The sequence below is a fragment of the Pristiophorus japonicus genome, chromosome 23 (assembly GCF_044704955.1).
Source record: "Pristiophorus japonicus isolate sPriJap1 chromosome 23, sPriJap1.hap1, whole genome shotgun sequence".
In the NCBI taxonomy this organism is placed as follows: domain Eukaryota; kingdom Metazoa; phylum Chordata; class Chondrichthyes; family Pristiophoridae; genus Pristiophorus; species Pristiophorus japonicus.
The window spans coordinates 16,822,794-16,894,882 of NC_091999.1; the positions used below are offsets into that span (position 1 = coordinate 16,822,794).

The following is a 72,089-nucleotide window of genomic DNA, read 5'->3' on the forward strand; positions in this document are numbered from 1 at the left end:
GTGACTTTTTAAGAATTAGGAACAGGAGTAGGCCATCTGGCCCCTCGAGCCTGCTCCGCCACTCAACAAGATTATAGCTGATCTGGCAGTGGACTCAGCTCCACTTACCCGCCCGCTCTCCATAACCCTTAATTCCCTTATTGATTAAAAATCTATCTGTGACTTGAATAAATTCAATGAGCTAGCCTCAACTGCTTCCTTGGGAAGAGAATTCCACAGATTCACAACCCTGTCGGAGAAGAAATTCCTTCTCAACTCGGTTTTAAATTGGCTCCCCCGTATTTTGAGGCTGTGCCCCCTAGTTCTAGTCTCCCTGACCAGTGGAAACAACCTTTCTGCCTCTATCTTGTCTATCCCTTTCATTATTTTAAATGTTTCTATCAGATCACCCCTCATCCTTCTGAACTCCAACGAGTAAAGACCCAGTCTACTCAATCTATCGTCATAAGGTAACCCCCTCATCTCCAGAATGAGCCTCATGAATCGTCTCTGTACCCGCTCCAAAACCAGTACATCCTTCCTTAACTAAGGTGACCAAAACTGCACGCAGTACTCCAGCTGCGGCCTCACCAATACCCTGTACAGTTGCAGCAGCACTTCACTGCTATTGTACTCCATCCCTCTCGCAATGAAGGCCAACATTCCATTCGCCTTCCTGATTACCTGCTGCATCTGCAAACTAACTTTTTGAGTTTCATGCACAAGGACCCCCAGGTCCCTCTGCACCACAGCATCTTGTAATTTCTGCCCATTCAAATAATATTCCCTTTTACTGTTTTTTTTTCCCCAAGGTGGATGACCTCACATTTTCCGACATTGTATTCCATTTGCCAAACCTTAGCCCATTCGCTTAACCTATCTCAATCTCTTTGCAGCCTCTCTGCGTCCGCTACACAACCCGCTTTCCCACTAATCTTTGTGTCATCTGCAAATTTTTTTACAATACACTCTGTCCCTTCTTCCAGATCATCTATGTATATTGTACACAGTTGTGGTCCCAGCACCGATCCCTGTGGCACACCACTAACCACCGATTTCCAACCCGAAAAGGACCCATTTATCCCGACTCTCTGCTTTCTATTAGCCAGCCAATTCTCTATCCATGCTAATACATTTCCTCTGACTCCGCGTACCTTTATCTTCTGCAGTAACCTTTTGTGTGGCACCTTATCAAATGCCTTTTGGAAATCTAAATACACCACATCCATCGGTACACCTCTATCCACCATGCTCGTTATATCCTCAAAGAATTCCAGTAAATTAGTTAAACATGATTTCTCCTTCATGAATCCATGTTGCGTCTGCTTGATTGCACAATTCCGATCTAAATGTCCCCCTATTTCTTCCTTAATGATAGCTTCAAGAATTTTCCCCACTGCAGATGTTAAACTAACCGGCCTATCGTGACCTGCCTTTTGTTTGCCCCCTTTTTTAAACAGAGGCGTTACATTAGCTGCTTTCCAATCCGATGGTACCTCCCCAGAGTCCAGAGAATTTTGGTAGATTATAACGAATGCATCTGCTATAACTTCCGCCATCTCTTTTAATACACTGGGATGCATTTCATCAGGAACAGGGGACTTGTCTACCTTGAGATCCATCAGCCTGTCCAGCACTACCCCCCTAGTGACAGTGATTGTTTCAAGGTCCTCCCTTCCCACATTTCCGTGACCATCAATTTTTGGCATGGTTTTTTTGTCTTCCACTGTGAAGATCGAAGCAAAATAATTGTTTAAGGTCTCAGCCATTTCCACATTTCCCATTATTAAATCCCCGTTCTCATCTTCTAACGGACCAACATTTACTTTAGTCACTCTTTTCCGTTTTATATATTGGTAAAAGCTTTTACTATCTGTTTTTATGTTTTGCGCAATTTTACTTTCGTAATCTATGTTTCATTTCTGTATTGCTTTCTTAGTCATTCTTTGCTGTCATTTAAAATTTTCCCAATCTTCTAGTTTCCCACTAACCTTGGCCACCTTATACGCATTGGATTTTAATTTGATACTCTCCTTTATTTCCTTGGTTATCCACGGCTGATTATCCCTACTCTTCACGCCCTTCTTTTTCACTGAAATATATTTTTGTTGAGCACTATGAAAGAGCTCCTCAAAAGTCCTCCACTGTTCCTCAATTGTGCCACCGTTTAGTCTGTGTTCCCAGTCTATTTTACCCAACTCTGCCCTCATCCCACTATAGTCCCCTTTGTTTAAGCATAGTATGCTCCTTTGAGTCACTACTTCTTCACCCTCAATCTGTATTACAAATTGAACCATACTGTGAACACTCATTCCAAGAGGATCATTTACTGGGAGATCATTTATTATTCCTGTCTTATTACACAGGACCAGATATAAGATAGCTTGCTCCCTTGTTGCTTCTCTAACATACTGTTCGAAGTAACAATCCCATATGCATTCTATGAATTCCTCCTCAAGGCTACCCCATTTGACCAATCGATATGTGGGTTAATATCCCCCATGATTACTGCCGTTCCTTTTTCACATGCCTCCATTATTCCCTTGCTTGTTGTCCGCCCCACCGTGAAGTTATTATTTGGGGACCTATAAATACGCCCACCAGTGACTTTTTTCCCTTACTATCTCTAATCTCCACCCACAATGATTCAACTTTTTGTTCATTAGAGCCAATATCGTCTCCACAACTGCCCTGATATCATCCTTTATTAACAGAGCTATCCCACCTCCTTTCTCTTCTTGTCTATCTTTCCGAATTGTCAGATACCCCTGCATGTTTAATTCCCAGTCTTGGCCACCCTGCAACCACGTTTCTATGATGGCCACCAAATCATACCCATTTGTAATGATTTGTGCCATCAACTCATTTACTTTGTTTCGAATGCTGCGTGCGTTTAGGTAAAGCGTTTTAATACTCGTTTTAAAACCATGATTTTAAGTTTTGACCCCTCCTGCAACCCCTTTATATTCATTCATATTGTCCCTTCCTATCACCTTGTGGTTTACACTTACTCCAGTGCTGCTCTGCTCTGTTGCCGCCTGCCTTTTGCATCCTTTCTTGGGGTTCTGTTCATCTGAGCTCTCAACCACTCTAACTAGCTCAGAGCCCTCTCCTGGGTTCCCATCCCCCTGCCAAGCTAGTTTAAAGCCCTTCCAACCGCACTATCAAAACCACCCGCGAGAACATTGGTCCCGTCTCTCTTGAGGTGTAACCTGTCCGACTTGTACAGATCACACCTACTCCAGAAGCGGTCCCAATTGTTCAGGAAACTAAAGCCCTCCCTCCTACACCAATGCCCCAGCCACGTATTTATCTGACTAGCCTTCCTATTTCTACCCTCACTAGTACGTGGCACTGGTGGTAATCCCGAGATTACCACCTTTGAGGTCCTTGCTTTCAATCTTACCCCTAGCTCCCTAAACTCAGCTTTCAGGACCTCACCCCTCTTTCTACCTATGTCGTTGGTACCAATGTGGACCACAACCACTGGCTATTCCCCTTCCCTCCCCAGAATGCCCTGCAGTCGCTCAGTTACATCATTGACCCTTGCACCAGGGAGGCAACACACCATCCTGATGTCACTTTTGCTGCCGCAGAAGCGCCGATCTGCTCCCCTAACTCTTGAATCTCCTATCACTATAGCCCTTCCCGTTTTCTTCCTCCCCCCCTGTGCAGCTGAGCCACCCACGGTGCTGTGGACTTGGCCCTGGCTGCACTCCCCAGAGTCATCACCGCCATCGCCAGTAGTCAGAATAGAGTACTGGTTTGAGAGCGGGATAGTCTCAGGGGACTTCTGCACAACCTGCCTGGCCATACTCTTGTGCGCGACGGTCACCAATTCCCTATCCTCCTGTACCCTTTTAATCTGTGGGGTTTGCCTTTATTATTCATTATTTCCACCCAAACTGTTTCAGCACAGAGCCAATTTAATTAACTGGTTCTCCTCAGATAAAAAAGATCACAAATATTTAATTGCAGTTCCTAACCAAAGATTTCTTAAAGAAAAAAAATACTCATCAATCCACCAGCCAATCACTTACCTGCTTGGCTGTGACGTCACACTTCGATTTCAACTTTTTTTTTTTACTTTATGTTTTTGGTGAAGCTGGCCTCCTGACTGCAGCCCTTTGTACTCCCGCGTCCACTCAGGTCTTGTGATGTTGGCCTCCTCCAGACTGTGGCCCTTTGTACTCCCGCGTCCACTCAGGTCTTGTGATGCTGGCCTCCTCCAGACTGTGGCCCTTTGTACTCCCGCGTCCACTCAGGTCTTGTGATGCTGGCCTCCTCCAGACTGTGGCCCTTTGTACTCCCACGTCCACTCAGGTCTTGTGATGTTGGCCTCCTCCAGACTGTGGCCCTTTGTACTCCCGCGTCCACTCAGGTCTTGTGATGCTGGCCTCCTGACTGCAGTCCTTTGTACTCCCACGTCCACTCAGGTCTCGTGATGCTGGCCTCCTCCTGACTGCTGCCCTTTGTACTCCCGCGCTCGCTCAGGTCTCACGATGCTGGCCTCCTCCTGACTGCAGCCCTTTGTACTCCCGCGCTCGCTCAGGTCTCATGATGCTGGCCTCCTCCTGACTGCCGCCCTTTGTACTCCCGCGTCTGCTCAGGTCTCGCGATGCTGGCCTCCTCCAGACTGTGGCCCTTTGTACTCCCATGTCCGCTCAGGTCTCGCGATGCTGGCCTCCTCCAGACTGTGGCCCTTTGTACTCCCGCGTCCGCTCAGGTCTCACGATGCTGGCCTCCTCCAGACTGTGGCCCTTTGTACTCCCGCTCTCGCTCAGGTCTTACGATGCTGGCCTCCTCCTGACTGCTGCCCTTTGTACTCCCGTGCTCGCTCAGGTCTCACGATGCTGGCCTCCTCCAGACTGTTCCGCAGAAGCAGGGGGTTTGTCTGCTTTTATCCATGAATTTAACAAGTCTATATTAAAATGTTAAATTTAAAAAATCTTCATTAAAATGTGAGCCAGTGGGTTGTGAGCCCCAGAGCCTTGTGTCCATGGTAAACGAGCCAAAGGTGGGCAGCAGAAATGTTACAAGGACACCCTCAAAGCTTCTCTAATAAAGTGCGACATCACCACTGACACCAGGGAGTCCCTGGCCAAAGACTATCCTGGATGGAGAAAGGGCATCCAGGAGGGCACTGAGCGCCTCGAGTTTCAATGCCGAGTGCATGAAGAGGTTAAGCGCAGGCAGTGGAAGGAGTGTGCGACAAACCTGTCCTACCCACCAGTGACACAGTCTGTGGTTCTCGTATTGGACTGTTTAGCCACCAAAGAACTCACTTCAGGAGTGGAAGCAAGTCTTCCTCGATTCAGAAGGACTGCCTATGATGATGATGATGATGATGATGTGTCCAAAAGGGCCCACAATAAAGGCCCATCGCCTCCCCTGGCCCCAGGCCCTGAACAAGGGACTGCACAAGGTCGTGCCCTGCGGCTCAGACAATCAGCGGCACAAATCCCGCCTCTCGGGCTCCCCGATTGGTTGGAGGACCCTCCGCCAGCTCGCTTCTCCAGCCCCGCCCCACTCGCTCCGCATTGGTCGGAAGCTCCTGTCAATCAGGCCCGGGTCACGTGTCCCTCAAGCGCGCTCCGCCAAACTGGTGGAAACTGTTCTCGGGGACCCGGATGGGCGGACTCTCGGGTTTGGATCTCCCTTTATTCTCTCCCTATCCCCCCCGTGCAATTCCCTACACAATCGGAGCGGAGAAAACTTACTTTGCATCACCGCTCATGGCTCTTAACAGACACAGACGCCTTTCCCCGGAAGGTGCTGTGCTGACTCCACACCACAGGATCCGAGTGAGCAGGCGCAGCTCCGAGTGTGGGGGGGAGGCGGCGGTTGGTGTCCCCTGGGCATGCGCGGTTATTACCGATATCGACCGAGACGGGGTGCTGTGCCGGACATGGTTATCGGTGCACATGCGCAGACTGTCGGCTGTCAATCACCCATCAGGCAGCGCAGCTGCTGGTGAGACCTGTGACATCATCGAATCCCAGACATTGACAGCACAGAAGGAGGTCATTTAGCCCATTGTGTCCCTGCCGGCCGGCACAGAGCTCTCCAGCCTAATCCCACTGTACAGCTCTTCGTCTGTAGCTCTGTAGGTTACGGCACAAAAAAGAAAGCCTTACATTTATATAGCGCCTTTCACGAACACCGGACGTCTCAAAGCTCTTCACAGAGAATGAAGTACTTTTGGAGTGTAGTCACTGTTGTAATGTGGGAAACACGGCAGCTAATTTGCACCCAGCAAGCTCCCACAGAGAGCAATGTGATAATGACCAGATAAATTGTTGTTGTTATTTTGGTTAAAGGATAAATATTGGCCACGACGTCGTGGATAGCTTCCCTGTTCTTCTTCGAAATAGTGCCATGAGATCTTTTACGTCCACCAGAGAGAGAGTTGACCAGGCTTCGGTTTAAAGCCTCATCCGAAAGATGGCTCCTCCGACAGTGCAGTGGCACTGGCGTGTCAGCCTAGATTTTTTGTGCTCAAGTCTCTGGAGTGGGACTTGAACCCACAACCTTCTGACACACTGAGCCACAGCTAACACCTCTGCTAAGGCAAATAGGTCCTTCCTATCCACTCTATCTAGTCCCCTCTAGTGCATATCAGAATACTTTTAAATGTTATGAGGGTTTCTGCCTCTACCACTCTTTCAGGCAGCGAGTTCCAGATTCCCACCATCCTCTCGGTGAAAAAACTTCTCAAATCCCATCTAAACCTTTCACCAATTACTTTAAATCTATGCACCCCCAGGTATTGACCCTCTGCTAAGGGAAATAGGTCCTTCCTATCCCCTCTATCTAGGCCCCTCATAATTTTATACACCTCAATGAGGTCTCTCCACACGTCCTCTTTTCCTAAAAAAACAACCCCAGCCTATCCAATCTGTCCTCATAGCTAAAATTCTCAAGTCCAGGCAACATCCTGGTAAATCTTTGTAACCTGAGTGGTGCAATCACATCTTTCTTGTAATGTGGTGACCAGAACTGCACACAGTACTCTAGCTGTGGCCTAATTAGAACCCAGCCAGAGCCAGCACCTTCAGGGGAAGAGAGGGAGGGGAACCAGTGGGTGTAGAACTGACCCAGCCAGTGTCAGCACCTTCAGGGGAGGAGAGGGAGGGGAACCAGTGAGTGTAGAACTGAACCCAACCAGAGTCAGCACCTTCAGGGGAGGAGAGGGAGGGGATCCAGTGAGTGTAGAACTGAACCCAGCCAGAGTCAGCACCTTCAGGGGAGGAGAGGGAGGGGATCCAGTGAGTGTAGAACTGAACCCAGCCAGAGTCAGAACCTTCAGGGGAGGAGAGGGAGGGGATCCAGTGAGTGTAGAACTGAACCCAGCCAGAGTCAGCACCTTCAGGGGAGGAGAGGGAGGGGAACCAGTCAGTGTAGAACTGAACCCAGCCAGTGTCAGCACTTTCAGCGGAGAAGAGGGAGGGGAACCAGTGAGTGTAGAACTGAATCCAGCCAGAGTCAGCACCTTCAGCAAGAAGGAAAAAATGTTGGTGATGATGTAATGGGTTTGGATTTCAGCATGGGGAGTAGGGATAGTGTGTGGGTTAGGGATTTACATTTGTGGGGAAACTAGAGAGGAATATGTGTACCACAGAAACCAAAATTGACTGTTCTGAATTTATATCCTGTCCTTACAGAGATGACTTTTGTAAACTCCTTTTTCAGGGTATTAGAAGGGAAGGATTTGCAGATGAGAAACTGGAACCAAACATCACCAAGATCTCACAGAGTCACTTGATCCACCGCAACATGAATATCATCGGCCTTTGAATGTGGAAGGAGAAATGTTTGTCTGTTCTGCCTGTGGGCAAATATTTCAAACATCAGTGTGACTTCAAAAGCACCGAGACACACACAGACGAGTGAAAGTGTTCCCGTGCACTGCCTTTGGAAAGAGCTTTAACCAGTTACATAGCCTGAAAAAACAGCGCACCATTCACAGCGCAGAGAATCTGTAAATGTGTTGTGTGTTGGCGAGGCATCAACTGATCAACCAATCTGGAGAGACACAAGGATACCAGCACCATGGAGTAACCGTGGGAATGTGGAGACTGTGGGAAGGGATTCAGTTACCCGTCTGAGCTGGAAATTCACAAGCGCAATCACACTGGGGAGAGGCCGTTCACCTGGTCAGAGCATGGGAAAGGATTCAATTGGCCATCCCACCTGCTGAGACACCAGCGAGTACATACCGAGGAGAGGCCGTTCACCTGCTCCATGTGTGGGAAGGGATTCAGTGATTCATCCAGCGAACTGACACACCAGCCACCTCACACTGGGGAGTGGCCATTCACGTGCTCCGTGTGTGGGAAGGGATTCACTTGTTCATCCAACCTGCTGGCACACCAACTTGTTCACACCAATAAGAAACCGTTTAAATGTTCTGACTGTGAGAAGAGTTTTAAAAGCAGAAATGATTTGAGGAAACTCCAACGCGCTCACACTGGGGAGAGGCCGTTCACCTGCTCCATCTGTGGGAAGCAATTCACTGCCCCATACAACCTGCTGACACACCAGCGAGTTCACACTGGGGAGAGGCCGTTCACCTGCTCCGTCTGTGGGAAGGGATTCACTGCCCCATACAACCTGCTCAGACACCTGCGAGTTCACAAGTGACTGCAGGGTTGGATTCTGCTGTGAATCACATCAGGCCTGAATCGTGTTAATTCTGACAGTCGGGCTGTGTTTCCCCTGTAACTGGGCTGGATTTAATGTTCTGGATATCTGACAAATAAATCAGCTTTGGTTCCAACACACACTGTGTAGATTGCGTGACTTCTCCAATATAAGAGGAGTCTAATTGTTGTCCTGTTACTAATTGTTCCTTTTTTGGAACTTTTCTCCTTCATTTAACAAAGACCTGTCCTTATGCAGCGCCTCACATGACCTCAAAATGTTTACAGCCAATGAAGTGCAACAACACCAAAGTACATTTGAAGTGCATTCACTATTGTAGTATAGGAAATGCAGCAGATGCTTTGCACACATCAAGCTGCCATGAACAGCAATGGCCAGATAATCTGTTTGAGTGATATTTGTTGAGAGCTGATGGGGCCTCAGTTGAACGACTCACCTGAAAGATGGCAACACTGACAGTGCAGCAATCCTGTGCGGTACCTGCCCTGGGCGTGTTTGATGGGACAGTGTAGAGGGAGCTTTACTCTGCATCTAACCCGTGCTGTACCTGCCCTGTGAGTGTTTGATGGGACAGTGTAGAGGGAGCTTTGCACTGTATCTAACCAGTACTGTACCTGCCCTGGGAGTTTTGATGGGACCGTGTAGAGGAAGCTTTACTCTGTATCTAACCCAAGCTGTACCTGCCCTGGGAGTGTTTGTTGGGACAGTGTAGAGGGAGCTTTACTCTGTATCTAACCCCGTGCTGTACCTGCCCTGGAAGTGCATTAGGCTGACACAAGGTGCTCCGAATGACCCATTCCCAAACACTGACATCCATCACCTCGATGAGAACATCATTTAACCCAAAGATAAGGAAAACCCATCAGTTCCTCCCCTGGACACAGGTCCGGAGGGACAGTGAGTGTCCCGGACATTGTTGTACAGTGTGTTCGATAGCTCACCCTGGGTCTGAGCCTTTTGTTGATGGTTTGAATTTGACGCCCTCGAATTACTGACTCACCGACTGGTGGAAATAGTTTTTCCTCATTTACCGATCAAATTTTGAATACCTCCCTCAGATCTCCAATGACCCTTTGTTCTAATGAAAAGAGTCCCAGTTTCTCCAATCTCCCCTGATAACTAAAGCCTCTCTTCCCTCGTATCATCTCAGTGAATCTCTCTGCACCCTCTCCATGGCCTCCACATCCTTCCTGGTGTAAGTTCCCCAAAACCTGACACAATATTCGAACTGTAGCCTAACCAATGATTTATGCAAGTTTACATGACCTCTGCCCTTTTGTACTGCACACCCCTATTTATAAACCGTAGGACCCCATGTGCTTCTTTAACGACTTTATCAACATAAAATGGCTAAAATACATTGACTTCGACTTAAATATGCATCATGGGAAAGATAAGTTTAGGCTGAGTTAGAAACGCAAACAATCGATTCGCTGCAGACAGGTCACCATGGCAACACTGATCAGACATTCCATTCGCTGAACCCACTGTTGCAATCTATAATCAGATCAGGGGAAAGAACAGGGTTTGTCTGTTAGTAACCACAATGTAAGCTTAAACCAGAGTGAGTAACACAATAGATTAGATTATAATGCGTGATGCTGATACCTATAATTGTGAAACTATAAAACATAACAACTAATAGCAGGCAGGGGAGTTTAGGGACAATGAGAATATTACTGAAGAAAAGTAACTGCTGGGAACCAGGAAAAGTGTCCTTGTAAATCACGGATTAAAGAAGTTCCAGCTGTCTTTTCCTCGCTTCATGCCCAAACCCAGCAGAGAAGACAAAGAAGACTCCGGTGTCAGAGGTGAATCAGTGCAGGGTATAAAAGTGAGGGGAGACTGATGTAAGGGGGCAGTGGGGACTGGAGACACCGGAGATCAAGCTCAGAGCACCCGAGGTTCCATCCAGTGGGCTGACCTGGTGTCAGGTACTGTGGACACGCGGGACTTGCATCTTTACTCTGATGTGGTAGAGCACAGAGAATCTGCTCAAATTATATTTCTTAAAATATTAATGTTTCTAATAATAATGATTGAATATATTTAAGGTGGAGATATACAGAGTTTTGAGCGATAAGGGAGTGAAGGGTTATGGGGAGCGGGCAGGGAAGTGGAGTTGAGGCCCGGATCAGATTAGCCATGATCTTATTGAATGGCGGAGCAGGCTCGAGGAACCAGATGACGTACTTCTGCTCCTATTTCTTATGTTCTCGTGTTATAACACTCGTCTCTCGATCCTCAATAAAATAAGGAATTAGCTAGAATCTTACAACCCTAAATCTCTCTGCTCCTCTACTCCATTGAAAGTTTTACCATTTAATATATATTGCCTCCCTTTTTCTTCCTCCCGAAATCTATCGCAGCACATTTCTCTGCATTAAATTTCATTTCACATCTACCTGCCCAATTACTAACCTGTGTATTGACAATGAAGGCACTTAAAGTCCTCTTCACAGTTGGCCATGGGCCCTTTTTGGCGTTCCCTGGAGATTTTGATCATGTGCCGCATATACCCAAGCCCAGATCATTTCTCTATATTAAGCAGAGCAATGGTCTCAACACTGACCCTGGGGGCACCATTGTTTACATCCCCCCAGTCTGAAAAACCTCCATTAACCGCCACTCTCTGTTTTCTGCCCTTGACCCAAATTCCTCTCTACGCTGCCCCACTCCCTTTAATACTATAAGCCTTAATTTGATCAACAAGCCTCCTGTCCGGCATCTTATCAAACACCTTTTGACAATCCATCTGCACAACATTTATTTCCTTTCTCACTGCACTGTGTGATTTCCTGAAACCCTGCTGCCTGTCCTGAATGAATCCATTTCACTACCAAATGCTGCAATGTTTGCTCCACTCCACAGGGTTCCATCTGTTTGAAGCCATAACACAAAATCCCGTTTCCTCCTGGAGTTTGAGAGACAACACTCTGCATTATCCGCCGTTCCACAACGACCTGCCAGTTTCAGATACAGACTCCAGGACCACCAGGAAGTGCTGGGAAATCTCCAGCGAGTCAGGAAATGTCTGTCAATGTAGGAGAAATGGGGAGTGGTCAGGGAGTGTCTGTAAATGGAGAAATGGGGACTGGTCAGGGAGCGTCTGTAAATGGAGGAGAAATGGGGATTGGTCATGGAGCGTCTGTAAATGGAGGAGAAATGGGGATTGGTCAGGGAACGTCTGTAAATGGAGGAGAAATGGGGACTGGTCTGGGACTTTCTGTAATTTAAGTAGAAATTACTATTTTTAGTGAACAAATGTATCAGTGAATTAATGGAACACTTCGCGTGTCCCAGCTCCTGTAAGTACTGGCTGTAAAGGAATGGTATTCTGAGGAGGCTCCACGCTGCTGGCTGCTCATTAGTCAGTTATCTCCCATCATATTAATGTGCTTCTGCTGTGTGTGTTTAATAAAGTGCCATGAGCACTTCACAAACAGTGGGGAGCCAGGAAGTGTAGAACTGAACCCAGCCAGAATCAGTATCTTCAGGGGAGGGGAACCAGTGAGTGTAGAACTGAACCCAGCTAGAGACAGCACTTCAGGGGAGCGGAACCAGTGAGTGTAGAACTGAACCCAGCCAGAGTCAGTACCTTCAGGGGAGGGGAACCAGTGAGTGTAGAACTGAACCCAGCTAGAGACAGCACTTCAGGGGAGGGGAACCAGTGAGTGTAGAACTGAACCCAACCAGTGTCAGCACTTAAGGGGAGGGGAAACAGTGAGTGTAGAACTGAACCCAGCCAGAGTCAGTACCTTCAGGGGAAGGGAACCAGTGAGTGTAGAACTGAACCCAACCAGTGTCAGCACTTCAGGGGAGGGGAACCAGTGAGTGTAAAACTAAATACAGCCAGAGTCAGTACCTTCAGGGGAAGGGAACTAGTGAGTGTAGAACTGAACCCAGCCAGAGTCAGAACCTTCAGGGGGGAGGGGGAGAGCCCGAGTTGGGGGAGGGGGAGAGCCCATGTTGGGAGAGAGGGGGAGGGGGAGAGTCCGCGGTTGGGGGAGGGGGGGAGACGGGGTTGGGAGAGAGGGGGGGAAGTGGAGAGCCGGGATTGGGGAAGGGGGAGAGATGTCGTTGGGAGAGAGGGGGAGGGGGAGAGCCCGGGTTGTGGGAGAGGAAGAGCCCGAGTTGGGGGAGCCCCAGTTGGGGAAGCCCGAGTTGGGGGAGAGAGGGAAGGAGAAAGACCGAGCTGGGGGAGGGGAGAGGGGTGGAGAGGGAGAGCCCGGAGAGGGGGAGAGCCCGAGTTGGGGGCGGGGGGATGGGGAGAGCCCGAGTTGGGGAGAGGGGAAGGAGGAGACCCCGAATTGAGGGGGAGGGGGAGAGCCCGAATTGAGGGGGAGGGGGAGAGACGTGGTCGGGGGAGAGAGGGAGGGGGAGAGCCTGAGTTGGGGGAGAGAGGGAGGGGGAGAGCCCGAGTTGGGGGAGAGAGGGAGGGGAGAGCCCGAGTTGAGGCAGAGGGGGTGTGTGAGATTCTGAGTTGGGGGAGAGGGGGAGGGGGGCCCGAGTTGGGGGAGAGGGAGTGGGAGGGGGAGAGCCCGAGTTGGGGGAGAGAGGGAGGGGACGAGCCAGAGTTGAGGGAGAGGGGGAGGCTGAGATTTTGAGTTGAGGAGAGGGAAACGGGGCGAGACCGAGTTGGGGGAGAGGGAGAGGGAGGGGGAGTGCCCGAGTTTGAGGGGAGGGGGAGAGCCCGAGTTATTTCGGGAGGAGGGGAGAGCCCGAGTTTTTTGGGGGGAGGGGAAGGGGAGGAGCCTGAGTTGTGGGGAGGAGAGGAGTCCGAGTTGGGGCGGAGGGGAGGAGCCAGAGTCGGGGGGGAGGGGAGGGTGGAGTAACCCGAATCGGGGGAAGGGGAGGGTGGAGGAGTCCGAGTCGGGAGTGGAGGGAGCCCGAATCCGGGGGTGGTGTGTGGGAGGGGAGGGAACCCGAGTTGGGTGGGAGGTGTGGAAGACCGAATTGGGGGAGGGGGATTGTTGTGTATCTGTAAAGCATGAACTCCCATGCTTCGCCACCAGGGAGCACATCCCCTGAAATCCCAATGGATCCCAACATGCCTTGGGAGCACTGTATATAAGCCGGCCCCTACGGTCTGTTCCTCACTCTGGAGTGTCTTAATAAAGACTGAGGTCACTATTACTTTCACCTCCCTGTGTGCAGTCCCATCTGTGTTTGGAACACAATAACTGGCGACGAGAATACGAATCCAACACAAAGATGCAGCAAACTGTGGGCATGCTGGAGCAGAGCTCGGAGAGTGGGGACTGGGAAGCCGATGGCGAACGGCTAGACCAGTACTTTGTAGCCAACGAGCTGGACGGAGAAGGAAGCACTGCAAAAAGGAGAAACGTCCTCCTCACGGTCTGCGGGGCACCGACCTATAGCCTCATGAAGGATCTTCTGGCTCCAGTGAAACCACAGACAAGTCATATGAGGAGCTGTGTACACTGGTTCTGGAGCATCTTAACCCGAGGTAGATTGTGCTGATGACAAGGTATCGGTTCTACACGTGCCAGCGATCTGAAGGTCAGAAAGTGGCGAGCTACATCGCCGAGCTAAGGCGACTTGCAGGACAATGTGAGTTTGATGGCTACCTGGAGCAGATGCTCAGAGAATTTTTTTTACTGGCCATTGGCCACGAGACCATCCTATGAAAACTTTTTACTGTAGAGACACCGACCCTTAGTAATGCCATTGAAATAGCACAGGCGTTTATGTCCACCAATGATAACAACAAACAAATCTCTCAGCACACAAGTGCTAGCAATGTTCATACATAACTGGAATTGGGTTTGCGAGCAGAAATGTACAGGGCAGAAACCATGAGTCTGCAACTGCCAGCAGGCCTCAGGTGACCAAGATGACTCAGAGTCCGCAAGGCAATTAACACCTTGTTGGCATTGTGGAGGCTTCCATTCTGCCTATTCATTCCGGTTCAAAGGGTATGTTTGCAACAGCTGTGGACCAATGGGGCACCTCCAACGAGCTTGCAGACGAGCTGCAAGTTCAGCTAAACCTGCTGACCACCACGTGGCAGAGGAATATCGGTCCATGGTGGAACAAAGCAATTTCAAGCCTCAGAGAGAGGAGGCAGATGCTGAAGTACACGGGCTGCACACATTTTCGACAAAATGTCCACCTATATTGTTAAATGTAAAATTCAATGGCTTACACATAGCCATGGAACTGGACACTGGTGCTAGCCAATCCATCATGAGTAAAAAGATGTTTGAGAGACTGTGGTGCAATATGGCACTCATACCAACCATGAGCCCCATGCACACGAAACTGAGAACGTACACCAAAGAGCTCATCACTGTCCTGGGCAGTGCCATAGTCAAGTTCACCAACGAGGGCATGGTGCACGAACTGCCACTCTGGATTGTCCTGGGCGATGGCCCCACACTGCTTGGAAGGAGCTGGCTGGGAAAAATCCGCTGGAACTGGGTGACATCCGAGCGCTATCACATGTCGATCAGGCCTCGTGTACCCAGGTTCTTAAAAATGTCTTTCCCTTTTTGAGCCAGGCATTGGAAACTTTTCCGGGGCGAAGGTGTTTATCCACTTGGTCCGAGAGGCACGGCCCATTCACCACAAGGCGCGAGCGGTACCTCACATGATGAGGGAGAGAGTGGAAATCGGGCTGGACAGGCTGCAACGCGAGGGCATCATCTCTCCAGTGGAATTCAGTGAGTGGGCCAGCCCGATTTTTCCAGTACTCAAAAGTGATAGCACGGTCAGGATTTGCAGCGATTAGAAAGTAACTATTAATTATTTCTCGCTACAGGACCAATACTCACTACCTAAGGCAGACGACCTATTTGTGACGCAGACAGGAGGCAAGACGTTCACCAAGCTCGACCTGACTTTGGCATACATGACGCAGGAGCTGGAGGAGTCTTCGAAGTGCCTCACCTGCATTAACACGCACAAGGGACTGTTCATCTACAACAGATGTCCTTTTGGAATTCGATCGGCTGCAGCGATCCACCAGTGAAACATGGAGAGCCTACTCAAGTCAGTACCACGCACGGTGGTTTTTCAGTACGACATATTGTTCACGGGTCGGGACACCATCGAGCACCTACAAAACCTGGAGGAGGTCCTCCAGCGACTGGATCGCGTAGGGCTGCAGCTGAAGAGGTCGAAATGCGTCTTCATGGCAACAGAAGTGGAGTTTTTGGGGAGAAAGATCGCGGCGGACGGCATTCGGCCCACAGACGCCAAGACAGAGGCTATCAGGAACGCGCCCAGGCCACAGAACGTCATGGAGCTGCGGTCGTTCCTGGGACTCCTCAACTATTTTGGTAACTTCCTACCCGGGTTAAGCACCCTCTTAGAGCCCCTACATGTGTTATTGCGTAAAAGTGAGAACTGGGTATGGGGGGGAAAAAACAAGTAATTGCTTTTGAGAAAGCCAGAAACATTTATGCTCCAACAAGCTGCTTGTATTGTATAACCTGTGTAAACGACTTGTGCTAGCATGTGTTTGGATCGATAATAATAGATCCAGGTTCGGGATCTGGATGAATGTTAAATAAGAGACAAGACAAATGAAGTAAAGATAAAACACCATTTACTGAGAGAAAGGAAACATCATACAGTTTACGAAGAAAAGAGAAGTATGATAAGATGCAACAAAGCTCACAGCCTTCGGCCCGTCGGGAAATCCGCAACGACAGCTGGTCAGGAGCCTTGGGGCTCCCGGCACCGCTCGCGAATCACGGTCCAAGGTGAAATTCAAAGAGGTCCTGAACAGTTCCGTTCCTTTATACTATTGAACAAACATGGGTGCATGTGGCTTATGGCCAACTCCTAATCTGTAAGGCCCCAGCTGTTCTTCCACAAAGCATGAAGCATCGAGGCGCCTATCGTCCCATAAATAAGATGGTGTGTGCATCAAGGTCTCTCTCTCTCTCTCTCTGCATCAACAACATTCCACGAGGCATGAAGCGGAATACACACTATAAGTGTCGGAATATCATAATTAACCCTATGTGATTAACCCTATACAATACAATCCACCCTTGAAATTTAGACATTCTAAGTATTATAATCGAGTTGAAGGCGTAATGCATCAGTTACATGTTGTGTATGCGCAAGCAACGCCCGCAATCTACACCAAAGAATACATACAAGCAGTAATATCAGTAATAACGGGACGAGTAAAACAACAATAGGATGTATTAACAGCTTCAAAGTGGCGGATGTTTTTGGGGACCATCCTTAAAAGATGTCCCACCAATGGTGTACTGTAAGGTCAGTGATCGTTGTCGCAACTCTGACCAATGTGCCTTCACTGTAACTCATAGCAACTTGCAGAGTATGAAGAGTACGCCCTCGTTTGCTCAATTCGTCAGTAACCTTTATGATTATCTTTTAGAAATTGAGCTTAACGAGTTAGGTCTACAATGGGAGGAAGGTTAGTAATTGTCTTGCGTACGATCAGTGTTAGCCTAACCGTCACCCTATATGGCCATCTGATGCTGGGTTTGAGGATGGAAGTTGCACAGTCACAGATAACGAGACACAGATGCTGGCCAGCACGAGTTGGTAGGTCGCCATTTTGGGCAGATTCCTGTGGGAGGAAGCATAATTATATTAATTCAGCCCCGTTTAGTCAATTTACCCTTGTCAACAGAGAGAGGAATGTATTGACCGGTCAGGAGCACCCAATAAGTGTTTCCTTCTCCTTTCGCTAAGATTTCCCCTGCTTGTAAGCGTTTCTGGAGGTACTGCACCCACACTTTTCCTCCTTCACAAACTGTGTCCTGAGTCTGATTTCCTTTTTCAATAGTAGGGACACTAACTTTGCCTAACATGTGGCTTATGGAGTTCCCCCCACAATGGTCGGTGATTCAGATTGCGCACTGCTTGTGGGAAGACCTTTAACCATCCTTGCAATGTGTTAGTGGTAGTTAATATTTTAATCTGTTGCTTAAGTAATCCATTCATGCGTTCTATTAACCCTGCAGCTTGCGGATAGTAAGGTATGTGAAACATCCAATAGATCTCGTTGTCTACCGCCCACTGTTGCACTGTTTGACCTGTGAAGTGCGACCCATTATCGGATTGTACTTCTGCTGGCTCACCGTAGTATGTGATTAAATTCTCCAGTCCTTTAATCATACTTTGTTGATTCGCTTTAGACACTGGTTAAGCGATCAGAAATGTAGAATAGGTATCAACAACAATGAGCAAATATTGGAACCGTTGTTGCAATGGTAAAGGTCCTACATAATCAACTTGCCATGTTTCTGCTGGTTGAGTCCCTCTCTTAATATGGCACCGGGTTGTCGTTGTAGGCGGAAATGCTTCACCTTTAACACATTTCACAGGTGTTTATGATCTGTTTAACACCGTCCATTGTCAAATGTAACCCCCCCATTTCGTGCCCACTGTATCGTACCCTGAATGCCCAAATGTCTAGATTTGTAGTGGGCCCACTTGCCTGTGCCATATTCTTCCTCTTCCGCCTGTTTGATAGCCCGTACCCGGGCTATATTATCAACGGTGTTATTATATTCAGAGGTCTTTGAAGTGTTTTTCATGTGAGTGTCCACATGATATACAGTTATTTTCATCTCCTGGTCTTTGGACCATATTTGTTCCCATAGGTACTTTCCCTACAAGTCTTTCCCCGTTATTTGCCAGTTATGTTCATGCCAGTTTCGCATTCAGCCCGCCATGCCATTGGCTACTGCCCCTGAGTCAGTATATATGTGTACGTGTTGCCGTTTCTCTTCTAACGCAAGGACTACAGCTGCTAGTTCGGCTTGCTGGCTGGAGCCTCCCACGCCCTCATCATGCACAATTGTCTGGGTTTTTGTATTGAAGGCAGTGGCTCGCCATCGCCGAAGGCCATTTCGCCAGACCGCTGAGCCACCTGTGAACCAGGCATGGCTACGTTCTTCGGGTGTTAACTGTTCAAAAGGCACGCCCCAGGGGATCGGTGACTCTTTGCTTAAACTGACAGACGACTGCGTAAGTTCACTCTCAGCTGTTTGTGGGTATCCAGCCACATGCTCATGTAGTCGGGTGATTACTTCTTTCCCTTTACTTGCTCTGTCTGCGATATACCATTTCCAGCGCACTATGGAGCTTTGCTGCGCTCGCCCGATCTTGTGTGTCCCATTTTCTGAGAGAACCCACGATAAAATGGGTAGGTCTGGTCTTAAATTGACTTTGTCGTCCCCTGTCTGTCCTTCTGTTTTTGTAATGGCCCAATAACATGCTAATAATTTTTTCTCAAATGGAGTGTAACGAGCAGCAGCATCTGTCAATTTTCTAGACCAGAACCCTAACGGTATACGAGTGCCATGTTGAACCTGCCACAAACTTCATACTGCAGTATCATTGGTAACGGATACCTGTAACTCAAAAGGCTGTCCAGGCACTCGTGGGGCTAGGGGTAAAGCTTGAGCTACGGCTTCTTTGGCTGCATCAAAAGCCACCTGTTGTTCCTTTCCCTACTCGAAGTGGGCCTTTTTTCGTGTTACGGCATACAACGGTTTTAAAAGCATCGTGAGGTGAGGTATATGTCTCCTCCAGTAACCCAATAGTCCCACGAACCATTGTGCCTCAGCTTTATTCGTGGAGGTGGCCATTTCTTGAATTTTATTCTTCACAGGCTCGGGTATGATGCGCTCACCCCGAGACCATTGGATCCCCAGAAACTGGACAATCTGGCTAGGGCCCTGCACCTTCTTCGGATTTATCTCCCAGCCCATATCTCACATGTGTTGGACTAAAGTAGCTAGGGCTTCTGACACCACAGCCTCGGTGGGATTTCTTATTAGTACATCATCGATGTAGTGTGCCAGTGAGACATTAGGAGCCAACGTGCACAACCAGGTCCCGGGCCACCAATCCGTGGCATAGGGTACGGCTATGTCGGTAACCTTGAGGTAGGCTTTTAAACGTGTATTGCCTCCCTTCACAAGTGAATGCAAACTGGTCCTGGGATTCTTCCGCTATTGGAATGGAGAAAAAGGCATTGGCCAGGTCGATTACCGCATACCACTCCGCACCTTCTTGAGACAGCCGCTCTGTTATAGTTACTACATCTGGGACAGCGGTTGCCAGGGGAGGGGCACATTTGTTCAGTTGTCGGTAATCCACAGTCATCCTCCAACTTTTGTTGGGTTTCTGCACACGCCAAACAGGGCTATTGTAGGGGGACACCACATGTCTAATGATTCCCGCCTCCAAGAGCCCTTGTATGGTTTCCTCTATTTCTTTGTGTCCCCCAGGTATTTGGTACTGTTTCATTGTCACTATACGCAATGGCTGTGGTATTACCACTTGTTCCCACTTTGCTTCCCCTGCAATCTCAGTGTTCGCCCGTATCCCGAATGAAAATTGCCTGAACGAGGTGTTGTGTGTGGTTCCCTTTAAAAGGTCCATCCCAATAATATGTTCCTTTACTGCCGATATTAATACCGTTACCCAGCGCAGAGACCAATTTCCCACCGCCATTCTGATAGTTGTTTGGACAGCGGGCGTTTCTGCCCCACGAAACCATTAATCATCATACAGGTCCCTGTGTGTTTCCTAGGATTTCCATGGATAATAGTAACTTCTGCCCCTGTGTCTAGTAAAGCAACATCTCTTTGTATGTTCCCCCCCGTCCCGTCAATGTATCATAATTGGAATGTGTGGCCTCAGATCCCCGGGAACTTGGGTTGACGTGGTTCTAACAGGGAGTACTCCCGGATCCCAGTCACAACCCAGTCGAGGGGATTACTAGCCTTCCACAGCTCTTCTACGCTGGGGTATAGACTAGTGGGAGGTGGTTTCTCCGCATCCACAGATTATCGCTATCCGACTTAGTCGCCCTTACCTCCCTCCTTTTAACCTTCCCTGTTCCCGGGACGCAGTGTTGCTTCCACATAGAATACATTGCTCCTGTTGGGATTCCATAAATTTTTTCCTTGGGGACCCCTGCTTTCAGTAAAGCCGCGTACATGTCCCTCCGCACAATTCTTTTTTTTTGTCTTTCCTGAACTTATATCGTTCCCAGAGGTCGAACCTTGTCGCTGGTCCCGATTCCCCTCTACATTAGCCGTTCTCGACTCTCGCACACTATCTTCGACATTCTCTAACTGTCCTAACAACAGGAAAGCGTCCCCCACCCGCTTCTCTTGGGCTGGTCCCAATAATGTACGTAGCGCATCCCTCTTCATCAGCCTGCTCCGTATTCCTGCCGTAAAGAGCTCCTGATCTGGCCCCCCATATTGTTGGTGATATATTCTTCCCTGTGTTGCCATCTTGCACAATTGTATCACACCCTCCAGCACAGTACTCCAAGGTTTTACCTTCCCTTCCCAATCAATGGCGGAGGGATATTTTTTCTGGACCCCTATAGTAACCATGTCCCATAGCGAACTTGTGCCCTGGACATTCCGTAGCATTGCTGTGATATGGTGGTCCGTAATCATAGTCCTCATTTTTGTTAATTCTTCAGGGTTAAATATTACGCCTGATGCTCCCTGATCCCAAATCCGGGTTAGCCATTCTGACAATGATTCCCGGGTTTTTGGCGAAATCGAGACCCTATTTCTTGTAACTCACTAGTGGTGAAGTCACGCACCCCTCTAGTGGTTACCGGCTGTTCCCCATCTTGCTGTTTCGCCTTATTTATCATAAGGGTTTAGCTTTCGTGCTCGGATCATATGGGGGAGGGTTTTTAGTTTCCTCCCGTTCCCCCCCTCTCCATCTGACCATTCATATTCTGAGTCAGAGGATTACCAGATGTCTCCTTCCCAATGAGCCGGATCCCAAGTGGGTCCAGCTACCAATGCACGTACCTTTGACCGATCTATCTGCAATTTCCGTCGTCTGGCTTTTTAATAATGTTGTACTGTCACCAGATGGCATATTAAAGTTTCTGATTGTTCATTGAGCTTGTCCACCCGTTATTGTGCAGTGCGGACCGCTTCAGTGAGAGTCGAGTTTTGACTTTCGAAAAACTTAACAGCTGTTTTTAACTCTAGGTTTTCTGCCTCACTTTCCTTAAGTTGTTTACACATCGTCCTTAATGCTGTCAACAAAATTCATCCCATTTGTGAGGGATTACTTTTCTCCTGTGGGACGCCCGCTTCCTCCAGGAGAGACAGTACCGCGTGGGCTACGGTTCTATCTTTGCTCTGTTCCAATAACTGCATATCCCAATGTTGTGGGGGTGCAAACTGGGCTAGCACATTGGCAAGAGAGCCAAAACCCTCATCCCTCATGCTCCACCCTGGTATTCTATACTTCTCTCCCGCAGGAGGAGACTGCTCCTTGTCTTTTCTCATAAACATTTTACCAGATCCTGTTCATGACACCAACATTTTTTGGATCGATAATAATAGACCCAGGTTCGGGATCTGGATGGATGTTAAATAAGAGACACGACAAATGAAGTAAAGATAAAACACCGTTTACTGAGGGAAAAGAAACATAATACAGTTTACAAAGAAAAGAGAAGTATGATAAGATGCAACAAAGCTCACAGCTTTCGGCCCACCGGGAACTCCACAACGATGGCTGGTCTGGAGCCTTGGGGGTCCCGGCACCGCTCGCGAATCACGGTTCAAGGTGAAGTTCAAAGAGCTACTGAACAGTTCCATTCCTTTATACTATTGAACAAACGTGGGTGCATGTGGCTTATGGTCAACTCCTAATCAGTAAGGCCCCAGCTGTTCTTCCACAAAGCATGAGACCTCGAGGCGCCGACCGTCCCATAAACAAGATGGTGTGTGCATCAAGTTCTCTCTCTCTCTCTCTCTCTGCATCAACAACATTCCACTCGGCATGAAGCAGAAACATACTGTAAATGTCGAAATATCATAATTAACCCTATGTGATTAACCCTATACAATACAGGGGCCGCACCACTTGCACACGCCGATTGGTTGGAAGACTAAGCGCTCACCCAGTCCTCCAGCTCCACAACTGCTTTCCCTATTGGTCGGGAGCTGCCATCAATCAGCCAGGCAGTGTGAGCTGAGCATGCTCAGTGGGCGAGACAGGGGGTCAGAGATGGGTGGAGGGAGGCAGCGAGTTAATAAAGGACGCGCTTATTTGTACTGCAAAAATGGCCGCCATGTTCCAACCATTTTCCATGATTGGTTCCTTTGGAGGATGAGCCAAATCCTGAGGTTTCACTCGAATGTGTAACTGAAAACACCCATCCCAACGTATCATTGACTTGCAAATTGTAACTTGATCCACTTTGATTTCCTGAAACAACAGAGGCAGAGCTCCCAGAAGACAGCGACTGCTAGCCAAAGTGCCTTGCCCCAATCCCAGTGCACCCCTCCCCAGCCGAAGTGCCTTACTCCAGTCGCAGTTCAGGCCTCCCCCAGCCGAAGTGCCTTACCCCAGTCCCAGTGCATGCCTCCCCCATCTGAAGTGCCTTACCGCAGTCCCAGTGCCCGCCTCCCCCAGCCGAAGTGCCTTACCCCAGTCCCAGTATATGCCTCCCCTAGGCGAAGTGCCTTACCTCAGTATATGCCTCCCCCAGCCAAAGTGCCTTACCCCAGTCGCGGTGGAAGTCTCCTCCAGCCGAAGTGCCTTACCACAGTCCCAGTGCATTCTGTCCCCAGCCGAAGTGCCTTACACCAGTCCCAGTGCATGCCTCCCCCAGCCGAAGTGCCCTACCCCAGTCCCAGTATATGCATCCCCCCGCCAAAGTGCCTTACTTCAGTCCAGTGCATGCCCCCACCCCAGCTAAATTGCCTTCCCCTTTCCCAATGCATGCCTCCCACAGCCCAAGTGCCTTACCCTAGTCCCAGGGCACGCCTCCCCCAGCTGAAGTGCCTTACCACAGATCGAGCGTATGCCCCCCCAGCTGAAGTGTCTTACCCCAGTCCAAGTGCATGCCTCCCCCAGCCGATGTGCCTTACCGCAGTCCCAGTGCCCGCCTCTCCCAGCCGAAGTGCCTTACCCCAGTCCCAGTGCATGCCTCCCCATCTGAAATGCCTTACCCCAGTCCCAGTGTATGCATCGCGCAGCCGAAGTGCCTTACCCCAATCCCAGTGCATGCCTCCCCCATTCGAAGTGCCTTACCCCAGTCCCAGTGTATGCCTCCCCCAGCCGAAGTGCCAGTTTTATTTCACTGCACCACATGCATGGAATGATTCGGGCCCGGATGGGGCGGGGCTTGTCGCCTGTCAGTCACAAAGTGCAGAACCAATAGTTCCCTGCGTTAATAAACCCAGGGCGGGACACACAGCAAGAGTGCGGGCCCAGGCCCGAGAGACAAAAATCCGCACCATCATCTTCACACACACCCGGGCTCGTCACCAAGAACCGAAGCACAGGCCGGTTCCAGGCCCAGTCAGTGAGCGCCCGGGGGAGCGGGCACAGCGGCCGCCATCTTGGTCAGGTTGGGGGAGAGGGCTCAGTGGTCGCCATCTTGGTTAGGGTGGGTCTCGGGGCGCATGCGCGGCCCTTTGGGCAGGGATAATGGATGGGCGGGGCTTCAGCATGTCTGTCAGTTTGATTGGACACATGTTTGTGACCAGGTCAGTAGCCCCTGACAGGGAGCCTTGTTGTGCTGATTGTTGTCTCACCCTAATGGGCCAGCCCGGGCTCACACTATTGGGCAGGCCCGTCTCACCCTATTGGGCCAGCACGGGTTCACCCTAATGGGCCAGCCTGGGCTCACCCTATTGTGCCAGCACTGGCTCACCCTATTGGGCCAGCCAGGGCTCACACTATTGGGCAGGCCCGTCTCACCCTATTGGGCCAGCATGGGTTCACCCTATTGGGCCAGCCTGGGCTCATCCTGTTGAGCCAGCCTGGGCTCGACATATTGAGCCAGCCCGGGCTCGCCCAATTGTACCAACCCGGTTCACTCTATTGGGCCAGCATGGGTTCACCCTATTGGGCCAGCATGTGCTCAACCTATTGGGCCAGCCCGGGCTCACCCTATTCGGCCAGCTCGGGCTCACCCTATTGGGCCAGCCAGGGCTCACACTATTGGGCAGGCCCGTCTCACCCTATTGGGCCAGCACGGGTTCACCCTATTGGGCCAGCCTGGGCTCACCCTGTTGAGCCAGCCTGGGCTCGACATATTGAGCCATGCCGGGCTCGCCCAATTGGACCAACCCGGTTCACTCTATTGGGCCAGCATGGGTTCACCCTATTGGGCCAGCATGTGCTCACCCTATTGGGCCAGCCCGGGCTCACCCTGTTCGGCCAGCTCGGGCTCACCCTATTGGGCAAGCCTGGCTCATTCTATTGGGCCAGCACAGGCTCACCCGATTGCGCCAGCACAGGCTCACCCTCTTGGGGGCCATTCTCCGGTGTTGTGCTACCTTGAGCGTTTGTATCAGATTTCTAACCCGTAATGTACCTGCCCTGGGAGAGTTTGATGGGACAGTGAAAGGTAGACTTACTCTGCCGTGTACTGAACTGTGACAATCTGTGACACAACGGAGTGCTGTTTTTTAATAGAACCTGCCATGTGACTGTGACAGACCATAATATTAGAGGAGATTGCATGGTGCACCTGGTCGTTGTGCCGTAATTCCGCCTCTGGAACCGGATACAACAAGGCAGTGGTAGAGGTGTCTTTAATCCGATGGGACACTGGGTGGTCCCGTGGGTCCTTCACCAACGGGACTTGGGTTCAATCACAACCCAGACAGGACGGGTGAAATATACCTGTCAGGCAAATAAAACACAGTGTGACAGGAAAAATGGAGCGGTGTACAGGAGCCATGGAGAAAATCCAAGTTACTTCAATTTGTCATTCCAGATTTATTAACAATTTCACGGAAAACAATTTACAGGGAAGTGTAAAAACGTGAACACAAAGTGAATATAACTGAGCAATACATTGAGAACCGAACACAGGCGGATTGGGCCTATAGTCTCTGGAATTTAAATTAATGAGAGGTGATCTGATTGAAACATAAGATTCTGAGGGCGCTTGACAAGTTAAATGCAGAAGGTTTGTTTACCCCGCCATTTAAGACGGAGATGAGGAGGAATTTCTTCACTTAGAGGGTTGTGAATGTTTGGAATTCCCTGCCACAGACGGCTGTGGATGCTGAGTCTCTAAATATATTCAAGACTCAAATAGTTAGATTTTTGGAACCTAGGAGAAGCAAGGGATATGCTATCATGCGGGAAAGTGGAGTTGAGGTCGATGTTCAGCCCTGATCTTATTGAATGGCGGAGCAGACTCGAGGGGCCGTAGGGCCTACTCCTGCTCCTATTTCTTATGTTCTTATGTCGGAGCTGCCGCTATCTGCACAGTTGTGACAGACATCAGAGCGAGTGAACAGGGGCTCAGCATAAAGGGAAGGGAACACTTGTGAATAAGAATGAGAAAAGTTATTTATTTACACATGAAATGTACAAGGCACGGTGAAACTCTGAGATGCAGTTACATTACAGCCACAATTATCGAACACATTTCAAACAGAAAGACGGAAATCCCAGTTATATATTTCTCAGCGACTGATTCGGATCTAGTAACTGAAGGTAGTTTACTCTGAGAATCACCAAGAGAACATATTTTATTTTTAGTGACACAGGGATGATAAACAGATGAGAAACATCCACGGCGGCCGAAATTCAGACCATCATTTGAGCTGTAAAAGAGGGATAAAAGAATGAAGCGGAGGTTTAGTGGTCTGGGGCATTTATCTCAGGGTTTATATTAATGAAACATCCAGAGATTTGTCAAACGGCTTCAGTCAGATGGAAGTGTGAGCGGATTGAATCTTCCCACCTTCACGAGCGTGACGGCAGCGCTGTAGGAAATGCTCAGGAAGAACAGGATGATGAATGTGGAAGCTGTTGTCCAGATGTTGCCGCTCTCGTCCTCATAGTCTTCATTCCAGATGTGGTCTGAGGAATCTACGGGGATGTAGGGGAGGAAATATATTCAGATCGTTTATTAATCCCGGGTATCATACTATTATTTTATATTCTCTTTTTTTCACCTTAAAGTATTAGTTTGATCTTTAATTGGACTTTCAATGTATATTTTGTGTTATGTTAATCACTCTCAGCAATCTCTCACTGTTCCTCACTCCACTGCCGCTCTTCCATTATAGAAACATAGAAACATAGAAACATAGAAAATAGGTGCAGGAGTAGGCCATTCGGCCCTTCTAGCCTACACCGCCATTCAATGAGTTCATGGCTGAACATGCAACTTCAGTACCCCCTTCCTGTTTTCTCACTATACCCCTTGATTCCCCTAGTAGTAAGGACTTCATCTAACTCCTTTTTGAATATATTTAGTGAATTGGCCTCAACAACTTTCTGTGGTAGAGAATTCCACAGGTTCACCACTCTCTGGGTGAAGAAATTCCTCCTCATCTCGGTCCTAAATGGCTTCCCCCTTATCCTTAGACTGTGTCCCCTGGTTCTGGACTTCCCCAACATTGGGAACATTCATCCTGCGTCTAACCTGTCTAAACCCGTCAGAATTTTAAACGTTTCTATGAGGTCCCCTCTCATTCTTCTGAACTCCAGTGAATACAAGCCCAGTTGATCCAGTCTTTTTTGATAGGTCAGTCCCGCCATCCCGGGAATCGGTCTGGTGAACCTTCGCTGCACTCCCTCAATAGCAAGAATGTCCTTCCTTAGGTTAGGAGACCAAAACTGTACACAATACTCCAGGTGTGGCCTCACCAAGGCCCTGTACAATTGTAGCAACACCTCCCTGCCCCTGTACTCAATGCCCCTCGCTATGAAGGCCAACATGCCATTTGCTTTCTTAACCGCCTGCTGTAGCTGCATGCCAACCTTCAATGACTGATGTACCATGACACCCAGGTCTCTTTGCACCTCCCCTTTTCCTAATCTGTCACCATTCAGATAATAGTCTGTCTCTCTGTTTTTATCACCAAAGTGGATAACCTCACATTTATCCATATTATACTTTATCTGCCATGCATTTGCCCACTCACCCACCCTATCCAAGTCGCTCTACAGCATCATAGCATCCTCTTCGCAGCTCACACTGCCACCCAACTTAGTGTCATCCGCAAATTTGGAGATACTACATTTAATCCCCTCATCTAAATCATTAATGTACAGTGTAAACAGCTGGGGCCCCAGCACAGAACCTTGCGGTACCCCACTAGTCACTGCCTGCCATTATGAAAAGTCCCATTTACTCCTACTCTTTGCTTCCTGTCTGACAACGAGTTCTCAATCCATGTCAGCAAACTACCCCAATCCCATGTGCTTTAACTTTGCACATTAATCTCTTGTGTGGGACCTTGTCGAAAGCCTTCTGAAAGTCCAAATATACCACATCACCTGGTTCTCCCTTGTCCACTCCATTGGAAACATCCTCAAAAAATTTCAGAAGATTTGTCAAGCATGATTTCCCTTTCACAAATCCATGCTGACTTGGACTTGTTATATTACCTATTACCAAATGCACTGCTATGACATCCTTAATAATTGATTCCATCATTTTACCCACTACCCATGTCAGGCTGACCGGTCTATAATTCCCTGTTTTCTCTATCCCTCCTTTTTTAAAAAGTGGGGTTACATTGGCTACGCTCCACTCCATAGGAACTGATCCACAGTCAATGGAATGTTGGAAAATGACTGTCAATGCATCCACTATTTCCAAGGCCACCTCCTTAAGTACTCTGGGATGCAGTCCATCAGGCCCTGGGGATTTATCGGCCTTCAATCCCATCAATTTCCCCAACACAGTTTCCCGACTAATAAGGATTTCCCTCAGTTCCTCCTCCTTACTCGACCCTCCGACCCCTTTTATATCCGGAAGGTTGTTTGTGCCCTCCTCAGTGATTACCGAACCAAAGTACTTGTTCAATTGGTCCGCCATTTCTTTGTTCCCCGTTATGACTTCCCCTGATTCTGACTGCAGGGGACCTACGTTTGTCTTTACTAACCTTTTTCTCTTTACATATCTATAGAAACTTTTGCAATCCGTCTTAATGTTCCCTGCAAGCTTCTTCTCGTACTCCTTTTTCCCTGCCCTAATCAAACCCTTTGTCCTCCTCTGCTGAGTTCTAAATTTCTCCCAGTCCCCGGGTTCGCTGCTATTTCTGGCCAATTTGTATGCCACTTCCTTGGCTTTAATGCTATCCCTGATTTCCCTTGATAGCCACGGTTGAGCCACCTTCCCTTTTTTATTTTTACGCCAGACAGGAATGTACAATTGTTGTAGTTCATCCATGCGGTCTCTAAATGTCTGCCATTGCCCATCCACAATCAACCCCTTCAGTATCATTCGCCAATCTATCCTAGCCAATTCACGCCTCATACCTTCAAAGTTACCCTTCTTTAAGTTCTGGACCATGGTCTCTGAATTAACTGTTTCATTCTCCATCCTAATGTAGAATTCCACCTTATTATGGTCACTCTTCCCCAAGGGGCCTCGCACAACGAGATTGCTAATTAATCCTCTCTCATTACACAACACCCAGTCTAAGATGGCCTCCCCCCTAGTTGGTTCCTCGACATATTGGTCTAAAAAAACATCCCTTATGCACTCCAGGAAATCCTCCTCCAACGTATTGCTTCCAGTTTGGTTAACCCAATCTATGAGCATATTAAAGTCACCCATTATAACTGCTGCACCTTTATTGCACGCACCCCTAATTTCATGTTTGATGCCCTCCCCAACATCACTACTACTGTTTGGAGGTCTGTACACAACTCCCACTAACGTTTTTTGTCCTTTGGTATTCTGGAGCTCTACCCATATAGATTCCACATCATCCAAGCTAATGTCCTTCCGAACTATTGCCTTAATTTGCTCCTTCACCAGCAATGCTACCTCACCTCCTTTTCCTTTTATTCTATCTTTCCTGAATGTTGAATACCCCTGGATGTTGAGTTCCCAGCCCTGATCATCCTGGAGCCACGTCTCCGTAATCCCAATCACGTCATATTTGTTAACATCTATTTGCACAGTTAATTAATCCACATTGTTGCGGATACTCCTTGCATTAAGACACAAAGCCTTCAGGCTGTTTTTTTTTAACACCCTTTGTCCTTTTAGAATTTTGCTGTACAGTGGCCCTTTTTGTTCTTTGCCTTGGGTTTCTCTGCCCTCCACTTTTCCTCATCTCCTTTCTGTCTTTTGCTTTTGCCTCCTTTTTGTTACCCTCTGTCTCCCTGCATTGGTTCCCATCCCCCTGCCATATTAGTTTAACTCCTCCCCAACATTATGATCCTCCTATAGTCCGTTTTGGAAAATATGATAGTTTTTCTTCCATGTCAGAGGCTAATTGATTTTGGATGACTTTGCTACGATCTACCATTCGGGAATAATACGATGAAACATCGAGGAAGGTGTACAGCAGGATATCGATTATTTTTCCGCTAGGTTAAGGTAGTTACTTAGTTGGAGGCTGCCAAGGAGGCTTTTAAGAGATTAGTTGTGAGTTATAACCTTTTTTTTATATATGTTACGGCAATGCTCTGAACATAAATAACGTTTCAGCTTGCAACAACTACATTGATCCAGTGTATGTGTAAGGCCAGAATAGTGAAATGTTAGATATTATGGTATCAGTAATTATTTATTCAGGCCAAGCATTGGATACTTTGCCCGTCCAAAAACTGCATCTTTGTTCTACATTCTTCTATAGCCTGACGTTTTTGTTTGTGCTCTTTAGTGTCTATATCACTGTATAACTATCTGTTGTTCTGGATTAGTCAGTGTTTGTGTTCCCTGTGAGGGTGTTGATCTGTGGGGTTGTGCGTGTGTGTATTTCTAAGATTGTGTATGTGTGTGTAAATCTTTCTTTATGTTTTGTTTAAGAATGCGTGTGTTTTTATGTAAGTGTGTGTGTTTAAATTTAATTGTGAGTGTGAGATTTGGTGTAGGTGAGTGTGTGTACTTTTATGTGTTAGCATGTTCATATCAAAGGGTTTGTGTGTGTGTGTGTGTGTGTGTGCAAGTGTGTTCATGTGTGTGCTTATGTGTAAGTGTATGTGTAACCCGGTGTATATGTATGTTCATGTGTGTGTTTCCCTGTAAGTGTATATGTATGGTTATGTCCAAGTGTTTGCTAATGTTGAGGTGTAAGTGTGTGTTTGTGAGCTTTCATGTCACATTGTGTGTACCTGTAAGTTTGTCTGTGTGTGTTTTTGTTAGATTGTGTTTGGATTTATATGCGTGTTCATACTTGTGTAAATGTGTTCAGGTGTGTGTTTCCCTGTAAGTGTACGGCTATGTCTCAGTGTTGTTCATGTTTAGGTGTAAGCGTGTGTGTGTTTATGTGTAGCAATGGGTTTGCAGGTAAGTTTGTGTGTGTTTGTGTGTGTGTGTTTTGTGAAAGTGTGTGTTTTGATTGATGTGTGTGTCTAAGTGCAATAGTATGTTTGCATGTAAGCGTGTGTGTGTTTTGTGTAAATGTGTGTTTGGATTGATGCGTTTGTTTACAAGTGTGTGTGTGTTTTGTGTAAGTGTGTGTGTGGATTGATGTGTATTTATGTGTGTGTAAGTGTGTGTAAGTGTGTTTTGTAAGTGTATGGGTATGGATTGATGCGTGTGTCTATGTGTGTATAAGTGTGTTTTGTGTAAGTGTGTGTGTGGATTGATGTATGTGTTTATGTGTGAGTAAGTGTGTGTAAGTGTGTTTTGTAAGTCTGTGTGTATGGATTGCTGCGTGTGTCTATGTGTGTGTAAGTTTGTTTTGTGTAAGTGTGTGTGTGGATTGATGTATGTGTTTATGTGTGTGTAAGTGGGTGTAGGTGTGCTTTGTGTCAGTGTCTGTGTGGATTGATGTGTGTGTCTATGTGTGTGTAAGTGTGTGTAAGTATCCGTTGTGTAAGTGTGCATTTAGATTGACGTGTATTATTGCTATTGTTAAAATTTTCAGAGAGTACCAATAACTGGATTTGACAATGATGGTTTTCATTATATTCGAGTTATGTATAATATTATGTGTCAGAGTGTTAACGTATGTCTTTATATGTAAGTCTATGTGTGTTACTGTGAAATTGTGCACTTACACAAAAATACACACACTTATACAAAATCATCATCACACTTACATATGAACACAGACAGACTCACTTTCACATGTATTCTCCCTGCTCTGTGTAAATGTGTCCTGTGTGAGGCGCAATGTGACGTCAGCCGAAGGAATGCAACAATTCAACCGATGGGCCTCAGAAACATCAGGGACACAACTATGAGAAACCCGCAGAGGATTCAATCACCAGTTTAGATATGGCCCATTAGAATTCAGCATGTTAGTTTACAATTAACAGGGACTATTTAATTAAAAAATATTACGTGGAATAAATAGTTATTTCAGAATATAATAATCATGTGGCAAGTTTAAAATCTTTTGACCATGGGTTAGAATGTGACATTGTACTGATGGCAACTTAGTGCATTTACAAGAGAGTGGTTCATTTCCCATCTCCCTGTGGGAGGGGCAGTGGGGGTTACGAGAATTATGCATTTCCCGTTCCCCTCTCGCTGGTGGGTATGAGAGGTACAGTGAGTTAAAATTACCCTTTACTCTCTCTCTGCTGAAGTTACTTTCAGGAATCCTGTAATGAGAGAACTTCACCCAGTCTCTAACCCATGGTGTATCTGAGCTGGGAGCGCTGGCTGTATAAGCCTTGGGACCGAGACACGCAAACACTCTACTTCAGACAAACAGCCCTCACATTGGCAAAACTAGGAAACATAGTTAATTGAGCGGCTGCCTGTTTAACTCACGATTGGAAAAAAAGCCCTTTATTGTTTTTTATTTAAGAACTGAAATGCAATCGAGAGATTCTCATTGACAAGAATTGACGGTGTCCATCAGAACAAGGGAAATGTTGACGAAACTGGGTTTACCGCTGGATTTATTGATGGTTCTGTTGGTGATCTTCAAGGGGATCGCTTCGTGTCCCACCACACAGGAGTAAGAAGCGCCGCTGGCCCACTCCTCGGCTGCAACGGATAGCAGGCTGTACATGAAGAAGGATCTGCTGCCGTTCTCTGCCATCACCTCGGTGTTCTTGTAGTTGCCGGAATCCACCGGCTTGTCAGTGACGGTCCATTTGACGAAGATCTCTCGGGGGGAGAAACCTCTCACTAAGCAGGTGAGGCTGACCAACCTCTGAGCGGAGACTTCTTCTGCCGAGGGCAGGAGGACAGACACGGCCGGTTCCCGCGGATCTTTCGCTGTAGAACAGTTACAATAAAGGCCAATGAACTTGACAGTTCCAGAGACAATGGGAAAACTTTAAATCAATACAGCAGGCGGGTTTTGGGCGTGGAGGTTTTTAAATTGTTAAAAATAGGAATCCCGACGTCAACGCGCCCACTCCCGGTTGTAATATTATATTTGAGTAAAATATTTAAATGGGACTGGAATCTTCTATTTTAACCACCATTTGGTGTTTAACTGTCGCTGGTCCGGTTTGACACACTGTGTAAATCCCTGCAGTTACAGCGAGGCGGGGACTGCTGCACCCAGGTGGTAATTGCCCTTACACCTACCTCCTGGATCCAGGGTCCCTGTCTAACCCAGCCCCCGCGATCCGAGACCTCCTGACTCGGCTTCCAATCCTCCCGTTCTCCCGGGTGGCCTGTGAGACCACCGCCCACAACTCGCCTTCCTCATTTAAATTCAGCCAATTTCAGGTGGTTAGATGTGAGAGAAATGGACACTGCGTTGAATTTTAACGCTTTTCCTTTTCCCCTCTGGGGCCTCTCTGGTTTTCCATCCCGCAGCAGAGGGAACACAATCTTTCTCTCTGAAATCTCCAAGGGTTGGTCTGGAAAATTACATAGAATTTACTGCACAGAATGAGGAGATTTGGCCAACTGGTCTATGCCGGTGTGTATGTTTCACACAAGCCTCCTCCTAGCTCACTTAATCTATTCCTAATAACATACCCTTCTATTCCTTTCTCACTAATGGACTTGTCCAGTTTCCCCTAAAATACATAATGTCAGGTCCCAGAGTGCTGAGTTCGTGGAATTACCAAACTGAATGATCAGAGCAGCCCATTAAACACTTTATATAATGAATTGTCCCTTGCACATGCACTGGAAATAGTCACAGTATCTCACTTATTGCAACAATCTCCCCGCTCACCCTTTTCCTTGTGGATGGAATCTCTGATAGGAGTCGGCATATCCTGATGGCTCACCACGCAGTAGAAATTATCCCCACTCAGCCAGTCTTGTGTCGAGATGTTTAAGTTGCTGATCACTATGTTGGGATCCTCTCCCGGCTGGAAGGCAATCTCTGATTTCAAAGCCTCCTTTTCCCGGGTCCAAGAGACGGTGAGCCCATAAGGAGCGTCAGACACGACGCAGGTTAAGGTCACCATCGCCTCCAGTAAGACCTGTTCCAATGACGGTGGGCGAAGAGTGATTTTTGAATCGCTGCATGGGACAACCACTGCGAAACAGGAATGAGAGTCAGGAAAAGCTGAAGCTTCAGAATCCGGACACCAATATTTAGCCTTAAATCTTTCAAGGGGAATATATCACTTTTGAGATATCAACCTCTCGCTGTTGCCTCAACACCGGCGTTATTGGAAGGACAATGAATTGGCAACGATTCCGAGAGATCTGTAACATTTCTTGTGTATTTGCAGCCAGAGCCACCTGTAATGGGCTGTGAAGCAAATACCCGGCATAAAATGGGAATACATTGTGTTAGGCATGGAATAGCGCTCTTCCTGAAATCCCTTGCTCCTTTAAGCCCGTCCATAGATCCTTGCACCCAAATGCATCACCGTTGGTTATAATAGCTGAAGCCCGAAAAGCCCGAAGTTCAAGAGGTCTACACCAGACATTATACTGGTTCAAAACCAGTGTCAAATTAATTTCAGGATTTATGGGACAACAGGAAACAAAGTTAAGTTTCTGGTCTCTTGCTGCGTTTTTTGTTGCAGTGAAAATGTGCAGGAACCAGTCACAGCCCCCGTCAGAGGAGAAGTGCAAGGTCGGGAGAATGGAGTTCCAAGGAATCTTTGTGGTGCGGCATCATTTGGAATGATGTGAGGTCGTTTGTTAATTTCTGTAATTACTGAACATTTATCATGTCTGGTGAGAGAGATTCAGAGATAAATATGACCTCAGGGCATTAATAGCAACATAGGAACAGGAGGAGGGCATTCAGTCCATCCATCCTGTCTCGCCAACCAGTTAGATCATGGCTGATGAACACTCAACACCATCTTCACGCATTGGTTATGTAACCCTTGATAACCTTGCCTGACAAAAATCTATAAATCTCAATTTTCAACTTTTCAATTGAAAGCAAGTGTCAGCAGCTTTTGGGGAGGGAAATCCCGACTTGCAATATTCTTCTTGTGAGAAAATCCTTTCTGACATCACCTCTGCACGGCCTAACTCTAATGTTAAGTTTCTGCTACTTGTTCTCGACTCTTTCATCAAACTAAATAAATGTTGTATATCTACTCGATCAATTCCATTTATCAACTTAAACACGTCAATTGGATCATCTCTTAACGTTTTATACTCGTCGACTGATCATTTTACATTATTAGCCCCGGTTTAATTCGGGTAAACCTGCAGTTTAGCGCCTCCATGTATATTCTTCCTGTGGTGCGGAGCCGAGAATTGAGCTCAGTGCTCTGAATAGGGTAGATGCCCATTCTAGCAGGATTCCTGGACAGTTGGCAGGAAAGGGTTCCAGACTCCGACAGCCGCTCCATTTATGATCAGCCAACTCAGGATAAACCTGAGACTAAGGACACTTCACTCACTGCCTGACATCAGAGCAAGGGGAAAGCTTCTTTGGCGAGGTTAATAAATCCTGAGCAATGAGGAATCCTGAACCAGAAGATCCTGGATTGAATTTCCACTCCAGATATTTGATCACAAAATGTAAGCTGAGTCTCCCAGTGCAGTACTGGGGGCATGGCGCACTATCGGAGTTGCCGTCTGTCGGATCAGGTGTTAAACCGAGGATCCGTCTGGCCTCTCAGGTGGAGGTAAAAGATACTCTGGCATTATTTCAATGAAAAGCAGAGGAGTTCTCCCTGGTGGCCTGGGAATATTTATCCCTCAAGAAATATCACTCAACAAAAAAAAATGGTCATTATCACACTGCTGTTTGTGGGAGCTTGCTGTGCACTAAATGACTGCCGTACTTTGTACATTACAACTGTGACCACATTTCACAACTTAATTCATTGGCTGGCAAGCGTTTTGGTTCAGTCTGTGGTCGCTGAAGGCGCTGTATAAAGGCAAGTTTGTATCGCAAGAATACACAAACTGCATGATTGGAAATTAGGAACAGTCCTCTGCTTTTTACTAATTCCAATAAAATCCTTACTGAGGTCAGCGCTCAGAATGGTGTGCAACCTCCCGGGATTGTGTCTCTTACCCTGAGATCTGCTGAAGTTATGGTTTTGCGTGACCCCTTCATGAGTGACCTGGCAGGTGTAGACCGAGCCGGTGAACCATTCCTCGGCGGGGACTGTCAGCCGACTGGCCGTCAAGAAGTTCCCGTTCACCTCAAAGACGGGAGAGGTGATGATGCCCGAATCCATGAGTTGTCCACTCTTCAGCCAATTCACGGTCAGTGATTTTGGCCTGAAATCGATGATTGAACACACGGCGCTTGCATATCTGCTGCTGGTGATTTGTTCAGTGGAACTCAGCGTGAGGAGAACAGTTGGAGGAACGATGTCCGGTTCAGGATCTTCAAAAAAAAACATATTATTGACATTGCTTGGAAAATAATTGATTAAGAAATGCAAAGTGTCCTTATATTTTAACAGGTTCTTTGCTGTCAGACGAACACTAACCTGGCATTTACAGAGAGCAGAACTGTGCACAGTATTCTCAGTTTAATATGCAGACCGGAACTGTGCATAATATTCTAAGTGCGATATGGGGACCAGAACCATGCACAATATTCTAAGTGTGATATGGAGACCAGAACTATGCACACTATTCTCAGTATGATATGGAGACCAGAACTTTACACTGTATTCTAAGTATGAGATGGAAACCAGAACTTTAAGCAATATTCTAAGTGTGATATGGAGAACAGAACTATGCATACTATTCTAAGTGTAATATGGAGACCAGAACTATGCACACTATTCTCAGTATGATATGGAGACCAGAACTTTACACTGTATTCTAAGTATGAGATGGAAACCAGAACTTTAAGCAATATTCTAAGCGTGATATGGAGAACAGAACTGTGTACAGTATTCTAACTGTGATATGGAGACCGGAACTGTGCATAATATTTTAAGTATGATGTGGAGAGCTAACTTTCGACAGTATTCTAAGTATGAGATGGAAACCTGAATTGTGAACAATATTCTAAATGTGATAAGGAGACTAGAACTGTGCACAGTATTCTAATTATTATATGGAAACCAGAACTGTACACAATAATCTAAGTGTAATATGGAGACCAGAACTGTACACAATATTATAAGTATGATAGGGAGAGCAGAATTGTACACAATACTCTAAGTGTGATTTGGAGACGAGAACTGTACACAGTATTCTAAGTATGATATGGAGAGCAGAACTGTACACAGTACTCTAAGTGTTGTCTAACCAAATTTCTCTACAAGTTGAACATAATTTCTCACCTTATCATTGTTTGCCCTGTAATCCACATCACTAACCTAGCATTGTGATGGCCCAGACCGACACACCACGTCGAACCTCGCAGTAAATTGTGCTGCTCCCCACATCTGACTCGGCGATGGTTAACTGGCTGCTCTGGGTGTAGATTCCCTTCTTGTTGAGCACTGACGGGTAGCTATTCAATCCAGTGGTGATTGGCTCTTTATCTTTCTTCCAGGAAAGGCTGGTGATGTCGGGGGAGTAGTCCATCGCCAAACAGCCGTACGTGATGGAGCCATCGGTACTGGGTTGTTCACAGGAGGAGAGCAGGGCGTAGAGGGTGGGGGGAGACGGTGTTACTGGGAAAGAATGGCCCATTGAACAAGTTAGACTCTGTAATCCGTGCTTATAAAAGAAATAAACAGCTCGAAATTTGACTGCAGAATAAACTAATTCCACCATTTCCCCATCAAAGACTACACGGGCATTTGAGTTTCTGTCAGTTCCATCATAAGGACCTGTCGATGCCCTGGTCAGGAACACACCTCTCTATCCCCGAGCTCTATCACATTACACAACAAGAACATTTACACAACTCGTCAATAAAGAATCCTTCATTGGATCATACAATAGAAGAACAGAGACGTGTTCCTGCTATTTCGGCCTCCATTTATTTCTCAATCAGCACCATTTCTGGTCCTTTATTTAATTGCAGTTTGGGGAAATTTGCTCTGTGCACATTGCCTGCGGCGTATCCCTACAAAACAACAGTGACTGCACTTCAAAGTAACAGCGGAATTCCTGCTTCGGACGTTAGCAAAAAACCCTCTAAATTTGCATACCACATAATTCAACAGGTAGCATTTCCATAGTTAAGTTTCTAAGATTCAAGCTGTCGGTGAATTGCGATTGAGTCGAATTTCTCCCTCATTTTCTCAGCATTTGATGGAGACCGATGTCCCTCAGTGCACTGTGATCTGGGCTCTATCCCATCCCATTGAATGCATGTCTCTTGAGTTTCCTCCTCCCTGCCACTCAATTAATAATCCGAATAAAATACCATTCCAAAATCCGGTTAATTGGAAGTTTCTCCTTAAATGGCCCATTTCAGTTCCCATTGTTGTTCTTGTTATATCACAATGACCTGGACTTGGTTATAGGGAATACAATTTCGAAGTTCGAAGGTGATGCAAAACCTGGCAACGTAGCCAATAGTGAGCATGAAAGCAGCAGACTCCATGAGGAGACAGATGGACCAGTGAAATGCGCCGGGACATGGCAATTGCAATTTAATGCGAATCATTGAGAAGCGATGCACATTGGGTGGAAGATGGAGAAGCAGTATAATCTAAATAGTATTGTTTTGAGGGGATGCACGAACAGAGAAATCTAGATGAACATATTCAAAAATCTTTGAAGGGGGCAGGGCAAACTGGTAAGACAGTTATGAAAGCGTATGGGATACTTGACTTTGTAAATGGGCCATTGACTACAAAAACAAGACGGTTATGCAAAACTTACAGATCACGTGTTAGGCCTCAGCTGGGGTATTGTGCACAATTCTGGAACAACAATGTAGGAAGGATGTCAAGCCATTGGGGAGTGTAGAGGGGAAGCTTTTACCAGGATGATGCCAGGGATGGGGTCTTCATTTATGTGGATAGATTGGAGAAGCTGGGATATTCTCCTTAGAGCAGAGGTTAAGAGGAGACCGAAGAGAGATATTCAACATTATGACAGGTTTTGATAGAGCAAGTAGGGAGAAACTGCTTCCGCTGGAAAGTAGGTGGGTAACCAAAGGTCACAAATTTAAAATAATTGGCAAAAGATCAAAAGGGGAAATTGGGGTAATTTTTTCACACAGAGGGTTGGTAATTTCAGGAATGCTCCAGACATTTCCTCCTGTACGTCAGGAGGACTCAGTGGCACGTTTAGAAGGAAAACCCTGGGGAGTTGGACTAAATTGGACAGCTCTTTCAGAGCCGGCATAGGCACGATGCCTGAATGGCCTTTTCAGTGCTGTGAGATGCTATCATTCTACACGAGTCAGTGGGAATAGTTCTACTAGATTTAATGGAAGGAAACGCTTCATATTTTGGACACCTCGACCAGATCTATTTTTATTGTTTGTTGTAATTAAAGAGGATATTTAAAATAAAGAGATCTTATAAATCTGACGCAAATTAGTCAATCGCATGCTGCTATAAAGGCTTAAAATTCATTGCGAATGATGACTTATTGCAGGTTGACTCTATCTCTTTAAATGTTTCACAGAATTGCAGCTCAGTGACTGTGCGCCTTGTGTTGTGATCCAGGCCAATAGCTGCATCTCTCATAGTTTGTCCCTGCCTTTAACCTTTTCAGGAAGAATTGAACAACATAATGTTTCTAAACATGAGGTCCTCATGACGATTAATTCAAGTGGGAGTCTTGATATCCTCCATTTAAATTGTGAAAATAACTTACAGCCTCCCAACAGATCAGAACAGGCGCTGCTTTCTGGAGCGTTATTCACTTCCTGAAACAGTTTGTTCTGGAAGTGAGCTGAGGATCAGGCCAATCGTGTTCAATAGTAATCTGATGCTCAAAATGTTCAAACATTAATAACTCATTAAAAATTTGGCATTTTTTCAGAAAGAATATAAACATCAATGAATGTGCGTTGTTTAATCTGGTCAATCGGACGATTTATTGTGTATATCTGTCACGAGTAGTTTATCTGCTATTTGTTAGTCGCAGCTAGCGGTATCTTGAACATTGCCTGACCAAGCACTCTCAGGTCAGATACAGCAGAGATATGAGAGCAAAGCTCCCGCTATGCTGTCATGTGGGTCAGGACAGGTATAGCAAGGGTTGCACACAGAGTAATACGTTATCTGTACTATCCCGTCAAACATTCCCAGCTCAAGTACTGCAGAGAGGTGCTACGAAATGTCTCTCCATAAAATGCGTTATCAAATTGACCGATTAGATTCAGCACAATTATCACATGTACAAAGACAAGCTTCCCATACACTGCCCCTTTAAAGCGCACCAGCTCACCTATAGCTCTGATTAAATAGAAGATCAATCTATATTGAAGGACCCAATTAAGCTCCACGTCTTTGTAAATAAAAGTTTAAATACTGATTAAAGCAATCTCTGCAATGTCCCATCAAGCACTGCCAGATAAAGTAAAGTACGGGTTAGTTGCAGAGTAAAGCTCCTTCATCACTGTCATATCAAACACTCCCAGGGTAGGTACGGCACGAGTTAGATAAAAAGTAGATTTCCCTCCACATTTCCAATTAAACACACTCAGGGCAGGTACAGTCAGGCTTGGATAAAGAATAAAGCTTCCTCTACACTGTCCCATCAAACACTCCCAATACAGGTACAGAGTAAAGCTCCCTCTACAGTGTCCCATTAAACATTCCCAGGGCAGGTACAGCATGGGTTAGATACAGAATAAATCTCCCTCTACAATGTCCCATCAAACAGCCCCAGTGCAGGTCCAAAATTGCCAAAATAAATTGGAGCACCCATCAGATCAGACGAGGCGCTGTTTGTTCTGAAAGTGAGCTTCGGATCAGACCAATCTCATTCAATAATTATCTGATGCTCAACTGTATAACCATTACTAATTCGATATCTTATTAGTTAGATGCAGATTGAAGTTTCTTCAATATTTTTAGAAAATCACTCAAATCAGATACAGGATAGATTCGATAGAGTAAATCTCTCTCTTCACTCATCAGTCTGGCGCTGTAAGGTCATGTAAAGCAAAGGATGAATGCATATTAAACTACACTACCCCGTAAGACGGGCCAAATATAGCAAGGTTTAGATTCCGAGTAAAATTATTTCTGCACTGTGCCATCAATCCAAACAGGGCAGGTACAGCATGGGTCAAGATACAGCGTAAAGCTCCCTCTACATTGTCCCATCAAACACCTCCAGAGCAGGTACAGCATGGGTCAGATACAGAGTAACACTCCCTCTACACTGTCCCATCAAACACTTCCAGAGCAGATACAGCATGGGTCAAGATACAGAGTAAAGCTCCCTCTACATTGTCCCATCAAACATGCCCAGAGCAGGTACAGAATGGGTCAGATACAGAGTAAAGCTCCCTCTACATTGTCCCATCAAACACATAGAAACATAGAAACATAGAAACATAGAAAATAGGTGCAGGAGTAGGCCATTCGGCCCTTCTAGCCTGCACCGCCATTCAATGAGTTCATGGCTGAACATTCAACTTCAGTACCCCATTCCTGCTTTCTCGCCATACCCCTTGATCCCCGTAGCAGTAAGGACCTCATCTAACTCCTTTTTGAATATATTTAGTGAATTGGCCTCAACAACTTTCTGTGGTAGAGAATTCCACAGGTTCACCACTCTCTGGGTGAAGAAGTTCCTCCGCATCTCGGTCCTAAATGGCTTACCCCTTATCCTTAGACTGTGACCCCTGGTTCTGGACTTCCCCAACATTGGGAACATTCTTCCTGCATCTAACCTGTCTAACCCCGTCAGAATTTTATATGTTTCTATGAGGTCCCCTCTCATTCTTCTGAACTCCAGTGAATACAAGCCCAGTTGATCCAGTCTTTCGCCCACGCCCAGAGCACGTACAGCATGGGGTTAGATACAGAGTAAAGCCCCCTCTACACTGTCCATTCAAACACTCCCAGGGCACGTACAGCATGGGCTAGATACAGAGTACAGCTCCTTCTGCACTGTCCCATCAAACACTCCCAGGGCATGTACAACTGGGTTAGAAACTGATTAAAGCTCCTTCTACTGTCCCCCCATGGTGTTTCGGAACTGTTCCTTCTGACTGTCACACTCTGGGTAACTGATCTCATTTCTGCGGCGACTCATCAACTTTAAAGTCAAACTTTTACGTTTCTCACATATACCAGTTTCTTAAATAACTGAGTTAAATGACACTCCCCGCAATACAGAATCACAATCCAGAAGGTTTACAACCGGTCAGGAGGACTCCTGATTCTCACACAGTGAGCAGGCGCACAGAAACAGAACAGACACAAACGGTGCTCCAGGCAGAGAGACCAGTTAAATCTGTTAATTTCAATGAAGCTGCTTGATTTCTAATTTATTTCTTGTCAATTTCCAACCACCTCAACTCCGCAGATTCTTTGAAATTAAACTGATATTAATTTGAGAGACTCTTCAGAATCCAGCCATTTTTCCATCTCTGTCAACTTTCTTGGAAACCGTGTAAAAATTAACTCCCCTGAAAGCAAGTATCTGGAAATAATTCACATTCCACGGGAATTTGCTGCCGTCACGGGACTCGGTGACAGAATAAGAATGTCACAATCCAGGAGACATCTACATTGAAATCTGACCACCCACTGATTTGATATATTTTCATCAGTAAATATAACCTGTAAAATCATCGAGGCAAAACAGGAAGTTAATTCACCAAAATCTGCAGCGGCACCTTATCGAACTCAGCACAGCCGGGTTATAAATGCATTGATTTATAAATTAATTTTGGAATTAATTAAACATTCTCTCCAACCATTGAGGTTTTGCAATAACTATAATACGGACCAGTATGCAACGCAATTGTAAGGGATCGTTTGTGTTTAATAAATGATCACTGATGTTACATTCTAATTAATGTTCATGTTAGATGATTATTGAAAATAATCTGAGTGCCTGTCTGGCCCTTCCTCCTCAGAAGCACACTTACCTGGAACATTTGAAATTAACTTAATGTGCCTGAATTTCAGCCTTACTAATACAGCGAAATTTGTTATTGATAGACAGGTTTTGGTCTTGCAAAGTGTTCAAGATTAGTTTAGTGAAAGTTTTAACAAACAACACCCAATATTTATTAAACATTGTAGAAACGCCAAACGGTTTCACAAATTCTAGGTATTCTGAGTGACACAGGCACAAACTCTCCTCAGCAGATCAACACTAAATCACATCACTGAGGGGCCGAATCCCTCGACAGAACCTTTCATGGAGCAGACCCTTCACTCTATAAACACTTCCAGCAGAATCAAATGTATCCTTGCAAAAAATCTCATTACAGAATCACCGAACCCGCCTAACACTGAAATAACTAATGATTGAATTCAACAGAAATTTAAAATACGTTCAGCAGAATTGTGTTTAGACTGTTAAATACATTAATGTTGATATTATAGCATATTTAATAATAATTGGTGATATTACTGCATTATAATAATGTTAGTAATATTAATTTAAATCTGTTCCGGCTGGAAATGTGTTAATTGTTCAGTTCTTAATTACAGTAACGCGTCACATATTGAATCTAAACTTTCGGGAACATTCGCTCAGTAGATGACAATGTAATTTTCAATAAAAAGCATTCAATTCCTTAAGATTATTTATTGATCGCTAAGCTTTCTGTTTTGTGCCTGCAATGTTCCTTTAAATAGATTTAAACACAATGTTTGCATTCGATCAGAAAAACTGCAACAATCATAGGTCACCGAGATTAAACATTGCAGAAACGTCAAAGAGTGTAACAACCATAAAGTATTTAAAGTAACCAGGCACACAGTCGTCAGCGAATAAACACCAAATCACATCAACAACATTTTCTGTGGAGAAACTGTTGATTTCTATAATCTTTTTGAAGCAGAATCACATTGAGCATTGCAAAAAATCTCAAAACAAAATCCACCGGACCCAAGTTTCAGTGAACGAAATAATTATTAAAATGAACAGAAATATAAAATAAAGACACAAATACAACAGTTTTTGAATGAGTGAATGTTCCTTACCTGCAGTCACCGTCACCATGGTCCCTTGTCCCCAGTAGCCCGTAGCGTCACAGTGAGATATGTCATGTCAAATACTCCGGTGGACTGTAAACTATAAAATACAGAGATTAAATTGCACTCAGCTCTAAAAACATGATTCCGACACCCCTAAGAGTGAATCAGTGAGATATTTCAGTTTGTACCGTTCATTATATTTATAACAATGATTGGAATACTTCTGAAGCCTCTGTGCAGATTCAGCATGGCAATCACCATTAATAAAGCAGACAAATGTAATACATTTAAATATATATATATATCTTACTTCCACTCATTATTTTTATTTAAGCTTCAGTTCCTTCGACGCTCCTGGTGTGGTAGCGATCACAGTTTTGAGCAAACTCCCTTGGGGTTTTTGTATGGAGAGCTCGGTCTGGATAGCACCGTGATCCATTGCTGTAGTCCCTTGCACAGAAATAGATGGCGTTGTCTTCGCTCCTCAGATTCTTCATGTCCAACGTGAAGATGTTGTTTGAAGTGTCTTTGGACGCAGTAAATTGGCTCTCAATCCCTGAGGCATAATACTTGCTCGATGGACTGTAATAGGTAACCAGCCACTCCAGCCCCTGTCTGGGAACCTGGCGGATCCAGTACATGTAGCTACCACCAAGATCGAAGCCGCTGGATTGACAGGTCAGTCTCAGGGAGCCTCCGGGAATCCTGGTCTCTGCCTCGGGCTGAATCAACACCACATCCGAGTGGACACCTGTAAAAATAATCAAAAACCCCAGAGGATCAATCCTGGTGAAATGATTCCTGACGCTGTAACATTCCAGAGAGAAACTAATACTGAGACAGTAACAGTGAGAGATTGCACAATAAAAACTACTCACGGGAAAAGAAAGCCAGCAACAGACTGAGAGAAATCGCCAACCTCATCCTCCTGGCAATGTGTGGTGAATGGTTCCGGCAAGAACTCACTGAGCAAACACACTCCCAGACTGTTATATTGCAGTCCCAGTGACCGGCAGTTAAATACCCGGGAGATGGGGGCGAGGTCACTGGCGCCGCCCATTGATGCCCAGATAGGGGCGGTTTCTGTATCCACATCACTCCTTCCGCATCACCAACAGAATGGACTCACATCTGGACTGTAAATTAAATCCCTTTATTTACTCACTGTTTCACAGGGGTTGTGAATCTCTGAGATTGAATTATATTATCAGGGTCCAAAGACACTGCCAGTTTGTGTTTCTCGATCTCCCGCTAACTATCCATGCATCTGTACCAATAAAGTATCCCCTATAATCTGAATTGTTATCACTCTATTTAACCGAGTGCGAGAGATGGGTAATGTGATTCGATTTACGGTGTACGTGGCTAAAGCTACACTTTTGGTCTGGAGATGAGATCTTGCTCCTCACATTACGCAATTGTCTCTCATTGCATTTCACTAACTGCCCCTGAGTCTGTGACCCTAAGACAGCTGTTTGTAAAATTAGCTTTAAAATAAGTCCGCTTGACTGATGATAAAGGAGTGAGTTGACGGAGACACATAATAATATGGGGCCCGTCCGCTTCAGACCTGCGTTTTATGAGAGAAGCTTGTGAATCAGAACCGATAATGTGATCAGCAAACCTCGACATCCAAATCCTTGCAGCTAACTTTAATAGCGACCGACTGTGTAACAGACACGGGTAACAGGAATTCGGTGTATCAGGACATAACGGTATGTTACAGAATATCACAGGAATAAATGCTTCATCTCCAGCAGAAACAAATCACAATCTGGGCATTGCACCACCCAATGGTAACCGGGCTATGAGAGGGGGTGTTCAGGGATCCAAATCAGCGCAAATTACACCGCACACTGCGCGGCTACCAATCAGGAATAATAGAGACATTAGTTTAGACCAGGCGCAAAATTCTGTGAGAATATTAAAGAAGTGCAGCTGGCACTTCTCTGTGAGAATATTCAAGGCAATTCAACCTGTTTTATTTACTTTGCGAATCCCACTCATCTCATTACAGTGTGGGGTGAGGCCATTAAACCTCTCTCCAGCACTTCATACTGTACTGAATAAAGTGACTGAATGGTCTAGAATGGTCTTTATTTGGAAATAGTTTTCCTTAGATACCGTGTGGATCAATTCATTATTTCCGATCTTATCTTATTATATGGCGAGAATGGAATTTATGGAAAATCATTCTTGAGATGTTATACCATGTAAAATGCTTCTTATTTTAAAAGTTCGACTGAATAATTTAATGTTCAAATAGTTAAATACCATCTTTCTCCCATTCTTGTTCACGCTAATCTGACCCACACAATATTTGGCAGTAACCTAACTGACTACCGTCAGCGAGCCTCGAACACCAGTGTCATTTACAGGAAGCATGTGGGTTTCTGTGCAGTCCATCAAAGGACAGTTTTCTCACTACTGACCGCATGCCGGGAAGCCAACTTCAAAACCTTCACATTGTCAAAATACTTATTTATATACACATCTACCCAGTAACAGTACTGGAGTTAAGTTTAATTTTTTCGTTGTGTAAATGTTCCCATATCCCAGGAAAGGAAATATATCCAATGTCTCAGAAACCATGTCAATAGCAGCAGTCAGCTGGAGTATCAGTACCGCACATAACCCTGCAATAGATAGATAGATAGATAGATAGATAGACAGATAGATAGATAGATAGATAGATAGATTCATAGCTAGCTAGCTAGATAGATTGATATATAGCTAGATAGATAGATAGCTAGATAGATAGATAGATAGAGAGAGAGGGAGAGAAAGAGATAGATACATAAATAAATAGATAGAAATATATATATCTATATATATAGATAGATGGAAAGATAGATAGATAGAAAGATAGATAGATAGATAGATAGATAGAGAGATAGATAGATAGATAGATAGATAGATAGATAGATAGATAGATAGATAGATAGATAGATAGATAAATAGAGAGATAAATAGAGAGATAGAGAGATAGATAGATAGATAGATAGATAGATAGATAGATAGATAGATAGATAGATAGATAGATAGATAGATAGATAGATAGATAGATAGATTGATTCATAGCTAGCTAGCTAGATAGATTGATATATAGCTATATAGATAGATAGCTAGATAGATAGATAGAGAGAGAGGGAGAGAAAGAGATAGATACATAAATAAATAGATAGAAAGATATATATCTATATATATAGATAGATGGAAAGATAGATAGATGGAAAGATAGATAGATAGATAGATAGATAGATAGATAGATAGATAGATAGATAGATAGATAGATAGATAGATAGATAGATAGATAGATAGATAGATAGATAGATAGATAGATAGATAGATAGATAAATAGAGAGATAAATAGAGAGATAAATAGATAGATAGATAGATAGATAGATAGATAGATAGATAGATAGATAGATAGATAGATAGATAGATAGATAGATAGATAGATAGATAGATAGATAGATAGATAGATAGATTCATAGCTAGCTAGCTTGATAGATTGATATATAGCTAGATAGATAGATAGCTAGATAGATAGATAGATAGAGAGAGAGGGAGAGAAAGAGATAGATAAATAAATAAATAGATAGAAAGATATATATCTATATATTTATATATATATAGATAGATGGAAAAATAGATAGATAGAAAGATAGATAGATAGATAGAGAGATAGATAGAGAGATAGATAGATAGATAGATAGATAGATAGATAGATAGATAGATAGATAGATAGATAGATAGATAGATAGATAGATAGATAGATAGATAGATAGATAGATCGATAGATCGATAGATAGATCGATCGATCGATGGACCGATCGATTCCACAAGGATCAGTGCTGGGTCCACTATTGTTCACAACTTATATTAACAATTTAGATTTTGGAGTCAAAAACACAACTTCTACATTTCCGAATGCACGTGGGGCCGGCGTGTCGGGGTGTAAATACTGTGGAACACTTCAACGAATTACAAGAATACATGAATTGACTAATTAATTTCAACACAGAAAATAATGGGGTATTACATTTTGGTAAGAAAAATAAAGAGGTCACTTATCACGTTTAAAATAAGAATCTAAGTAGGATGGAGGAACAAAGGTCTCTGAGAGTGCAAATACACACATCACTAAAACTTGCGACGCAGGTTAATAATTCCATAAAAAGAAGAATACCTGAACTCGGGTTTATTTCGAGAGGGATAGAAAACTAAAAGTGCAAAACTTATGCTAAACTTGGTTAGACCACACTTGAAGTACTTTGTATAATTGACCCAATTCCCCGCCCTTTCCCCGAAGCCCTGCATTTGTTTCCATTCAGATATGTGGATAGTGCAGGGAAGTGCAGTTGAGGCAGAAGATCAGCCATGATCTCGTTGAATGACAGAACAGGCTCGAGGCACCGTATGGCCTAATCCTGCTCCCAATTCTTATGTTCTTATGTTCTGATTTTCTCGTAAATATGGACATTACATACTCAATCTCTCCTCACAGGTCAGCACCACCCCCCCACCCCCGCACCCCCTCCACCCCCGCCGCCGACCCAGGAATTAGGTCAGTCTGATGAACCTTAGATGCACTCCCTCCAAGGCAAGTGTATCCTTCTTTCGGTAAGGAGAACACAACTGTACACAATAAACCAGGTGTAGTCTCAGCAGGGCCCTATATATGTGCATGAAGGCTTCTTTGCTCTAATACTCCAATCCTTTTGCAATAAAATGTTGCTTACCATTTGCGTTCCTAATTGCTCACTTTGGCTCTATTTTAGCTTTCTGTGATTCGTGTACAAGGCCATCCAGGTCTTTCTGAACAACAACATTACCCAGTTTCTCAGCATTCAAAAAATATTCTTGTTTCTATTTGTCCTACAAAAATGCGTAACTTCACACTTCTCCACATTATACTCAAGCTGTCATGTTCTTGCCCACTCACTTAACCTGTCAATATCCCTTTGCAGCCTCCTTACTTCTTCCTCACTGTTTACTGTCCCACCTAACTTTGTATTGTACAGTACGGTAATTTAACTGATTTTCTATACACGTGTAGAAGCTCTAACAATCTGTTTTTAGGTTTTTGATAGCTTATTTAATTTTATATTTTCTCCCATATTCTCAGTTGCATGTGCATCTTTTGCAGAATTCTAAAATCTTCTCAATTGTCGGGCTTACTACTCTTTTTGTCAACATTCTAAGTTGTTCATTTAATGCACTACTATCTTTAACTTCCCTTGTTAGCCATGGTTGTACCATTTTTCCTGTGAGGTTTTTATTCATTATGGAAGTTTATCTAATCTGACGGCTCTGTGTGATGGCTTGAAGGTGAATTTGCAACAATAATTTTGATATTCCGCCCTTGATACTTTCTGATCATCTGCACCTCTAGTGGTTTGCTCTAAAAAAAAATCCTCTGGGTAAACGTTCAAGCAAGTTATTGTGGTTGGAATTATGAATCATGTTTCAAGTAAGCTCTGGGGCTTGCAGTAGATATCGTTTATCAGCAGGTGGCGACAGTGATCATATTGATACATGAGTCATGTGGAGACGGATGTTGCTGAGCATTTCAGTCACCGTCTGCATTGTCAAAACAAGTAAAACAATATAATTAATGCTTCTCAGTCAGTCAAATTTGAAGGGAGCATGTATCCTTAGAAATAATCTGAAGGGCAAATAATGATTGCATTTATTTCAATCCATATTTTAGGAAGATTGTCAGGCTCTTGCTAAGGATGCAGAGGAGATTGCTACAAGGCATGAGGGAGTTCAGTTATGTGGAGACGAGAGAGGATGGGATTATTCTTATTATAGGAGGGAATGCTTCGGGGGGAATTAAAATTGTGAAGGGGTTTCATAGAGTTGATATTAAAGTAGGGTTTCCATCGGCAGGTCTATCGGTAAGCAGAGGACAAATATTAAGGTGATTGATAAAATAAATAAAAGAAGGGAGATAAGGAGATTTTTTATGCAGCGAGTTGTAATAACCTGGAATGTAGTGCTTGAAAGGGTTATGGCAGCAGATTCAATCATAACTTTCAAATAGGGAAATCAATATGTATTTGAAAAGGAAAGATGATCTGGTGTAATAAAATGAGAGAGAGTGTCGAGGATAATATAAACAGAGACAGTGCCTGGCGTAATATAAAAAGAGACAGGGTTTCCTGTAATATAAACTGAGACAGAATCTACTGTAATGTAAACAGAGACAGGGTCGAGTGTAAAATAAACAGGGATAGTGTCTGGAAGAATATATAGAGAGACAGGGTCTAGTGTAATATAAACAGAGACAGGGTCCAGTGTAATATAAACAGAGACAGGGTCTAGTGTAATATAAACAGGGATAGTGTCTGAAAGAATATAAACAGAGACAGGGTCTACTGTAATATAAACAGAGCATGGTCTAGTTTAATATAAACAGAGGCAGGGTCTAGTGTAATATAAACAGAGATAGGTTATAATTTAATATAAACAGAGACACTGTCCAGTGTAATATAAGCAGATACAGGGTCTCGTGCAATATAAACAGAGACAGGGTCTAGTGTAATATAAACTGGGACAGGGTCTAGTGTAGTATAAACAGAGACAGGGTCTAGTGTAATATAAACTGGGACAGGGTCTAGTGTACTATAAACAGGGACAGGGTCTACTGTAATATAAACAGAGACTGGGTCTAGTACAATATAAACAGAGACAGGGTCTTGTGTAATATAAACAGAGACACGGACTCGGGTAATATAAACAGAGACTGGCTCTAGTGTAATATAAACAGAGACAGGGTCTAGTGTAATATAAACTGGGACAGGGTCTAGTGTAATATAAACAGAGGCTGGGTCTAGTACAATATAAACAGAGACAGAGTCTTGTGTAATATAAACAGAGACAGGGACTCGGGTAATTTATACAGAGACAGGCTCTGGTGTAATATAAACAGAGACTGAGTCCAGTTTAATATAAACAGAGACAGGGTCCAGTGTAATATTAGATAGAAGTACAGATAGATGGATAGAAGTACGAATCGACGGACGGAAAGACGGATGGACCGATCAACCGAACGACAGACAGACAGACAGACAGATAGACAGTCAGACAGACATGAAAATTTGCATGGCTGGAATGTTGCTATCAAATTACTCTAGACATTCTATATGTTTAAATTACTCTAGACCCTGGTTAATTATAACTGCACTCGACCATCTCTCTATTCAGATTGCCCAAGGCCCTGTCTCAGCTATTACTGCACTCGTCTTGGGCTCTATTTTATTACTGTAGATCTTGTCTCAGTTACACTGCACTAGACATGGTCTCTGTTTTTATTATGCTAGGCTCTGTATCAGTTATCACATTTCTAGACCCTCCGTTATAATACATTAGAACCTGTCTCAGTTACTACTGAACTAGACGCTGTCTCTGTTTATATTACCGTACCCCTTGTTTCTGTCAATATTTCACTAGTCCCTGTCTCTCCTTATATTACACTAGACTCTGTCTCAGTTTATATTGCACTAGAAAATGTCAATGTTTCTAATACAATAGATCATGTATTAGTTATTATTAGAGCACGATATCCTTTATTATATTATGTTAGACACTGTCACTCTTTATATTATACTATCTCCTGTCTCTTTATAATAGATTGGTAGATTGGTCCTTTCTCTGTTTATATTACACTAGACCTTGTCTCTATTTATATTACACTAGACCCTGTCTCTATTTATATTGCACTCGAACCTGCCTCTGTTTCTATTATACTAGACCCTGTATTTTTTATATTACACTAGACACTGTCTCTATTTATATTACACTAGAGACTGTCTCTGTTTATATTACACTAGACCCTGTATTTTTTATACTACACTAGACCCTGTCTCTGTTTATATTACACGAGACCCTGTATTTTCTATATTACACTAGACACGGTCTCTGTTTATATTACACTAGACCCTGTCTCTGTTTAAGTTACGCTAGACACTGTCTCTCTTTATATTACACTAGACGCTGTGTCTGTTTATTTTACACTAGACCTTGTCACTATATCCTCACTCTGTCTATGTTACAATTGGACCTGTCTCGGTTATTACTGCACTGGACCCTGGGGTATAGATGTGTCCATAGAGATCAAATCGACCAATCCGTGTGGCTGAGGGTCAGAGATCGCACTGATTTAGCTATGGCGACCAAGTCACATTGATGACGCTGCATTGTTGTGAATAATGACGTCGCCCATTGTTTACGTGTTGCTGACGTGATGATGTCAAACAGGTAAAAACGAAATGCAATATACAGGAAGTTGCACTGATAATAACATTTTTCTGGGATAGTGATGTCACACTGTGCCATCAAACATTCCCAGGGCAGGTACAGCGCGAATCTATACAGAGAAAAGCTCCCTTGATTCTGTCCCATCAAACACTCCCAGCTCAGGTATAGCACGATTCGAGAAACAGTAAACGTCCCTCAACACCGTCACATCAAACACTCCCAGGGCAGGTACAGCACGGTTTAGATAGAGAGTAAAGCTTGCTCTACACCGTCCCATCAAACTCTCCCAGGGCAAGTACAGCACTGGTCTATACAGAGTAAAGCTCCCTCCACACCGTCCCATCAAACTCTCCCAGGGCAAGTACAGCACTGGTCTATACAGAGTAAAGCTCCCTCCACACTGTCCCAGCAAACACTCCCAGGGCAGATATAGCATGTGTTAGCTACAGAGTAAAGCCCGCTCTACACTGTCCCATTAAACTCTCTCAAGGCAGGTACATCACTGGTCTATGCAGAGCAAAGCTACCTCGAAACCGTCCCATCAATCACTTCCAGGGCAGGTACTGCACGGGGTTAGATGCAGAGTAAAGTTCCCTTTACAGAGTCCCATCAAACACTCAGGATCTTTGAGTTCACACGACATATTTTATTATAAAACTGCCTCTCCGCACACCCACCAATTTGGTTTGAAGCCTGGAAATAGACCTTAGGGAACATTTTTGGTAGACATTGACTTCTTATTGTGAGGTGAAGATAATGAGGCATTCTTTAGAGGCAAGGCAGAAGGTGTGGATAGCAGAGAGAGGCAGAGAGGGAGGGAATACAGGGAATTGTCACGAATAAATTTGAGCTGTCACTAAATACGTTGACTAGCATCTTTCCCATTCTGACTGTGGATATCATTATTGATTTGTTCACCAATACGTGAAAGAAATATCTGAAACATCAATTGTTGCTGGTATCCGTTGAGACATTAACATTTCTCTCTCTGTTTATTTCTATTCTGTATTGATGAGGAAACATTGTTTGTGTTTCTGTCGTTCAATATTCTAATCTGGGATTTCTATTTCTGTGTTTATTTACATAAACATCTCACTGGTTTCCATGAAGTGTGTTCATGGCAGCAAAAGCAGATCCACAAAGTCACTTACTGATTCGTTTTAACTAACAGCACGGGTTTATTTTATGAATATTGATAGGTGGTACAAAGAAATGGAAATATATCCAGCAGTGACATCGGTTTTTGGTTTGTTCAACTAGAAGAGATGTGATTTTTATCAAAGGGAAAATATTAAAATTAAAAATTCATTTCTGAAAATTCTGCTACCAAAGTCAGTGGAACTTCTCTGAACAGATCAGTGATTCACTGGATGTCCATTTAGCGTAAGATTCCAGCCATTTAAACTAAAGAAGTTAGAACAGCGACAAAAAGGAATGAAGCATTGCAACGTGTATTTTAAATGTTGACATTTAGAAATAACTTTCACGACTTTCACATCCTCGGAATGTCCAAAAGCACTTTACAATGAAGTACGTTTGAAGTGTAGTCACTGTTGTAATGTAGGAAACGTGGAGTCAAATTGCGCACAGCAAGCTCCCGCAAACGTAATGTGATAATAACCACAGAATCTGTTCTTTAGTGATGCTGGTTAATGGATAAATATGTGTAATGGACACCGGGTTGAACTGCCCTGCTATTTAAAATAGTGCCATTCAATCTCTTACATCCAACTGTGAGGGGAGACTCAGCAGATGTAACGTCTTATCCGAAACACTGCACCACTGTCAATATAGCGCCCCCCCTTCCCCTTCGGTACTGGTACCGGGCGTGCCAGCCGAGATTATGTGCTCAGTCTCTGGAGAGGGGTTTGAACGCACAGCCTTCTCAGTCAGAGGCTAGATAGATCCCATTGTACCTGGGCTTTCGCACATCACAGCTTTATTTTTTAGATGTTGTCATTTAGTTCAGAGTGTCCAAAGTTCAGTGCCTGAGACGAGTCTTACACAGTCGGTTTAATTCCTGTGAATAATGCTCTTATCTTGCCTGGGATGATATTCTGGCACTGTTGTAAAGTGGGATTTCCATATCAAATCTTAGGAACTCCGCATCTGGGATGTTCATGAGATGCATCAGTAGAGCAGCTGGAAACTGGGACGGTGCTCCTTAGATCCGAGAATGTTAAGGGCGATTTAATAGAGGCGATCAAAATTATGAGGAGTTTTAATCGAGTAAATAGTTATGAACCATTTCCACTTGTAGGATGTTCAGTAACCACAAGCCAGAGATTTAAAATGTTTTACTTCACTAGACCCTGTCTCTGCTGAGATTACACTAGACCCTGTCCCTGCTTACATCACACTAGACCCTGTCTCTGTGTATATTACACGAGACCCTGTCCCTGTTTACATTACACTAGACCCTGTCTCTGTTTATATTACACGAGACCCTGTCTCTCTTTATATTACACTAGGCCCTGTTTCTGTTTATATTACACGAGACCCTGTCTCTCTTTATATTACACTCGACGCTGTCTCTGTTTATATTACACTAGACCCAGTCACTGTTTAGAATACACTCGACACTGTCTCTGATTATATTACACTAGACCCTATGTCTCTTTATATTATACTAGACATTGCCTCTGTTTATTGTAAAGCAGGCCCTGTTTCTGTTTATATTGCACTAGAACATGTCTCTGTTTATATTACACTAGACCCTGTCTCCGTTTATATTACACTAGATCCTGTCTCTGTTTACATTACACTCGACTCTGTCGCTGTTTATATTAACATAGACCCTGTCTCTGTTTACATTACACTAGACCCTGTCTCAGTTTATATTACACTAGATCCTGTCTCTGTTTATATTACACTCGACCCTGTCTCTGTTTACATTACACTCGACCCTGTCTCAGTTTATATTACACTAGATCCTGTCTCAGTTTATATTGCACGACCCTATCTCTGTTTATATTAAACTAGACCCTGTCATTGTTTATGTTACACTCGTCCATATCTCACTTTATATTACACTGGAACCTATCTCTTTATATGTTACACAGGAGCCTATCACTGTTTATCTTGCACTAGACCCAGTCTCTATTTAAATCACTCTAGACGCTGGCTCAGTTATTAATCTGTTGCAACTTATATCTGCTTATATTTGGCCTTAGATTTCACATGGAATATTATGGACAATTTTGGGCACCACATTTCCATAACGATGTACAGACACTAGAAAGGGTACGGAAGAGGTTTAACGTGTTGTTACCAGGGATGAGAGGCTTCAATTAGAGCGTTCAAAAGTTAGAACTTTTCTCCTTGTAACAGAGAAGTTTAATTAGCGACCTAATAGATGTCTTCAACATGCTAACTTGTTTTTATAATGTAGAGGAGATATAAGGGGACATGTCTTCACCGAGAGGGTGGTGGGTGTCTGAAACGCACTGCATGAAATATTGATTGAGGCAGGAATCCTCACCATATTTAAACGATACTTGGATGTTCAATTAACGTGTCGTAACCTACAGGCTACAGAACATGAGCTCGAAAGTGGAATTAGGCAGGATAGCTCTTGGTCGGCTGGCGCTGTACAAAGGACTGAAATGGCTTCCTTCCGTACTGTAAATTTCTAAGATTCTATGATATAGTGTATCGGCTCTCACTAAGCAGAGGTCCTATATTTAAAAGCATTAGCAGGAGAAGAGCAGAATTTGTTTTCACTCAGAGCCAGCAGAGGCGTGATGGAACGAATGGCTTTCTTTATGCCATAATTGTCTGTGACACTATGAAATCACAGCAGATTGTTTCTCAGTTATTACTCCACTACACTATGTCTCTGTTTATATTACACTAGACCCTGTCACTATTAATATTACATTAGCCCTCTCTCTGTTTATATCACACTCGATACTGTCACTGTTTATATTGCACCAGACGCTGGTTCTGTTTATATTGCACTATACCCTATCTCTGTTTATATTACACTAGACCCTGTCTCTGCTTATTCTACACTAGACCCTCTCTCTGTATATAATATACTAGACCCTAACTCTATTTATATATCATGTCTCTGTATACATTACATTAGACCCTATCTCTGTTTATATTACACTAGACCGTGTCTCTATTTATATCAGACTAGACCATGTCTCTGTTTATATTACACTAGATCGTGTCTCTATTTATATCAGGCTAGACCATGTCTCTGTTTATATTATCCTAAACCATGTCTCGTTATATATTACACTAGACCCTGTCTCTATTTATATTACACTAGACTCTGTATCTGTTATATTAGACGAGACCATCTGTCTTTATATATTACACGAGACCCTGTCTCTGTTTATTATACACCAGATCCTGTCTGTGTTTATATTGCACTAGATCCTGTCTCGGTTTATATTACACTGGACCCTGTTTCTGTTTATATTACACGAGACATTGTCACCGTTTAATTTACCCAATACGCTATCTCTGTTTTAATTACACGAGATCCTGTCCCGATTTTATAAAGGAGAAAGGCAAAAATTGGAAACTATAGACAAGTTAGCCTAACATCTGTCGTTGGGAAAATGCTGGACTCCATTATTAAGGAAGCAGTAGCGGGATATTTGGATATGCATAATTAAATCAAGCAAAGGTTTTATTAAAAAGAACTCATGTTTGACAAATTTGCTTGTGTTTGTTGAGGATGTAACGATCAGGGTGGATAATGGAGAACCAGTGGATGTGGTATATGTGGATTTCCAATCGATTAGGTGCCACACAAAAGGTCCCTGCACAAGATAAAAGTTCACGGGGTTGGGGCTAATGTATTAGCATGGATAGAGCTTTGGCTAACTGACAGAAAACAGAGAGTCGGGATAAATGTGTCATTTTCCGGTTGGCAAACAGTGACTAGTGTGGTGCCGCAAGGATCGGTGCTGTGTCCTCAAATTTTACAATCTATGTTAATGACATGGATGAAGGGACAGCGTGTAATGTAGCCAAGTTTGCTGATGATAAAAAGATTGACAGAAAGCAAATTGTGAGGAGGACACAAAATAGCTGCAAAGGGACATAGACAGGCTAAATGAGTGTGCAAAAATTTGGCAGATGGAGTATAATGTGGGAAAATGTGAGGTTATCCACTTTGGCAGAAAAAGTAGAAAAGCAAATTTGAATTTAAATGGAAAAAATTGCAAAGTGCTGCAAGACAGAGAGACCTGTATGTCCTTGTGCATGAAACACAAAAAGTTAGTTTGCAGGTGCTACAATTAATCAGGAAGGCAAATGGAATTCTTGCCTTTATTGCAAGGGGGAAAAAGTATAAAAGCAAAGAAGGCTCGTACGTGGTATTGGTGAGGCCACACCTGGTGCACTGCGTACATTTTTGGTCTCCATATTTAAGAAAGGATATACGTGCATTGGAGGCTGTTGAGAGAAGGCTCACTAAGTTGATTCCGGACATGAGGGGGATGAATTATGAAGATAAGTTGACTATATTGGACCTATACGTATTGGGGTTAAGAACAATGAGAGGGGATCTTATCGAAACGTATAAGGTAATGTGGGGCTCGCAAGGTGGATGCCGAGAGTATATTTGCACTCATCAGGGAAAATAAAACTTGGGGACATAGTCCTAGAATAAGGAGCTGCCCATTTTAAACTGAGATGAGGAGGAATTTCTTCCCTCAGAGGATTGTAAATCTGTGGAATTCGCTGTCCTAGCGAGCTGTGGAGGCCGGGTCATTGAATACATTTAAGGCGGAGATACACATATTTTTGAGTGATAAGGGAATGAATGGTTATGGGAGCGGGCAGGGAAATAGAGCTCAGTCTATGATCAGATCAGCTATGATGTCGTTAAATGATGGAGCAGGCTCGAAGGGCCAGCTAGCCTGAACCTGCTCCTATTTCTTATGTGCTTATGTTCCTACGATTCTATGAAAATGTTTATACTGGCAGGAGGGCCATTATCTAGAGGGCACAGCTATTACTGCACAAGACCATGTATCAGTTAATATTACACTAGGCACTGTCTCTGTTTATATTGCATGAGGCCATATCTCTCCTTATATTATACTAGATCCTCTCTCGGTTTAAGTTATTTTGACCTGCCTCTGTTTCTATTAAACTCGATCCTGTCTCTGTTTATCTTGCAGTAGATCCTGTCTCTGCTTATATTACACCATGTCTCTGTTTATATTACATGGGGCCCTTCACAGTGGAAGACACAAAAGTCACAGTGGAAGACACAAAAACCATCCCAAAAATTGCTGGTCACGGGAATGTGGGAAGGGAGGACCTTGAGACAATCACTATCATGAGGGGAGTAGTGCTGGACAGGCTAATGGATCTCAAGGTAGACACGTCCACTGGTCCTGATGAAATACATCCCAGGGTATTAAAAGAGATGGCGGATGTTATAGCAGATGCATTCGTTAAAATCTACCAAAATTCTCTGGACTATGGGGAGGTACCATCGGATTTGAAAGCAGCTAATGTAACGCTTCTGTTTTAAAAAGGGGGCAGACAAAAGGCAGGTAACTATAGGCCGGTTAGTTTAACATCTGTAGTGGGGAAAATGCTTGAAGCTAACATTAAGGAAGAAATAGCGGGACATCTAGATAGGAATAGTGCAATCAAGCAGACGCAATATGGATTCAGGAAGAGGAAATGAAGTTTAACTAATTTACTGGAATTCTTTGAGGATATAACGAGCATGGTGGATAGAGGTGTACCGATGGATGTGGTGTATTTACATTTCCAAAAGGCATTCGATAAGGTACCACACAAAAGGTTACTGCAGAATATAATGGTAGACAGAGTCAGAGGAAATGTATTTGCATGGATTGAGAATTGGAAGGCTGGCAGAAAGCAGAGAGTCGGGATAAATGGATCCTTTTTGGGTTGGAAATCGATGGTTAGTGTTGTGCCACAGGATCGGTGCTGCGACAACAACTGTGTACAATATACATAGATGACCTGAAAAAGGGGACAGACTGTAGTGTAACAACATTTGCAGATGACACAAAGATTAGTAGGAAAGCGGGTTGTGTATAGGACACAGGGATGCTGCAAAGAGATTTAGATAGGTTAAGCGAATGGGCTCAGGTTTGGCAGATGGATTACAATGTCGGAAAATGTGAGGTCATCCACCTTGAAAAAAAAACAGTAAAAGGGAATATTATTTGAAAGGGGAGAAATTACAACATGCTGCGGTGCAGAGGGACCTGGGGGTCCTTGTGCATGAATCCCAAAAAGTTAGTTTGCATTTGCAGTAGCATTCAGGAAGGCGAATGGAATGTTGGCCTTCATTGCGAGAGGGATGGAGTACAAAAGCAGGGAGGTCCTGCTGAAACTTAACAGGGTATTGGTGAGGCCGCACCTGGAGTACTGCATGCAGTTTTGGTCACCTTACTTAAGGAAGGATATACTAGCTTTGGAGGGTTACAGAGACGATTCACTAGGCTGATTCCGGAGATGAGGGGGTTACCTTATGAAGATAGATTGAGTAGACTGCGTCTTTACTCATTGGAGTTCAGAAGGATGAGTGGTGATCTTATAGAAACATTTAAAATAATGAAAGTGATAGACAAGATAGAGGCAGAGAGGTTGTTTCCACTGGTCGGGGGGACCAGAACTAGGGGGCACAGCCTCAAAATACAGGGGAGCCAATTTCAAACCGAGTTGAGAAGGAATTTCTTCTCCCAGAGGGTTGTGAATCTGTGGAATTCTCTACCCAGGGAAGCAGTTGAGGCTAGCTCATTGAATGTATACAAGTCACAGATAGATTTTTAACCAATAAGGGAATTAATGGTTATGGGGAGCGGGCGGGTAAGTGGAGCTGAGTCCACGGCCAAATCAGCCATGATCTTGTTGAGTGGCTGAGCAGGCTCGAGGGGCTTTATGGCCTACTCCTGTTCCTAATTCTTATGTTCTTATGAACACTACACCCTGTCTCTGTTTATGTTACACTAGGCCCTGTCTCTGTTTACAGTACACTCGACCATGTCCTTTTTCATATTACACTCGAATCTGTCTCTGCTTATATTAAATTAGACCCTGTCTTTGGTTAAAGGCCTCTAGGCCCTGACTCAGTTATCATTCTGCTAAACCATGTTTCCCTTTACATTACATTCAATGGTATCTCTGTCTATATAAAGTACGGCCCTGTCTTATTTATTCCTGCACTAGATCCTGCCTTTTTTTATATATTACTCTAGCCCATGTCTCTGTTTATATTACATTAGACCCTGTCTATGTTTATATATTAGACTAGACCTGTCTCTATTTATATTACAATAGGCCCTGCCTATATTTATATTACACAGACCCTGTCTCTGTTTATATTGCACTCGACCCTCTTGCTGTTTAAATTACAGTGGACGTTGTCACTGTTTATATCATACCAGACGCTGTTACTGTTTATATTGCACTAGATCCTGTCCCCATCTAAAAAAGCAGTAAACTATAGGCGAGTTTGTCTAAAATCTGTCGTTGGGAAAATGCTGGAGTCTAAGTATCAGTACCGGGACAATTACAAAAGCATAATTCAATCAGACAGTGTCTGCATGGTTTTATGAAAGGGAAATCATGTTTGACAAATTTGATGGATTTCTTTAAGTAAGGATGCAACGCGCAGGGTGGATGAAGTAGATTGGTAGATTGGCCCTGTCTCTGTTTATATTACACTAGACCACGTCTCTGTTTATATTACACGAGACCCTGTCCCTGTTTATATTACACTCGACCCTGTTGCTGTTTAAATTACACTAGGCCATGTATCTGTTTATATTACACTCGATCCTGTCTCGGTTTATAATACAATAGACCCTGTCTCAGTTTATATTACAGTAGACCCTGTCTCAGTTTATTTTGCACTAGACCCTGTCCCTGTTTACGTTATGTTAGGCCTGTCTCTCTTTATGTTCTACTAGACCTTGTCTATTTTCATATTACACTAGACCCTGTCTTTGTTTAAATTACACTAGACCCCGGCCCTGTTTATATTGCACTCGACCCTGTCTCTGTTTATATCACTCAAGGCCCTGTCCCTGTTTATATTACACTAGACCCTGCTGCTGTTTACATTAAACTAGGCTCTGTCCCTGCTTATATTATATTATACCTTGTCTCTCTTTATATTGCACTAGACCCTGTCTATGTAATATTACACTAGACTCTGTGAGGATGCAATACTTTTTTTGGTTTGAAGTATATGTTTAGTTTTGTTAACAGCTATCAAGAGCTGTCTGCAATTTCTGCTTGATTTGGTATTGTTTCGTTAATATTTGTGTTGAGAAGATGTGGTGAATTTTGTAACAATGTCCAAGAGGTGGACTGGGATTGAGGGACAGGAGTGAATGTGTGCAATAGTGCACTGCACTTTGTACTACTTAGTGGCAATCTGTGTGTTAAAGGTTACTAATTTGCACGTGTGTTGTCCTGTGCCAATTACTCCAAGTTCTTTAATGTTAAGGATTGTTTTTCCTGCAGTATTTGCTAGTTCGCTGTCACGTGACCCACTGATTATGTCAGACAGAGCCTGGAAACTTGACCGAACAGCACCGCCGGATGGGCGGCCGCGTGGTCCTAATATCCACCTGAAAAAATGTTCTCATCTCGTTAAGATGAACAACTGAAAAGAGCACACACGAAGTTTTTCCGATATGTGTATGTGTATGTGTATGTGTGTGTGTACAAAACACATCATTCATTATGTGTGCATTAAACAAAGATAAATGATTAGCTTCAACCATTATTTTTAAGCATTTTATTGTATTCAAAATGCAATTGCATGTCGTTTAATAACTTTAAAATTTATTGATAACCCATTGTCCTGTATGCTCTTGTATAGGAAGTGATGTCGCACTGACCATTCCGTTACCAAGGTGAGCATGTCTGTCGTTGTATTCAGTGGGAAAGGCGATTGAATCCCACCGAGTATAATCAGCAGCCCCCCGCTTTATTGTCTAGTGATAAACTCACCGTCACACAGAAGTTCCTGAGATTTATCTCCACTGTGGATGATTAGTGTAAGTGTTGGTAAAAATGAAAATGCACCTGTACCTGACATGAGGTTAATAAATCTGTAATTGTCTGATGTGTTGTTTCTCTCGTTACACCAGACCCCGTCGCAGTTTTTACTGCACCAATACCCAGTCTCAGTTTATATGGTTGATGTGGTCCACTTCCAAAAGGCGTTAGATAAAGTGTCTTGATAATATCCTTGCCGGCAAAGTTGAAGCCCATAAAAGAAAAAGAACAGTGGCAGCATGGATATGAAATTGGCTGAGTGACAGAAATCAAGAGTAATGTTTTTATTTGGACTGGAGGAAGGTACACAGTGGTGTTCCGCAGCGGTAGGTAATTGGAACTCTGCTTATCTTGATTTATATTCATGGCGTAGATGTTGGTGTACGGGGCACAATTTAAAATGTTCATATCATTCATGGCTTGGAAGCATAGTGAACAGTGAGGAGGATAGTGCAGACTGCAAGAGGACATAGATATTCTGGTGGAATGGGTGGACACGTGGCAAATGAAACGGAGAACATTTTCAAGTGATACATTTTTGTAGCATGAACGCGGAGAGGGAAAATAAACGAAAGAGTACAATTCTAAAAGGTGTGATGAACAGAGAAACCTGGGGGTATGTTTGCACAAATTATCGAAGATGGCAGGAAAGGTTGAGAAATTGTTTTAAAAGCATACGGAATCCTGGGCTTCATAAATAGAGTCATAGAATACAAAAGGAAGGAAATTATGATGAACATGTATAAAACATTGGTTAGGCCTCAACTGGAGTATTGTGTCCAATTCTGGACACCACACTTTAGCAAGGATGTGAAGCTCTTCCAGAGGGGGCAGAAAGGATTTACGTGTTGTTCCAGGGATAAGACACTTCAGTTTTGTGGATAGACTGGAGAAGCTGGGATTGTTTGCCCTAGAGCAGAGAAGTTTGAGATCAGATTTGAGAGAGGTGTTCAGAATCATAAGGGGTCGAGACAGAGTAGCTGGAGAGAAACTGTTCCCATGAGGAAAACGTTTTTACACAGCTAGAGGTTAGGATCTGTAATGCACTGCCTGAAAGGATGGAAGAGGCTGAGTCATTCATGGCATTACAAAGGGAATTCGATAAGTACCTCAATTAAGAAAATTCACAGGGCTATGGGAAAGGGCGGGCGAGTGGACTAGCTGAAATACTCTTGCAGAGAGCGGCACGGGCTATATGGGCCAACTGGCCCTCTTCTGTGCTGTAACCATTCTATGATTCTATAATACACCAGAACCTGTCTCAGTTATTATTACACTAGACTCTATTCCTGTTTATATTACTCAATTCACCACGTTAAATATTCACTACCTCCACCACCGGCGCACTATGTCTGCAGTGAGTACTATCTACAAGATGCATTGCAGCAACTCGCCAAGACTTCTTCGACAGCACTTTCCAAACCTACGACCTCTTCCACCTAGAAGGACAAGGACTCCGGGCTCATGGGAGCACCATACCCTCCACATAACCCTCCAAATCACACACCATCTTAACTTGGAAAGTTATTACCGATCCTTCATAATCGCTGGGTCAATTTCGTGGAACACCCTCCCTAACACTGTGGGAGTACCTTCACCACACGGGCTGCAGCGGTTCAAGGTGGCAGTTCACCACATGCTTTTCAAGGCCAATTAGGGATAGACAATCAATGTTGGCCTTGCCAGCGACACCCACACGCACATGCCAGCAACCAATAAACAATGTCCCAGTATCAGTACTTACTGCACGAGCCACTACTTCAGTTATTACTGCACTAGAAACACTAATATTGTATTAGGCCCTGTTTCAGATATTACTGGAGTATGCCATGCCTTTGTTCCTATTACTGAAGACCCTGTCTCTGCTTATAGTAAATTAGACAAAGACACTCTTTATATTACACGAGCCCAATTCTTTCATAATAAACTAGACCATGCCTCTGTTTATATTAAACTAGACCCTGTCTCAGTTATTACTGCACTAAGCTATGTAACTTACAGGGCAGGTACAGCATGTGTCAGATACAGAGTAAAGCTGTCTCTACACTGTCCCATCAAAAACGCCCAGAGCTGGGAAAGCACGGGTTAGATACTGTTTAAAGATCCCTCCACATTGTCCCATCAAAAACTGCCAGATAATTAAATGCACATGTCACATTTTGGATTAAAGCTCCTTCTGCGTTTCTGATCAATTTGGTTCGAGGCATATGATTAGGGCTCAAGGAAAACGTTTGTTGGATGTTGACATCTCGTTGTGGGGGAAAGCCAATTATCCATTCTTGAGAGACAAGACGGAAAGTGGAAATAGGAGAGGGAGAGGATACAGGAAGTCTCCACTGACACATTTGTGATGTCACTATATACGGTGATTAGAATCTTTCCCCTTTCTGTCTGTGGGGATCATCTTTACTTTATTCACCTATAATTTAGAGAAATGTACCAAAAACAGTTGTTGTTGGAATCTGCTGAGAGATTTGCATTTCTCCCTATCTTTATTTCTCTGCTGTGTTGATGAGGAAACATTTATTGTCTTTCTGTCGCTCAATACTCTAATCTGAGACTGCTATTTCTGTGTTTATTTACATAAACGCCTCACTGGTTCCGATGAAATATTCATGGCAGCAAAATAAGATCAACAGACTCACTTATTGATTCTTTTCAACTCAAAACAAGGGCTTATTTTAAGAATATTGACAGTTGGTACACAAAAATATACATATCTCGAACAGTGACGTTGGCTTTAGTTTTGTTCAATTAGAACAGATGTGATTTATATCAAAGGAAATAAATTTAAAAATGAATAATTCAGTTCTGAAAGTTCTGCTGCCAAACTCAGTGGAACATCTCTGAACAGGCTGCTATTCCACTGGATCTCCATTTAGTGGAATACTTAATCAATTGAAACTTAATAGGTTAAAGCAGTGAGCAGAGGAGTGTCGGCCAATCACAGTAATATCTGAGCTTTTCACATATCACAACATGTATTTTCCAATGTTGACATTTAGAAACACCTTGCATTTATATAGCACCTTTAATGACCTCCAGTTGTCCCAAAGTGCTTTACAGCCAATGAATTATTTCGGAAGTGTGGTCACCGTTGTAATGTAGGAAACGTGGCAGCAAATTTGTGCACAGCAAGATCCCATAAACAGCAATGGAATAATGATCAGGTAATCAATTTTTCAGATGTTGGCTGAGGGATAAATGTTTCTGCTGGAAACCCTGGAGAACTCCTCTGCTCTTTAACATAGTGCCATGAGTCCTTTAAATCCACCTGAGTGGGAAGACGGGGCCTCAGTTTAATATCTGCCACGAAAGACAGCACCTCTGATCATGCAGCACTCCCAAAGTACTGACATCAGGCGTGTCGGTTTAGATTATGGGCTCAGATGTCTCGAGCGGGGTTTGGTATCTGTGTCCTTCTGAGTCAGAGGCGAGAGAGATCCTGCTGAGCCGAGTCTTGAACATATCACCGCTTGTATTTTAAAATGCTGCCATTCAGCTCATCATGTCTGAGGTTCAAGGTCTGAGCCCAGTCTTACACCGCTCCGTTTATCATCAGGCGCGAGTTCTCTTATCTTGCCTGAGATGTCATTACCACACTGTGATTTCCACTGGGTCCGTAAACAAGTGTCAGTGATTCCGCAGCGAACATTTGAAGTGCTCGAGGCAGAAGGACCCACGGAACTTGATATTTACATTGTGTGAGCTGCACCATCAGAGCAGCTGGAAGCTGGAACTGTTCTCCTTAGAGCCGAGCAAGTTCTGGGCCACTTAATAGAGCTGTTCAAAATCATGAAAAGTTTTGATCGGGTAAATTGGAAGATACACCATCATTCCCTCCGATCATCCCTCCCATCCTCCACCCGTCTCTCCTTCCCTCCATCCCTTCATCCCTCCCTCTCTCTATCCCGCCCACCCGCCATACCTGCCTCCATCAATTGCTCCCTCCCTGGACCCACCTCTCCCTCCCTCCAGCCGGACTCCACCCGTCTAATACACTACACCTCCCTTGCTCCACTCCTCCATTCCTCCATCGCCCCCTCGATCAATTGCTCACTCCGTGCACCCATTCCTACCTCCGTCCATCCCGCCACCCCTCCACCTCTCCATCCATCCCTTGTTCCATTCCTAACTCCCTCCCTCCCTCTGTCAGCCCAAACGTGTCTTTTTTCCCCTTTGCAGTGTTTCTGCTTCCATTGATGAGGATTCCTCAGCTGGAATTTTCTGCAGCCAATTCCTTCACTGGGCTTTCATATATATTAACAAATGAGAGAGAGAGCAATGGCAATTATATATATATTTAACCCCCCTACCCCCACCTAAAAAAGCTGACAGAAATTAAAATGTTGACCTTTCCGGAGAGGGACTTGGTTGGTGAACTGTCACAGGGTAGAAATTCTAGTTGGCACAGTCAGGATATTTTTCCTGTTTATAAAAAAAAGTAAGCGTAACAATTTTAAAAATTGTTTTAAGTCATCGGTCGACTTTCAGCTGCTGTTTTTTCCTTCCCTTTCTCGCTGTTGTGGACAGGCCAGTGCTCGCCTGGAGCTCGCTGTCAATGTGTGTACGGGACAGTAGGACGTAAGCTCTCGCTGCGGGGACAGAGTTGGAGAAGCTGGGGCTGTTCTCCTTACAGCAGAGAAGGCTGAGGGGAGATTTACCAGAATAGTACCAAGGATGAATGGTGAGAAACACTAGTTCTGCCCCAGCTGGAGTATTTTGTCCAATTCTGGGCACCACATTGTAGGAAGGACGTGAAGTCTTTCCAGAGGGTGCAGAATAAATTTACTGGAAACGCATCAGGTATGGGGGTTACAATTATGTGGAGAGACTTGCGAAGCTGGGGTTGCTCCCCTTCGAGCAGAGAAGGTTAAAATAAGATTTAGTAGATTGGTACCTAGATGAGGGATTTCAGTTAATGTGGAGAGACCGGAGAAGATGGGTTTGTTCTTCGAGTAGAAAAGGTTAAGAGGAGATTTAGTAGATTAGTGTCTGGCATGTGATACTTCAGTTAACGTGGAGTTGAGGTCAGAGACCAGCCATGCTCTTATTAAAATGTGGAGCAGGCTTGAGGGGCCGAATGGCCTACTCTTGCTCCGAATTGTTATTTTCTTTTGTTCTTAAACAGGGACAGTGTGTATAACTCAGACAGGGCCGAGTGTAATATGAATCAGGTCCTGAGTTATGTAAACAGAGAAAAGATCTGTTTCAGTAATAAGTTATATAGGGACTTATGTAACATAAACAAAAATATGCTAAGATATAATTTAAATAAAATTTGTTCTGGTGCAGGAATAACTGAGAATGGGTCATGTGTAATATAAACATGGATATGGTCGAGTATAATATAAACTGAGGCTAGCTTGAGTACACTAATAAATTTGAAAGCGGCATCCTGCTTCAGTTATACTCATCTAGACAATGTCTCTGTTTAAAGTACAGTAGGACATGTCTTGGTTTTTGCTGCAATCGACCTTGTCTCTCTTTATATAACACTAGACACTGTCTCTGTTTAAATTACACTAGACCCTGTCTCTGTTTATATTGCACTAGACAATGTCTCTGTTTACATTACACTAGACAATGTCTCAGTTTATATTGCACTATACAATGTCTCTGTTTATTTTACATTAGACAATGTCGCTGTTTACATTACACTAGCCAATGTCTCCGTTAATATTACACTTGACAATGTCCCTGTCTATTTTGAATGAAGAGAGTACTCGAGTAATTTTGACTGTGGAATGAATGAAAGCCTGTTTTAAGAAGGTGTGGAGCTGCCTGCCTGTTTTAGCTCCATCCACTCTTTCCAAACAGAGTGAAATGTTTTTTTTTAACCCTTCGTAGTGCTGTCCTGTTTGTGGGAAATTTAAGAAACTGTGAACCTTATGGTATTACATTTTAAGTTGGAAACGAAGGTGTGGATATAAGTTACGGAGCTAGGAAATGCACAAAGGATAGGTTTGTTGAGTAAAAGATAAAAATACATGGTCCCGGTAGTAAAGAAAAAAAAAGAATTTGACACGCTCACTTACTTGTCAAAAGAAAACATGCAATTGGGTTGAAATACATAAATTTAGTCTAGGAATGAGATAAAGAATGCCTTTCAAAACGCTCCCATTTTCCTTTGTGTAAATCCTTGACATGAAAGCTTCTAGCTCAGCAAAAAAAAAGAGTTTTAAATGTCGAAATACTTCAGGGATCAGGTCTAGCTCCTGGGCGAGTGGTGAGCTATCTGTGAAGGTGTAAAAGGGACTTTTGAAAAAGGCTAAAACAGTAAGCTTTAGCAGTTTAGAAAAGAAAAAAATAAAGCAGGAAAAGGTCTCTGCGACGGGAACAGGAGGAGGGCAGAAAAGGGGGACTTGCCACAATACCCTATAAGACCTGAAGCTAGAACAGCGGTTGTAGAAATAGTAAAAGGGCTAGTGGAAAAGGGTATCTGTAAAGAAAGAGTTAGCACCACTAACTCCCCAAAAAGGCCCAGGTAGGGAAATCCCAGGTCCTGTACCTAGGGTACTGCCTCTCAAGGGGTTGAAAGAAACGCCCACGGATAGGAAAAAGGCTGTCAAGGACATGCCTAGACCAGTAACGGTAAGGGGGGTGAGGAAGGTACTGGGCCTCTTTAATTACAGCCGGAACTTTATCCCTGATAAAAGGAGACCTATAGCCTATTACTCTACCACCGAAAGCCCGGTGGTGACTGGGTTATCCAGATGTATAGCCGCGCTAGATTGCGCAGCTTGGGCGGTAAAAATTAAGCGAGCTTGTGGTGATGACTGGAAACATCATTCTCCACACTAAACACACATTGGTAGAAATGTTAAACACAGGAAAACTGAGAACCGTATCTAATATGAGACATGCAAAGTGGGAAGCAGTCCTCTTAACACCCAACAAAGCGGTAACCATAATTAGTGATGTAGGAAACAACCCCACAGAAGGTATGATGGGTGAGGGGGAACCCCACTTTTGCGAAGAGGTATGTGAGGATATGGAAGAGGATAGAATAAAAGACGCCCCCCTTCAAACCGCAGAACAAACCTTGTTTGTGGACGGCTCACGAAAATACGTAGAGGGACTACCTCGTACCGGATGGGCCGTAGTTAACCAGGATCTAGAGACAGTTGAATCAGGGCGAATTAATGGGGGGTCGTCAGTTCAAGTGGCAGAACTGGTAGCCCTCACCTGGGCACTGGAATTATCGGAAAATATGATTGTTAATATTTATACGGACAGTAGATATGCATTCGGGGTAGTACATGATTATATGACAGCATGGGGGAGAAGGGATGTTTGCGATGGATAAAGACATAACTTACGAAATACCAGTTGATATCAGCTGTGAAAAAGATATTGGTTTCATTGAAAAAAAAATAATTTGAAGAGGTAAAAAACACTCTCCATTTATAATGATTTTAAATGATTAAAATTAAGTCAGTGCCGCTGGGGCCCAAGACGAAGAGATAAGTATTGAGAAACTACACCAGGACACTTCTGAGGAGGAAATAGGTATGTGGACAAAGCAGGGCGCAACGCAAGGGAAGGATAACGTTTGGAGACGAAACGACAAGGTAATGGCGCCTGAAAGCATACTGAATACCTTATTGGAGTTGCATCATGGCTTGTCTTATTCAGGATGAGAGGCCATGACCGGGAGTCTTGGAAGAGATTGGTGGTGGAAAGAGATGGGGAGAGATATCACCAAACATTGCCATCGATGCGTTACGTGCGCACAATATAATCCAGGCAGGCCCATTAAAATTAAAATGGGACACTAGCCCCGTCCACGTGGGCCATGGGAACACGTACAAATTGATTTCACAGGTCCTTTGCCCCCATCCCATGGAAAAAGATATTGCCTAGTGATTATAGATCAATTTACCCGGTGGGTAGAAGCTTTCCCACACGTGATTGCACTGCCTCAACAGTGGTAAGTATATTGACCGCGCAGGTGATTCCCCGATGGGCAGTGCCTCTTCAAATAGATTCCGACCAAGGCACCCACTTCACCGGAAAAATTGTAAAAACAATATGCCAGCTGATCGGCATAAAACAAAAATTCCACATCCCCTACCACCCGCAGAGTTCTGGTATGGTAGAGCGCATGAACCATACCCTTAAGAACGCCCTGGCAAAGGCCATGCAAACGTCAGGAAAAACGTGGACAGAAGTATTACTCATTATATTGATGAAGTTAAGAGCCACGACAAACCGGACAACCGGATTAACCCCTTGTGAACTAATGACAGGAAGGGCGATGCAATTACCCGAGAACATCATAACAGGGTGGGCCGATGTAGGCCCATTAAAAGACAAAATAAAACGGTATGTTTTGGAACTAAGTACTCAATTAAAAGGGATGCATAAATTAGTTCGGTACAATCAGGAAGAAAGAGACTCGGAAGCAGAGCCTACAAAACTCCCTGAAGTCCCGTAGGCAGGAAGTCGCATTATGGTAAGGGTCCTCCCGGGAAAAACCGGGGTTTGCCTCAAAAATGGATATGACCATATGAGGTTATACTCAGTGGGGACACTTGTGCCTGCATCGATGTTAAAGGGAACGGACAATGGAAGCATCGGACCCAGCTTAAGGTTTTTGAACCAGCCGTTTAGCACACATATTAGTTGTTGTTGTTTGTCTATTTAAAGATTGACAGCGAGAGATTCTTCAAGCAAGCCATATGGCCATTTTGCCTTTGACTATTTGTTAATTATAGAGTAATAAGAAGAAACTATATATTGCGATCAGTGCGATTATCATAGTTCGTGTTCGGTCCGGCCTGCTAGCTAGACCGAAACGAGAGTTACTTGTGAATACCTTTTTGTACATGTCTTATGTTTATGCACAAAATGAGAACTTTTCTAGTTGCTGGGTATGTTCGCACATCCCCATACATAGCAAAGGAGGCATCCCTTTGAGGTCAATCTCCCTTAACAGTTCAGAAGTAGCAGAGTGAGTAATGCGACAAAACGGTACAGGGGAAGTAAATGATACTTGGAACCACAGTGGGAATAAAGAAACGTGGAGATCGGGGGATTACCTTTTGGATGCATTGACAGATGGTACCAGCCGGAATATAATAGGTCGGCACGACCGCCGTTCCTGGTTTTGACCAACACCTCAAAAGTTGGAAGGCCCACCGCTGACATTTGTTTCACTAGAGACCTGACCGGTGAGGAAACAGGTTTTGTAGCAGGATATAGTTTAACCTCACCAGATGGAACATAATAGCCAGCGAAACAACAAACCAAGGCTTCTTCGAAATAGAGGGTTTGAAGAATCAGACAAGTAGCCAGGACTGGGACGCTAAGATTAGGTGGCGACGGGGGCTGAGAGAGAGATTGGGATCGAATCTAACAGCATATAATGGCACTTATTTTGTGTGCGGGCATAAGGCCTACCCCTGGTTGCCTCAGAACTGGAGGGGGTCTTGTTATTTGGGATATGTGGTCACCTTTGTCAGACGGGTACGTACTTTAGCAGAAGTACAGACACCAGGTCGACTAAGACGAGATCTTACCGCGGTAGAGAGGCTATTTGGGGTCATGATGCTTCCATTCGAGATAGGACGCACCATGGATGAATTACATAACCTAGAGAGGGTACTGGAACAGATAGTTAACGGCACTGCTGAAGCAATGTAGGGCATAACGGCTGAAATGGTAGCCATATGCACAATGTGCCTTAATTGGAGCTGAATGTTGCACTTACATTCCTGATAATTCAGAAAACAAAACCAACCTCGCTGATCACATAAGAAGGGAGGTAAAGAAGTTATACATAACAGCAGGAGGATCTGGCTGGTTTGACTGTCTGTTAGGGGGATCCTGGGGGTCCTATCTTATGCATGGAGTAATTA

At 44.3% G+C, this 72,089-nt stretch overlaps 1 gene segment (V, D, J or C); it reads right to left on the reverse strand.

Moving 5' to 3' along the window:
• Nucleotides 1-32,384: 32,384 nt before the first annotated feature.
• Nucleotides 32,385-52,281, reverse strand: LOC139235406 (Ig heavy chain C region-like). The segment is given in 7 exon segments: nt 32,385-32,776; nt 33,696-34,004; nt 35,964-36,281; nt 37,231-37,530; nt 43,942-43,983; nt 44,369-44,686; nt 52,176-52,281. Coding segments are annotated over 7 exon segments (1,785 nt in total).
• Between the last annotated feature and the right edge of the window lie 19,808 nt (nt 52,282-72,089).